This window comes from Diachasma alloeum, unplaced genomic scaffold, assembly GCF_001412515.2.
Source record: "Diachasma alloeum isolate Michigan unplaced genomic scaffold, Dall2.0 Dall_scaffold_01083, whole genome shotgun sequence".
Classification (NCBI taxonomy): Eukaryota; Metazoa; Arthropoda; class Insecta; order Hymenoptera; family Braconidae; genus Diachasma; species Diachasma alloeum.
The window spans coordinates 71,004-143,092 of record NW_021681194.1 but is presented as its reverse complement, the minus strand read 5'-3'; the positions used below and the strand labels follow the sequence as shown (position 1 = coordinate 143,092).

At 36.8% G+C, this 72,089-nt stretch overlaps 2 protein-coding genes across 2 annotated transcripts; both read left to right on the top strand.

The window, feature by feature from the left end:
• The first annotated feature begins 40,016 nt into the window (after positions 1-40,016).
• Positions 40,017-40,169, top strand: LOC114841608. Its single transcript, XM_029126655.1, has one exon. The coding sequence runs from the start codon at positions 40,017-40,019 to the stop codon at positions 40,167-40,169; it is 153 nt and encodes a 50-aa protein (XP_028982488.1).
• A 20,978-nt stretch (positions 40,170-61,147) lies between these two features.
• Positions 61,148-61,795, top strand: LOC107045788 (axoneme-associated protein mst101(1)-like). The gene has a single exon (XM_015268144.1). It carries the CDS (start codon positions 61,148-61,150, stop codon positions 61,793-61,795), a length of 648 nt encoding a protein of 215 aa, XP_015123630.1.
• Positions 61,796-72,089: the final 10,294 nt, after the last annotated feature.

The following is a 72,089-nucleotide window of genomic DNA, read 5'->3' as shown; positions in this document are numbered from 1 at the left end:
TTTCGTAGACCTCGGTCTCTTCCTGAAACAGTTCCTGGAATATGATGTCAACTCGCATCATTCCCAGGAATTCGAACTTCATCAGGAACCGTTCCTGGATCTCAATCCTCTACCTGGAGCTGACGCTGATCTTCATCTTCATGTTTGATCCATTTTCGATCATCGTCTGCTAGGTAATGGGGAGAAATTTTCGAAATAACAATTTTTTCTTTTAGAAAAGATTGAGATGAGAACCACTTGCCCAGTGGGCGGAGCCACGCTGTAATTGGTCAACTTCGAAGTTGAATCACTTGACAGGGTGGCGCCGTACAACAAAGTTGAAAAGGAACTTTCAACTCCAAATTGCACCCTCTAAATAAAGTCCGAGGTTATGGGACACGGTGTATACCGACGTACGGTGGTCCACTCGGTTAGGCGCTAGCCTAACGACGCGGGCGGCCTGGGTTCAATACCCGGCTCGGGTGAATTTCTCGGGGAATATTTTCAAGGATATTTACCGAGGAATTCACCTACGATATCTCTTATCTGCACCCAGCCGTCCAGGCCTTGTACGAGCGGGATGCTGATAGAAAGTCTCTGACTAAATGCAGCCGCCTGCACCGGCATAGGTTTCTGTGGTTCCTGTGTCACTCCTTTCGGGGAGGGCGTCTAAAGCGGTGCAGTGTATAAGTCGGCCACAGACGCATAGTCAATTAACCCAAGGGGTAGAAAGGGCGTAAATAATTTTAAAAAAAAGGACACGGTGTATGCAACCAATAATCGACCTTCTCAAGATGTTTTCATCCAAGTCCATAGAGTATATTATTTGTGCTCAATGTATGTATGTATTCAGCTAATGATTTTCAATAATTATCTTACTAGTATCATTACATATGGTCCATGCGTGGTTCGTACTTTTCGTTGTTAGTCTTATTCTTCGCCTCTCGTATAAGGAATAGATTGAAAGATACCGAGATGATGCAGCGAACTAAGAATCATTCTTTGAACGACGAGGGGAGTCTAGATGATAGAGCAAACAATATGCCTCTTGACGATAATATACCTCGGACGCCGAACGCGTAGACTTCTATATACATAGCTGCACCCTTCGGTAGGGTATAGATGCCAAACCGAATCCATCGAAAGAATGAGACGTAAAAAAATTGTAGATTTTTGCATTTCAGTTGGCATTTTTAGTATAATATTTGTTGTGATTACTCGCTCACGAGCAAAATTACCACAATTCTGAAGAACAGTTAGAAGGTGGATCAAATGTTCATTTATTATATCATGGGAAAACATATACAATCTTATGGAACGCGCATCAAGCGCGCTTTGGTATCTCTAGTCGTAAAAGAATTTATAAAATGAAACTATTGACTCAGAACGAAGCTAGTCATTTCGTACTTACACTTGTGATCATCAGTGAAGTATGAGTGCGCGAATGTGCACCGCCAACTCTCGCTGGTGTTTGTAAGTGTGAGGGAAACTTACAATTACATTCATCGGTGCAAGGTTAGTGCGCGAATGTGCACCGCCAACTCTCGCTGGTGTTTGCAAGTGTGAGGAAAACTTACAATTACGTTCATCGGTGCAACGTTAGTGCGCGACAGTGCACTGCTTCCATCGGTGTCCGCAATGTGTGAGGAAGGGTTCACCAAGTTCACTCTTAGTCTCCATAGCGAAATACTAATATGCGCGGTTATACTGCCGAGCGTGCTTCAAATTTTATCTCTACCGTTGACTTTCAGTGATCGTAGACTTATCAAAGGTTATGGCTAGAACCGAATATAAGTCTCAAAGAATAATTGAAATGAAATTTTTTCTTCAAAGTACATTCCGTACTTACACTTGTGATCATCAGAGAAGTATGAGTGCGCGAATGTGCACCGCCAACTCTCGCTGGTGTTTGTAAGTGTGAGGAAAACTTACAATTACGTTCATCGGTGCAAGGTTAGTGCGCGACAGTGCACTGCTTTCATCGGTGTCCACAATGTGTGAAAAAAGGAAGAAAGGCCACGTTTACACTTACTTTCAAATATTAAGCGTGACTTAAATTCTGTTTGTGCACTCAACTCCTAGGACTCGGAGACTTCAACAAATTATCGGACCCAGAGCGAGCATTTCATAAAATAAAGTAGTTTGAAGCAAAGAAAGGGATTGCATACTTGTACTTACGATCATCAGTGAAGTATGAGTGCACCGACTTCTACTGATATTCGTAAGTGTGAGGAAAACTTACAATTACGTTCATCTCTGAATGATTAGTGCGCGACGACGAGCTACTTTCATGGATGTTCGCAATACACGAAAAAATTGTTGGGAAGTACTCCAATTACTTTTATTAACGAAATACTCGTTCTCGCAGGTATATTTTTTTTCTCCTGAATGGCTATATCCCATATAGGGCAAGTGTCATAATCGCAAGTATATTGCAGAATATATGCTTCATTTGGACACTCCCAAATAAAGGGATAGTCTTTCTTTAAAAATCTTGAACGAATCTATTGAAGTAAGACTGGTTAGTACAGTTTTCAATCTCATCTAGACATCAAAGAATTCGGTATGTTATCTATATAGTAGAAAAGGATGAAGTTCAGTCTTAACTGAACTAAGAGAATTAGAATTTAGAGAGAAAAAATTTCCGCTTCACCCAGCCGGGAATCGAACCCGGGTCTCCCAGATACGCGCCGGGCACTCTTACCGACTAAGCTACCAGGAACCACAGAAATTCACTCTCAAATTCACCTCATACACCGCCTAACCTCCTTTAGGCATTAAAGAATTCTAAGAGAATTAGAATTTAGAGAGAAAAAATTTCCGCTTCACCCAGCCGGGAATCGAACCCGGGTCTCCCAGATACGCGCCGAGCACTCTTACCGACTAAGCTACCGGGAACCACAGAAATTCACTCTCAAATTCACCTCATACACCAACTTAAAGACACTCAACGGAAACTCATTAACTTCATTTTGGTGTTCTAGTGAGTTAAGATTATTCGTCATACTCTTTTCATACTAAATAAATTTCCAGCGTAACCGTGAATAAAGAGTGGATGTATATTATTTATTTTTTTTTATTATGGCCGTTAATGAATTATTGACCTTCTCCCCTGCCGGGTGGTTGAATCTGTGGCCAGTTTCTACGATGCGCTGCTTCAATGCCCTCTCTGAAGGGAGTGACATAAGAAACCACAGAAATACTATGCTGGTGCCGATTCGGCAAAAGACAAAACTCCGCATGTGAATCCTACAATAAAAAATATCACTGAAGAATTCACCCGAGAGAGGAATCGAACTCAGATCGTCCGCGTCCCTGGTAAATGGAATATGCAAGCTTTCTCATGGGCTACTTCTCGACGGCAAATCAGGTGTTTCATGATAATACGCCAAAACTATCAAAACCTAAGATGGTTTTAGATAAAGACGCCAAGTCTTCTTTTAGTCGATTTTCCTTCTAGACACGTCTCCATTTCCAATCCTGATCTTTCCACTTGCATCAACACTATTTATCAGTCGAAGTACGAACATCTAGAAACAGGGTCGTGCATAATATTCTTGTATAGATCGATATAGTGGCGACTTACAATAATCCTAGTATTCTCCAGTAACTCCAAATCAATTCCAGGCAACTTTGATAATTTTTTTTTAATGTGACATATGTGATGAACTAACCTTACCCCTATTTTTTCAACAGAATGCGGTGTATGTGACGAGAAAAAGACCCTTCAACGACTGAAACCCTGCTCCCCTCATGCTCTGCCTGAAAATTGAATGGGGCCTCTTATGGCCCTACGGCTTAAAAGCAGAAATTACAGGTTACGTGTTGTGACAACATATGTAAAAGTTCCAAAATACGACTGTAAATGAACTAGACAATGTCCCCAATGGAACCTGGTTCGGAGGAGTATCCCCAAAATCAGTGGTCAAGAACCCCTGAATTATGGTTTATTGTTATTTATGACAATGAGTGGAATCTCTTGTGAGTCAAAGAAGCTATTTAAGCTTATTAAGAGTACTCTTCGATTGTAAAAATGTACAAAATATGTTTCCTCAGAACTTTTAAATTCCCCGAGAAATAACTGACTGTTTAATTATCTGTCCAAGCCCCAAAATGGTCTCTCTACCTTCACTGAAGTTATTCAATTATGTATTCCCGGTCCGGAGAATGAAACCACAAAAGAAAATCAATAATAATAAGATACTTTCCTGAGAAACCTTCGTCTTCCGTATGCACGCAGTGCAATGCACACCCTTACCTATGTGTTGTCAGGTGCGCTCGTGCTATATTCAACTTAATTACTTCTGTTACGTCAAGAATGGGTTACTTGACACAACTTTATTAAATTAAAATTCAATATATTGAACCAAAGAAACAAGATTAAATTCAAAGATCGTCTCGAATTTAAGGAATCGAATTCAAACACAAAACCCATCTACAAAGGTCCCCTTTTACTTCAATTTTCTAAACCCCAAAAAGGTTTGGAATCAAAGGTTGGAAAGGTTCACTTGGAGTAAAATGAAAAGAATTTTGAATAACTTTAAAGTGACTCAATAGAGTCGATATTTTAACAAAACAAGTAGAAAAGTATAACTACAACATTCGACTTACATTCACTGCTCTGCTTTCAGTCGTAAAGTATTTTGTATGTGGTTAAAAGTAATGCCGCACTGAATTTAAGACGTTGGATTAAATTCTTTATTTAAATGAATAAAATAATTAAAAATGTCACAAGACTTGGGATTTCAGAAAATAATTTAGTCACGAAAGACTAAAATGGAAATTAAATAGTCATCCAAGACTATATGAAAATTAAAGGTCGCGAAAAACCCGAAATATCGCCTTAATAGGTCGATAATAAAATTGGAACTGTGTCCAAAAGAAACTGGAGTATACTAACTCTCAGATATGAGCTACTACTACTACTGTAGCGATGACTACAAAATGCAATCGGAACTGTAACTGTCGTGCTGCTATCGCGCACAAGTCTTTATAGTTTATCTAGGAGGGTGTGTCCTCAGAATGCATAGGGAAATTTCTCAAATGACTCTAGCCGAAATTTCCCACTCCAGCGGTTTGAAATCTCCTTGTTTCGAGATCGNGACCAATTACAAATGACTCTAGCCGAAATTTCCCACTCCAGTGGTTTGAAATCTCCTTGTTTCGAGATCAACTCCATCTCTCTACATGAAGATGTTTTTGGGGTGTAGGCGGTCTTTTCTATTCCCCAACAACCAATGAAAATTGTTTTAGGAATGCCCATATATTCCCTCCACAATTCTCTTTTATCTCTTATTTTCAACTTAGCGTTAACATCTTTGTTATTTAATTTTTTAGAAACAATTCAGATAAATTTCATGAAATGTTATGATAAATTATATAATAATATTATATAATAATATATAATAATATATAATTATATAATAAATTATATAATAATAATATAATAATATAATAATATTATAATATTATTATATATATATAATTCATTGAAGAAAAATAGTAATCTAATAGTAATTCAATAATAATTCAATGACATAAAAATATTGTTTAAACTTTAATTATTTTGTGGTTTTCCCACGTTGATAATATTTCTTAAACAATTATGATAGTTTAATTAATATCCGAAATGGAAAATTATTCATAAAAGAATCATTCTGTTGTATGATACATTTTACTATTTTTGTGTCACATGTTCGTCAATGTTTATGTCATTTCCTCCATGTGGGAAACGAAATCGTTACTCTATTTTTATATCAAATATTTGTCGTGGGAGTTACAAAATTTGGACCCACGCTTAGAATTTGTTATCAACAGTTTTCCGGTTTAAGAGTCCAGTGTTTATTGAAATTTACGATCACACGTGGAAAGTACATGATTAAGGAGACGAGATTAGACTCAAAAGTTTACAATGCATCTGATATTGCACAGCTGATATCTCCTTAATCTAGGAGAAACTCGACGTTGGGAACATTTTTATCGTTCACAGATGTGTGCAGCCGAAATATTCCCAACATCGAGGAGGTCACTTTCCCTCGTCACAGAAGATAATTTGGGTTTCAAAAGTCGCTTCTATCACTGAGATATACTGAACTGAATCACTGAATGACGACGTAAGAAAATGAATTAAAATGAATTTTCTGACGGATGTCACACTTCATTTTTGGAGAGAGGAGATAGTTTNCGTCACAGAAGATAATTTGGGTTTCAAAAGTCGCTTCTATCACTGAGATATACTGAACTGAATCACTGAATGACGACGTAAGAAAATGAATTAAAATGAATTTTCTGACGGATGTCACACTTCATTTTTGGAGAGAGGAGATAGTTTAGCAAAAATAAATAGAGGAAGCGATTCGAATAACCAAAGAATCCTATATTCTAAAACTGATATGAAATGAGTGAAGAAAATTAACATAAATCCAAAAGAAGCGGGTCGTCACCCAAACTGACAACTAAAATAAGGAAAATGAAAGGAAAATGAAATAATACTTTTGTTCAATACCCAAAACTCTGAGAGAACAGTGAATGCAAAATAAGAAAAAATCAAAATAACACTTTCCGGAGAACAATGGAGAGGCTCGGTTATTATTTATTCATTTACAGACGGCAAATGTACACAACGCAAATCCGGAGACACCACGTGAGCTTTCACAAGGCCTCTTACCCGCGACAATAGCCGAGATATATTTTTCTCTCACTCGCGCCCCTGGAGAACAATGATGAAATAACAGAAGAAAATCAGGCCCGGTCGCGCGCTTCGCGTGCTCCCTCTTTAGGGTATGACCGGTAGGGGTTGGTGGAATTGGATGTGACCCATTACGGGTCGCACCAATAACTTTCCGACCATTTGTTTTTTCTTTCATTAATTTTTTTATTATGTATTTATTCAATCTTTTTCTCACATTTCTCCGAGGAAGTACCCATAGAAGACAAGAAAATCCGTGCGCGTGCTCGCACTCACACACACTCCCATGCACACACATCGCCGTATTCCGCATCCAGAAAAGATGTAATTTATCAGAAAAGTAAAATTGTTTCTTGAATGTATATCGATTTCGAAAAAAACTAGTGAACTGCTGATTGAATGTCTTCCAGTATTTCATGATTTGTGCGTTATATCAAGATTCATCGTTTCTAACAAAAAAAACTTGAAATCGCATCGTTATGCACGGATTAACGCTGAGACGATCGCCTCCATAATCTAATCAGGTTCAAGTCACATGAAGTCAGCGATTAAAAAAAAAAGTCAAATCGCATCGTTTGTTCAGGAGGAATCGTGGCACAAAATTTTTGTCACAGATGTACGCACACACATACAAACATCCACACATACAGACAGGTACCTGAAAAGGGTCAGAAGTGGTTCCAAAGGTCATGAAACGTGGAGAAATGCTTAAATTTCCACATTCGATTTTCGGGGTCATTACAATAACTTCCTCCCTTCGGGTCGGAAAGTTAAAAATAAAGTAATACATCCAAATTACAAATGTCTCACAAAAATCTCCNAATGAGTGAAGAAAATTAACATAAATCCAAAAGAAGCGGGTCGTCACCCAAACTGACAACTAAAATAAGGAAAATGAAAGGAAAATGAAATAATACTTTTGTTCAATACCCAAAACTCTGAGAGAACAGTGAATGCAAAATAAGAAAAAATCAAAATAACACTTTCCGGAGAACAATGGAGAGGCTCGGTTATTATTTATTCATTTACAGACGGCAAATGTACACAACGCAAATCCGGAGACACCACGTGAGCTTTCACAAGGCCTCTTACCCGCGACAATAGCCGAGATATATTTTTCTCTCACTCGCGCCCCTGGAGAACAATGATGAAATAACAGAAGAAAATCAGGCCCGGTCGCGCGCTTCGCGTGCTCCCTCTTTAGGGTATGACCGGTAGGGGTTGGTGGAATTGGATGTGACCCATTACGGGTCGCACCAATAACTTTCCGACCATTTGTTTTTTCTTTCATTAATTTTTTTATTATGTATTTATTCAATCTTTTTCTCACATTTCTCCGAGGAAGTACCCATAGAAGACAAGAAAATCCGTGCGCGTGCTCGCACTCACACACACTCCCATGCACACACATCGCCGTATTCCGCATCCAGAAAAGATGTAATTTATCAGAAAAGTAAAATTGTTTCTTGAATGTATATCGATTTCGAAAAAAACTAGTGAACTGCTGATTGAATGTCTTCCAGTATTTCATGATTTGTGCGTTATATCAAGATTCATCGTTTCTAACAAAAAAAACTTGAAATCGCATCGTTATGCACGGATTAACGCTGAGACGATCGCCTCCATAATCTAATCAGGTTCAAGTCACATGAAGTCAGCGATTAAAAAAAAAAGTCAAATCGCATCGTTTGTTCAGGAGGAATCGTGGCACAAAATTTTTGTCACAGATGTACGCACACACATACAAACATCCACACATACAGACAGGTACCTGAAAAGGGTCAGAAGTGGTTCCAAAGGTCATGAAACGTGGAGAAATGCTTAAATTTCCACATTCGATTTTCGGGGTCATTACAATAACTTCCTCCCTTCGGGTCGGAAAGTTAAAAATAAAGTAATACATCCAAATTACAAATGTCTCACAAAAATCTCCAATGACTGCCGGTCGCTTTTTCCTAATATTATTTTCCGACGTATCGCTTGGTACACCCGAAATAATTTAATAAATCGCTCCGCAACTGCATCGACTCGACTTCGCCACGCGGTTACCAAGATGGAGTCAATACTCTCCGTTGGCAAGACTATTTCTCATGTCGGGGAAGCCGACAAGAGCCCCGAAAGAGCCTAACTTGCCCCCTTTTCTCACGAATAGTAACGTCGCACCAGAAATCACTTATTGACATGTAGACACTCACGCTAAATATTCCTACTGGCTCACGATGGCGTCGCCCGAAGTGGTTCGCCACGTGTTCGCCCGTTGAATACCGCCTGGATAATTCGCCTGGTATCTTCGCCGAGAAGTTTCTAATTCGCCAGTGTATCGCCGCAGAATTGACCCAGATAGCCTTTTCCTTCCAAATCCCCCGTAGAGTTCTACACGTTCAATTTCTGACGAATAATTAGACCCACACAAGTTTTAGAAATTACACGATGTACACATCTTACGGTAGGGATGGAAGTGATGTGAGAAGAGCGGAAGTGGGAATTGGCCTCTCTTTCTCATGCTGTCTCATTTCTCTAAGGCTCTGACATTGGCAATGAATTTGACGATTAGGAAATCCCGGTCTCATTTACATATTTCGCCAGCCACGTGCTGTGCGGTGGCGCTATCTATTTATCTCAGGTGTACAACTCGAGGGTCAGGTGGTCTCTAACATCTTTCCGGCGTAACAGACCGCCTCGTGGATGAGTTTCATAGATTCCACATACAGAGGATTGAGTTGTATGCGTGTATGCGTGGTTGATTACGTTAATTGGGTCTGTAACGTGCTGCGCCCTAGTGATGGAATTTCGGGCCACCGGGAGATACAAGTCGTCCAGCGGATTGTTTTGTGACAGGACTGAAGTGCTTGGACAGGAACGTTGGAATATGTGAGGTTGTGGCAGTGATTTCAGGGTGTTCAGGGCGTGCTAACACGTTCGCCAGGTCTGGTGGTAGTGCTGTGCCTGATGATCCTCTGGTGGTCAGGGTTGAGCCAAAACTACTCATTCATACGCTTTCTCACATTCATACTCCTGGCATTATTCATAACCTACATTTCGGAGATTCCGTATGCGTGATTATTCCCCAATTTAATTATATACTTTATCCCCACACGTCCAAATGAGAAAAATGCGAATGCCTTCGTCGCAACATTTGGAAATATTTCTCAACATTTCTCAACATTTTCCAACATTTGTCAACATTATCAAACATTTGCAAAACATTTATCAATAATATTCATGATTATTCATTTATTTATGAATAATTTCCAACATTCTGCAAACATTTATTGACATTTGCAGAGCATTTGTCAACATTTTGGAAACATTTGCCATTCTTGATTCGTGAATATTCCTAACTTAAATCCTATTTCTAAACAAAATTTCCTTATTACGAATATTTCCAATCGAAATCGAGGTGCAATTCAATATTTTAACGAAAAGGTAAGAGTCTGAACATAGCGTCTTACAGTAGATTCAAATTTTAATCATTTTAGCTATCTTTTTAATAAAACAATTGAAAAGATGACTATCTTTTCAATTGTTTTATTCAGCAGTCCTCCGACGCTCATAAATTCTCCAGACATCACAGATGAAACGGAATGTGTCGTTGAATCTTAAATTTACACAAGTCCCTGCTATTTAGGGAATGAGATATAATGTTCTTCATTAACTCGAAGAATTTGGATAGTACCTGCAAGTGATATTGCAAAACTACGAATGATAAAATGAGCATCGTAACCGGAGAGATTCTGGAATATATAGGAATAGTATGAGAATATTGATATGCAAGGTTACAACTCCTATGCCCAGCCCTGTGATATTTTCCTGTTAAATGACAACGATCACGAACTTTATCGAGTTCATTCAAAGGATTTTTACACATCTGACATATTACGGCTGATCCGAAATCCTCAATTTGCCGAGTTGATAAGTTTTCCTTTTTCAGATTGGTCTTCAAGTATTCATTTACTCTGTATGATAGCAGCTTCATCTGCGTTAAAAACCACTCAATGCAATGAGGACCACGATGGATTTTGACTTGTGATAATGAATCATCAAAAGCACATTTCACAGAGAATGACATACTATGAGAGATATGATGATCATTCTCTTTTGATTCTGTTAAACATTCTAAATCGGCGTAAACGGCAAATGGGACGGTTTCTGCGTGTTTGAAATTCATAAAGTTCAATATTTTATATTTCTCTTCAAGCAGGACCATTCGTACTTTATTCAAATTTTCCAATAATAGCTCTATGGGGATGAGTTAGCTTTTCTTCTTCTGTTAAGATAACTGCATATTTTTCATTAATTTATGTGAAAATTAGCTTCCTGATGGTTTCTTCAAATGTAACGTTTCAAATTCATTCAAGTAGGTATTGATAAAATTTTCCTATTACCATTTAATTGAATGGTCGAGGGAGAGAGAATCGTGAAAAGACAATCGGTTGTAGAGAAGAAAGGAATAATAAGAATAATGATGATTACATGCCATTAAGTTGAAAATCTGACCAAATGAGCTGAAAATGAATCTTATTTAATTTAATAAAATGATAAATAATGAATTATACGTGATAGAAGGAAATAATTTGCAAAATAAGAAATCGGAAGCGTATTGCTATTTTATTAACAAAAATAACTATCCTATATGCAATACAAGGGCAATTTGCCACCAAGGATATTAATTTTTTCCAAATAATCACAATATTGTTCTCGTGTACTTCGCATAGTCGACAGATATTATCATAAGGAATATTTTGACACCAAAAAACCTCTAGACGTCTTACAATCGATGTTTTTAAAAAAATTTTGACATGTTTTTTCATGTTTTGAAATGTTGCGAATGTTTAAAAATGTTCTTCAAATGTTTTTTAATGTTTAGAAATGTTTTGAAAACGTTTTTCAGCTGCATGCAAATGTTTTTTAATATTCATCAATGTTTTCAAATGTCTTTCGAATGTTTTGATTTTAAAATGTTTCTCAACGGTATGCAATTGGTTTTTAATGTTTTTAAATATTGGTTCCGAATGGGAACATTGTAATCATTCAAATTTAAGTTGTCGATTTTTCTTGTTATATTGAAACATTATGATTCAAAATGTCCAAAAGTGCAATTTTTAAACCATGTGCGTACGTATGTAAACAAATTTTATATATTTTACATATTATACATATTTGAATGAACTTGAAACATTAAATTTGGAGAAATCAGGTAGCTAACTTTCAGAAAAAATCATGGAAAATAATAATTAAAAACATAGAAAATTGGAAATGTTCAACAATCATCATTAAAAATCCAATGAACCAATAAAGCTATCATAATCATGTGTTAACGTCGACTTAATTGCATTAAAACAAGAATTTTAAGCTATAATTGAATTCATTTGAAGCATGATGTACAAAGGTATCCTCAAAATTCTGATTTTCATCAAATACAGATTTTTTGCAAACTAGCAAATATATAACGATTATTGATGTCGCCTTCATCTTCAAACTCGGTCAAAAACGTATCAAAATAAATTTTTTAAGCGATGATTCAATTAATTCACAACATTTTCTTTTAGTTACCATGAAAAAAAGATTTTTGAAAAGATTCAAATTTTCAAAAAATAATAAATGAATTGAATTTTAATTAATGGCGATTGATAGGGCTCAACAATACCTATATTGGAGGGGAAAAAAAGATTCAATGCCATCGATTCATTAGCGAAGATCCAAAACAAAATTTGTTTACATACGTACGCACATGGTTTAAAAATTGCACTTTTGGATATTTTGAATCATAATGTTTCAATATAACAAGAAAAATCGACAACTTAAATTTGAATGATTACAATGTTCTCATTCGTAACCAACATTTAAAAACATGAAAAACCAATTGCATACGTTTGAGAAACATTTTAAATCAAAACATTCGAAAGACATTTGAAAACATTGATGAATATTAAAAAACATTTGCATGCAGCTGAAAAACGTTTCCAAAACATTTTTAAACATTTAAAAACGTTTGAAAATGTCGTGTTAGAAAATTTATTATTAATTGTAAATTTTCATAAAATTTATAATTCAGATATTCTCAAAATAATTCCATAAAAGTAAGAATTTACAAAATATCGTCTTCAGACATCCGGTGTTATCTTTCTGCTCGAACGAAAATCGTCGTTCGTGGGAACGCTGAATCAGTAAAAAGAGAACCGAATTCGCGCTCGTGCCACGAAATTCAGCGGAAAAAGAACAACGAAATAAAAGAAATGATCAGCGCGTGATCAAACCACGTGACCAACCCCCACTAAATCACACTCAAATTTGTCCCCTTGGTAACAAAATTTTAGAGCCATAAAAACAGTCTCGTCTTAGCTGCCAATCGATGCACATCAAAAATTCGAACTCCTTGAATTTTTAGTCAGTTCGAAACTTCGGAATCAGTTCACACCTGCCCGACGTACTAGTAAATTCTAAATTCAAGTAAAATAAAATTCGTTGCAAATACGCAGATCTTCGCAGCGCGAATTTCACCGCGAATTCGGTCGGCAAACTGCGAATTATTTGTTACGTCGCGATAAAATAAAGTGCATGGACACAAAATATTCAAATCAAATAGATTAAAATAGTGAAACCGAACAATTAAATTGAAATATCAAAATTTGAGTTTAAACGAACTATTAGTAGTAGAGTTTAGAAGTGATAAAAACTTTCGAAGAATTGGAACTTGGTGATTTGACTTAGTTTAAAATATTATAAAGTGGGAAAATTTCAAATCTTTGTGCTGAACACAATTTTTTTCGGATTAGCAGAGAACCTGAAAAGTGAGTAAATGAGCAAACAAAATATTAAAGACCTCTGAATCTGGCGCTCCGCGTAGTTCATGTGATAAATCAAAATTTCTACTTATTAAAAATTTTGTTAAATTCCGAAAACGCGATAGAAGATTAAAATTTAAACATTCAAATAAAAAGAAAACATGTTGGTCATGCGCGATCTAGAAAAAGAATCAAAATTTTATAAAGCATTTATGTCATATTTATTTTGAAACGTTCTGTAAGAATTCGGAGTTTACAATAATAAATCATAATACTGGGATATCAGTAGTTAATAATTATTGGATTTTCCTACCAAGCAAGATTTTAACTTTCAGATGCGCCTAGCTCTTAAAAGATAAGGATCCAGAACAAAAATAAAATTATTATATCTTGATAACGAGAGAACAGCTTGTCACATATTTAATTTTGATTAAATCTGTTATCAGAAAATTTTCCTGTTATCATAGTAAAATTGGTGTCAGAAGTGGGATCCTTAACTAGAAAGTTGAGAGAAATTGAGAGGACAAATTTATGTAATTGTTAAATCCTAACCCCTTGTTCATTTTCCTTTTTTATATATATATATATTCAATATAAGATAAGAGTCACTCAAGTGCTCGTTATCATCAGAGAATATTGTTTTTTGTTTTCAACGATGGCTAATTTTAAAGAAGAATTAGAAAATTTGCAAAAGCTTTATAAAACTTTGAGTGCTGAAAAGTAGGAGTTAACGCGTCAAAATGCCAGACTCCAACAATTGATAAATGAGAGAAATGGTATCCCTGAGGGAACGCAAAATCCTGGGAATCCTTGGAATATTACTAATAACATTACTGTCAACCCTGAACACGTAGATTATCTTCGAGTGAAGGATGTGTTAAACACAATCCCAGAGTTCAGGGAAAATACGGGTAATGGATTGGAGTTTGCAGAATTCGAAAGAACTGTAAAAGCGTGTAAAACCGTGTCGGGAATGACAATCAAGATCACATTTATTCGTTTGTGGGAAAGGTTAAATATCCTGCGTTAGCTCATCTGGAGGGGATTGTTCCAACATCTGCCTCTCAATTATTGAAAATTTTGGACATTAAATACAGGGTCAGACGAAGCGAATCGTATTATGAGGGAATAATTTCTAAAATGATTCCTCGACCCAATGAGGAAGCCGACGATTTTCACCTTCACTTACAGCATGTCCTTAAAATTGCAAAAGCCTCACTCATGAGTTCATTCCCAGAGCATTATATATCTCTTCTCAAAGTTCTGGAAAGATTCTGTCTCAGTAAATTTGAGGATGTGATCTCAGACGGGTATCGTGCTGAGGTCACTCGTCCAAACTGCAAAACACTCAAAGAGCAATTTGACGTCATCAAACCCCTTGTTGAGCAGGACCGATTACTGTAAAAAAAATAGCGTTTTGCGATCCCAGATAATTCAGATTTTTCTCAGAACGGGTATAATCAGAGTCAAAATTCTCAGGCATTTCAGAGGCCCAAATTCAGTAACTATCAACTTTTTCCAAACAACAGAAAACAGTACCAATCCCAATATCATGAAAAACCCTATCCCAGAATAATATATCAATCCCAGAATAATTGGGGAAACAATCAGGTTCCCAGACCAATCCTGAGATCAGTCCCGAGGACAATTATCCAATAATGGTGAACTACCAGGATTATTATTCCATGGATCAAATGTATGAGAACAAATTCCCTATGCCACTCATTAATTAGGCTAACTATCCACCTTTGCCTATTAATCGTTGTTATTCTCCAATAATTCCAAACAGTCAATTCAGTTGCCCTAATGCACAATATTTCCCATCAAAGGGTAACGACCTGGCTTTGAGCCAGGGTCACGTCATAACAGCTGCCATGAAAATTTTCCTCGAAAAAGATGGGCAATCTGGCCACAATTGTAACTGCAGTTTTTGTGGGCACTCATCAAAACGCGCACAGAACCCCGCCCAACTGGCTGGTGAACAAATTACTGCATCAACAGGGACCAATCCAAGTACCCCTAGTTTCAATTATCAACAAAATCGAAACGATAACTCTGCTAATTACCAGTCAAGGAATTCGACTGGATACAACAGAGGATATCGAAGCAAATCGAGAGATCGAATTGGTGGAAACCGATCAAGCTACAGCAGAAGTAATTCTGCTGACCGAGGAAATTATCAACCTCAGAGCACCTCCTCATCTACTCCTCAAAACTCCAACCATTTAAACGGGTTGAGTGCTCACTTCCAATATCAGGAAGTGAGCAGCAATAAAAACTCACAAATGATCCAAATGGGAGAAATGCTCAACCACTAAAAATCGGACCAAAGCAACCACCAAAATCCTGTCCTGTCATCACGCTTTGTCACCCCACTTTTGTGAACAAACAGGTAGACATTATGATCGATACCGGGGAGGAAGTAAATTTGCTATGGATAAAAGCTTTAAATTCAGACTCTTACATTGACCAGTCGGACGAAATTTTCATTGTAGGAATGGGTGCAGGAGTTTTGGAAACATTGGGTGCACACGAGGTGGACGTTAGAAGGATAATTTTCAACTTCTATGTGACCATGATTCCTCCTCGCAATCTCATGGTAGCGTGATTGTAGAGGTTACGGAGAATGTTGATAATCTTGGTGGTGACTCCCAGTTGGTAGAGTTTCTGCCACAGGAGAGGATGACTTACCGAGTCAAAGGCGCGTTTCAGGTCGACAAAAAAGACCCAAAACTTTGCGGCCACCGAGTCTCAGCTGTAGTTGGACGTTCGCCAGCGCTACAAAGATGTTATCCAGCGTAGAGCGAATTTCTGTGGAAAAATTCTAAGAGAATTAGAATTTAGAGAGAAAAAATTTCCGCTTCACCCAGCCGGGAATCGAACCCGGGTCTCCTGGATACGCGCCGGGCACTCTTACCGACTAAGCTACCGGGAACCACAGAAATTCACTCAGCGTCCTTTGCAGAATCCAGCTTGAGCTTCCGGGAAGATGTTCGCCTCCTCCGCCTATTTGTCGAACCTGGAGCAGAGGATCTTCGTGAAGAGTTTTGCGACGACGTTGACCAGCGCGATCCCTCTGTAATTCTCTGGATTGGTCTTGTCATCCTTCTTGAAGATCATGGTCAGGATAATTTCATGCCAAGAGTGAATAACCACGCCCTCGGAAAGGATCTTGTTGAAACGGTTGAGTAGATATTGCATACGGGCAGGAGGGAGGGCTTTGTAAAATTTTGCAGGGATGCTGTCAGAGCCCGCAGCCTTTCCACACTTCGCAGCCACCAGGACCAACTCAATCTCACCTAGGGAAATTGAACCATCAAGATGCTGGCCAGCAGAGCCACTGTAATCACCCCAACAACCCTCGGATGGTGGACGACAGCGTAGAAGGATTGCCAGACCTCTACGTCGAGCTCTGAGGATGAAGATCGAACTATACAGGACCGGAATGCTCTCCAGAAGTCGGACTATCCTTTAGTATTGGCGATCCTCTCCCTGATGTCGTTGAAATACGCCTGCCTCTTATCGTCGATGAGGTCAAAGTATGTTTTCTTGATACTGCGGTAGGAGACAACAGCTGGAGGTGAAAACTGGGCATTCCGGCAGGTACGAAGTGAAGATTCTACTGATTTCTTCGCAGCTAGGCAGTCCCGATGGAACCACGGTTGTTTTGGATAGAAGGTGGAAGTGTTTCTCGGAGAAATGAACATACCTGATGCTTTTGCAGCTTCATAAATCGTCTTGTGGAAGGTTTCTATCAGGAGGTTAATATCGGCCTCGGGGTTGAGCAGTAGGGAGGGGGAGTTGGTCAGGTAGAAGAAGTAGTCGTCGATTCAGTTTCGGTTCCAAAGGAGGCGAGGTCTATTTAGGGGTTTCGCAGGGTTTGGGGGGGGGAGTGGAGGGGCCAAGAAGTTCTATAGAGGTAGGGAAATGGTCCGAGGGAAGGACTGAGTGCTCTACGGAGAAGTCGTGGATTAGGTGGATGTTGCAGAGGTCTGAGAATACGAAGTCTATGGTGCTTCTCCCCCTGGGGCCAATGTAGGTGATCTGAGCTGGAGTGTCTCCAGAAGTCCTGCCATTCAGGAGAACAAGGCCGTTATCCTGCAAGAAAAGACTGATGGCAGAACCACGGGCGTTTTCTGCTGCGGAAGTGAGAGACCTTTCGGATGATAACACGGAGCCCTCGAGCAGTTCGTCGGGATCTCATCCGTTGGGACCAATCCAAGCATTGAAGTCTCCACCGAGAATGAGCGGCTCACCCGTCCTGGTCTCTTCAACCTCCTCCAAGACCTGCTGTAGTGCTGCAAGGACCATTCCCACATCAGCCAGTCCATGGACTGGCTTGATATAAATTAGTTCAATATAGAGGTTCCTTGGGAGACCTGGAGAGAGAATGTTGGGGAATTTTGCGAAGATCCAATACTCGGAGGTGGACAGGACCTCAGGATTGAGACTGTTGTGGAAACCAATAGCGAGACCACCACTTGCACGACCGGGAGCACTTGGATCCTCTTTGGTGCCATCCACTGAGATGAAGTTGAATTCGCGAAAAAGACCTGGATAGGAGGTCAAGGGATTAAGCAGCCAAGTCTCCGTTAATCCGAGGACATCGGGAAAGGAGTGGGGGAGGTATTGGTAGAGGTTTTTGATGCCATGAACGTTCCAGAAGGTCAATCTCAGCGAAAATAGTTTTTTGAGGCAGGAGGGAGCGAAGGATTTGCGTTAGTGGTAGAGGGGGAGACTGGGATTTGCGAGGGCGAGGCTTGACGAGTTCAACAGTCCCCGAGGAAGCGTTCCAGCTATCGCTGGAACTATTGGTCTCCACCTAAAGCAGTCTGGTGGGAAATTTTTACTACTCGGCCATCATTTCTCTGCTCCTTCGCAAACTGCCTCAGCTTGTAGTCAGCCAGCTGCTCGGTGGAGGTCAGATCGTTCTGGAAATAGAGGTTGTTGGGCAGAGGTGAAGCATTCTTCAGCGCAAAGAGCTCCTTCTTCGATTCAATGGTATACAGCTTGACTGGAATCATCGCCTCCTTGAGATATTTCGCTTCCGAGATGTTGCCAGTGAAGGTTGGATATTTGGGGCGCAGGAAATCAGTTGAACTGATCAGGTTCTGCCTGGGGAGTGTCAGTCCCCTGATGATGACGTGGCACAATTTGACCTCCTTTTCATGGGCTTCCAGCTTGGAGAGAATGGTCTTGAGGGAGTCGAGGGCTTTAACAGAATCAAAAGAGAATGATCATCATATCTCTCATAGTATGTCATTCTCTGTGAAATGTGCTTTTGATGATTCATTATCATAAGTCAAAACCCATCGAGGTCCTCATTGCATTAAGTTGTTTTCAACGGAGATGAAGCTGCTATCATACAGGGTAGATAAATACTTGAAGACCAATCTGAAAAAGGAACACTTATCAACTCAGCAAATTGAGGATTTGGGATGAGCAGTGACATGTCAGATGAGTAAAAATCCTTTGAATGAGAGTGATAAGGTTCGTGATCGTTGTCATTTAACAGGAAAATATCACAGGGCTGGGCATAGGAGTTGTAACCTTGCATATGGGACATTCCATGTCAACTCAGCCACACCGGATTTTTTCTTGTCTGGGAAAAATCATTGAGTAGGTGCATTTCGAACTACTACATACAGCCGTGATACAGCAGTGATCATGCAAAATTTCATTGCCCTGCCACTTTTTGTTTCTGAGATAATCATTACGAAACTTGAAATTTTCAAAAAATCATTACTTCTGAATGGAACATCCGATTTTGATAAATAAACAAAGAAAATTTGAGTTTTTTCTCTTACTTCAAGATAAAAAATAGTTCAGAAGCATCAAGAAGCTCCTAGACCGGTTTTCGAGAATTTTTCGCGAGCGAAGTAATGCACCGGGAATTTTTTTTTTTCGAAATTTTTTGGTTTTTCAGTTTTTAGGGGAGATCCATCGGTTTTTTTCAAAGAAATAGTCCGTCAACTATTATTCTTTGTTCATATATGATGGCAAAAGAGTACGCCATCATCATGCAAAAGAGAAAGAATGCTCCGAAAACAATTTTTCTTCAAAATTTTTACGTTTGTCGTTTAGGAGAGTTGCATTATTGTTACTGAAAAAGGGGTTTGTCAGTAGACATTTTCTGTTCTGCTGGATAGAATAGACTATTGATACGACTATAAATCTTTTCTCAACAACACACTGTGCTTTCCACTAACGAGAAAGTGTGGGAAAAAAACAATTTTTATGCTTCAGTAACGAAAACATTTGATATTTTCACATTTTTACATTTTTGCAACACGGAGAAACTTCTGCACTCTCTTCGACGACAAGTTCCAACATGCACTGATGAATTATTTACATCACGATTACTGTCTTCTGCGGGTTTCTCGTTTTGTTGTTGTTTGTTTTTGCTTTGAGAAAACCTCTTCGTTAGCCAAAGCCGAATATCGTTTAATTAACAATTGCTCTCCCGGTATCGGAATAAAACAATACCATTTTTAATGGCTGGAATAACTTTGGCACTATCAAATCTCTCTCTCAACTCAGTTTTAATATTCTCGTGTTCTGCCTTGGTAAAAAAAAAACATTAATTCCTTCAAGATTCTCTTTTTACCTTCGAAACAAAGCATCTGGCGTGAGGATTCGTTCACCATGAACGATTTGCAAGCTCTTATGTCTCGCTTCTCTCTTAAAGACAGCTCCTTCTCCATCACAAGCTCCTTTACCTTGCGCGGTTGCATGAAAATGGGCTTCCGCATCTATGCCAAAATCAGTCTTGTGATGCAAGATATTCGTGATCTGAAAACGATTCTTGTAATGTTGTGCAGCTCCATCGGTGACATAGATGATTTTTTCCACGCTTTCACAGTTGTCTTCCACATGCTGTATTAAAATTTACTGTATCAAATAAACAGCGGCAGTATCGTGAGTCATACTGTCCGACAAAACAACTTAACTCCGATGTTGGATTTCATTTTTTTCGCGATAGTAGTAAACAACGGGCTGAACTGCACACTGGCCATTATTGTAGTGGAAGGATTGAGCAGCATCTTGAGCGACAAAAGCGTAATTTTCCAAAAAATCACAATGCACTGGTACTTCATTATCCAAATCCTCTTTTCGCTATTTTACAAAAGCCGATTGTTCTTTAGCGATGAAGTGATGCGGCTACAATACTATAAATTATTCCATTAGAAGATCAATGAATTGATCCATCGGGAGGGTCTGTGTATGCAAGGTACATCTGTCAGTACTTTGCCACACGCGAAATTCGACCATTTCCACGACAGAACCAGAGAGAAGTTTCTTCAGTTCACATGATAATGATTTCACTCCAGGACAATCGTTATATTCATCCAGATGACAGGCCGGGGTTGGATTTGTACACATCAATATTGCTAGACAATCTTTGTAATCCTCTAAGTGGACAGGGGGAATCTTGAGTCAGAGTCGCAATATTAATTGCTTTCAGCATCAATTTGCAATTTTAATGATACGTACAAACACATACCACGTGAGTGCCATTTGCTCCCGCCACTACACATTGATTAGGTATCAGCTCGGCAAACTTACTGAAACCGACCTTAGCATCTTCATTCGCATGTTTGTACTTCCGATGGACTTTTAGATTTTCGAGTATCATTCGCTTTTGCTCTACTTTCTTCTCTCCATTAATCTTGATGGATATTTTATCTTTCATTCCTGGCATGACGCGACTGTACTCTAGGTAAAAATGGTGTACCTTCTCGACGATTGTGCTGGGTAGTGAATGACCTGCTTTCGCAATTGGTGAAGCAAACACTCCTTAAATTTTTCTCAATCTTTGCGCTCTTGACGCCATGTATCTGGTAGTTCCAAATTCAGAAGCAATTTTCCGCACACTCCACGACTGTGGATGAACCGTCAAAATTTGCAGGCGCTCACGGTAGTTTTTCAGATTTTTGAATTTCTGCCTCAAACCATCCAACATTTCTTCTAATTCTATTTCTCTCGCAGATCGATACTGCTTAGATGAAGATAGATCAATGTCATTTTGGTCATCTTCCGAATCATAGATTCCATGGATTATGATCCATTTCCATGGATCATAATCCATGGAAATGGATCATAATCCATGGAAGAACTGTCGAATTCAGCTTCATCGTCTAGTTCGTCGTCGATTGATATGTCGGAATCATCAAGATGGAAAGATCGACCTGATCTCAGAGAGAACTGTTCATCACATCCAAACTTGGGTCACATGTTTCGGCTTGGAGCATTGATATATCGGGTGGAGTTTCCGAACGCTGAAGATGTGTAGCATTAAGTTTAACCGTGGGTACAGATGGAGGAATGACATAAGTTGAAGCTCTCGTTCGGCATTGACGACAGATTTTCGCAGACAATGATAAAAAAGGAAATTTCTCATGTAGTCTCAAGGAAATCGGGCGTAAATTATAACCGAGGTGTCCCTTCTCACCAGGAGCCCGCATTGGATTCGCACATCTATCACTCCGCGGCATTCTATGAAATCCGAAGATATCAATTCCGAGAATAAAGATCATTTCTATATAATCAACGAGAAAATTCCTTACCTCGTTGCCAGAATAGAATAAGACAGGAGCTCGGTAGTCCATCCACACAGAATCGTATGGTGATAAAAAATCAATCGAGAAATTGAGGTTTTTTTCTAGAATTAAAGCCTTGGAACCGACTGATGATGATAAATCAATTAATTGATTCCGTTTGTTTCTTCCTCTCATTTGTTTGATCATAATTTAACTTCCGATGATGATAATGTTCAATTCAACTATCTACCAATCCAGTAAAAATTTCGACGAAAAATTTTTTTTTCGGCGAACTCTTTCTTTTTAACATGATGGTGTAGTCTTATGTCATCATATATGAACGAAAAATAATGGTTGACAGACTCATTTCTTTAAAAAAAAACGATGAATCTCGCCTAAAAACTGAAAAACTCAAAAATTTCGAAAAAAAAAATTTTTTCCGGTGCATTGCTTCACTCTTCGCACGTGGGACGTGAATTGACGGAAATTGATGGGATGTGATTAGTAAGTTTGATGATATGCTACATGGAGGTGTAGTGGTGGTTCCCGTCACGTGGGACGTGAATTGACGGAAATTGATGGGATGTGATTAGTAAGTTTTTGTTTTTTTTTTTTTGGCGTATTTTTTCGTATCATATAAGGACATCCTCTATCATAAGAAAAATATTTCGATTCAATATCGAGCGGCCCTAGAGTGAAAAAAAAATGAAAACCCGAAAAATTTTCGAAAAACCGGTCTAGGAGCTTCTTAACGGCTCTAAAGTATTTTTCATCTTGATGTACGAAAAAAAAAGAAAATTTTCTTTTTTTATTTATCAAAATCGGATGCTCCATTCAGAAGTCATGATTTTTTGAATATTTCAAGTTTCATAATGATTATCTCAGAAACAAAAAGTGGCACGGCAATGAAATTTCGCACGATTACTGTCTATACGTAGTAGTTCAAAATGCACCTACTCAGTGATTTTTCCCACCCAAAAAAAAAACGTGTGGCTGAGTTGACGTGGATTGTCCCATATCAGCCATTTATTGAATAGTATTATAATGAACGAGAATGGTCTTGTATATTCCAAAATTCAAATTTATGAAACTAACTTGATGCATAGAAAAGCGATTGATGAATGAAGTAATGAGATGGGGATCATAAATTAAAATTTTGGACAATCTTGATCTCGTTCCAAACAAGCCATTGAAGAGAAGAAAACAAAAAAATTTAGTGCCATTGATTTCTTGTCGTCCGATAGGATAAAACAAGATTCCTGATAAACTGCGAGAGAGAAAATATACATATATATTAGATGAGAAAAACTCTCATATATAAAGTAGTATATTCAAACCACGTAAGTCGTTGAATATAATGAGGAAGAATGCATTCGAATTTTCAGAAGGAAATTATGATTCATCATTGATAAATTATCAGATGAATTCTAAAGTGTGTGAAAAATCAATTTATTATTATTAATTTTCTTTACAAGTATTTTTTCAAACAATAATCTCTCGTTTGAATAAGATCAAACAAAAAAAATCATTCGTGATTGTCAAATAACGAATTCTGAACTTCCATAAATTTAGCGAAATCGAGTGACTTGGACTTATAAATGACTGAAGATTTAGGTGCCCATCAATATTGACCAACAACAGTGATTTTTAAATAAAAAATCATGGTGTTGTATTTTTTATCAACAACAGACCATCGTACATGACACAGCTCCCGTATTATGTCTATTAACTTGGACTCATAAATGACTAGAGATTTATGTGCTCATCAATATTAGCCAATGAAAATGATTTGTATGGAAAAAATAGTTGTGTGGTATTTTTTATCAAAGACCGAGTCACATGACTTAGGTCCACAGACTAGACACAGCGCATGCATTATGTCTATTGACTTGGAATTGTAAATGACTGTACATTTATATTCTGATCAATATTAGCCAACAACCGTGATTTTTAAATAAAAAATCATGGTGTTGTATTTTTTATCAAAGACAGACCGAGTCACATGACATTGGCCCTCAGACTAGACACAGCGCATGAATTTTATCGCGCATGTATTTTTTATCAAGGACAGACCAAGTCACATGACACAGCTCCCATATTATATCCATTAACTTGGACTTATAAATGATAGAGATTTATGTGCTCATCAATATTAACCAACAAAAATGATTTTTATGGAAAAAAAAGTTGTGTTGCATTTTTTATCAACGACAGACCGAGTCACATGACTTAGGCCCACAGACTAGCCACAGCGCATCAATTATGTCTATTGACTTGGACTTATGAATGACTGTACATTTATATGCTGATCAATATGAGCCAACAACAGTGATTTTTAAATAAAAAATAGTTGTGTTCTATTTTTTATCAAAGACAGACCGAGTCACATGATTTAGGCCCACAGACTAGACACACCGCATGAATTATGTCTATTGACTTGGACTTATGAATGACTGTACATTTATATGCTGATCAATATGAGCCAACAACAGTGATTTTTAAATAAAAAATAATTGTGTTGTATTTTTTATCAAAGACAGACCGAGTCACATGACTTAGGCCCACAGACTAGACACAGCGCATAATGCGCATTATGTCTATTGACTTGGACTTATAAATGACTGTACATTTATATGCTGATCAATATTAGCAAACAACAGTATACCATACCAATATTTTTATAATAAAAAAGAATTTTGTTTGCTAATATTAATGAACACAAATTTGCAGTCGTTTATAGGTCCAAATCAATAGACAGAATGCGTGAGCTGTGTCATGTGAGTTGGTCTGTCGGTGATAGAAAAGACGACACCACTATTGTTGGCGTAAAAACCACTGTTGTTGACTAATATTGATGGGCACATAAATCTCGAGGCATTGATAAGTCCAAGTCAATAGACATAATTCATGCGCTGCGTCTAGTCTGTGGGCCTTAGTCATGTGACTCGGTCTGTCTTTGATAAAAAATACAATACAACTATTTTTCCCGTACAAATCATTTTGGTTGGTTAATCATTAATATTGATGAGCACATAAATCTCCAGTCATCTATAAGTCCCAGTCAATAGACATAATGCGNCTAAATCATGCGACTCGGTCTGTCTTTGATAAAAAATACAATACAACTATTTTTCCCGTACAAATCATTTTGGTTGGTTAATCATTAATATTGATGAGCACATAAATCTCCAGTCATCTATAAGTCCCAGTCAATAGACATAATGCGTGCGCTGTGTCTAGTCTGTGGGCCGAAGTCATGTGACTCGGTCTGTCTTTGATAAAAAATACAACACCGCTATTTTTTCCATACAAATCATTTTTGTTGGTTAATATTGATGAGAATATAAATCTGTAGTCCCGGTAGCTTAGTCGGTAAGAGTGCCCGGCGCGTAACGGGGAGAGCCGGATTCGAATCCCGGCTGGGCGAATCGAAATTTTTTCTCTCTAAATTTCAATTCTATTTGAATTTATTTAATGCCTAAAGGTGGTTAGGCGGCGTGCTGAGTTGAATTTGGAGTGAGAATTTCCGTGGTTCCCGGTAGCTTAGTCGGTAAGAGTGCCCGGCGCGTAACTGGGAGACCCGGGTTCGTATCCCGGCTGGGCGAATCGGAATTTTTTCTCTCTAAATTTCAATTCTATTTGAATTATAAGTCCAAGTCAATAGACATATTGCGTGAGCGGAGTCCAGTATATGGGCCTAAGTCATGTGACTCGGTCTGTCTTTGATAAAAAATACACCACATCTATTTTTTCCATAAAAATCATTTTTGTTGGTTAATATTGATGAGCACATAAATCTGTCGTCAATTATAAGTCCAAGTCAGTAGACATACTGCGTGAGCGCAGTCTAGTCTGTGAGCCTAAGTCATGTGACTCGGTCTGTCTTTGATAAAAAATACAACACAACTATTTTTTCCATAAAAATCATTTTTGTTGGTTAATATTGATGAGCACATAAATCTGTCGTCAATTATAAGTCCAAGTCAGTAGACATACTGCGTGAGCGCAGTCTAGTCTGTGAGCCTAAGTCATGTGACTCGGTCTGTCTTTGATAAAAAATACAACACAACTATTTTTTCCATAAAAATCATTTTTGTTGGTTAATATTGATGAGCACATAAATCTGTCGTCAATTATACGTCCAAGTCAATGGACATACTGCATGAGCGGAGTCTAGTCTGTGAGACTAACTCATGTGACTCGGTCTGTCTTTGATGAAAAATAAAACGCAACTATTTTTTCCATACAAATCATTTTCATTGGCTAATATTGATGAGCACATAAATCTCTGGTCATTTAATAAGTCCAAGTTAATAGACATAATACGGCAGCTGTGTCATGTGACGAATGACACATGACACAGACATGACTTGGTCTGTCCTTGATAAAAAATACAACACCATGATTTTTTATTTAAAAATCACTGTTGTTGGTTAATATTGATGAGCACATAAATCTCTGGTCATTTAATAAGTCCAAGTTAATAGACATAATACGGCAGCTGTGTCATGTGACGAATGACACATGACACAGACATGACTTGGTCTGTCCTTGATAAAAAATACAACACCATGATTTTTTATTTAAAAATCACTGTTGTTGGTTAATATTGATGGGCACATAAATCTCCAGTCATTTATAAGTCCAAGTGAATAGACATAATACGTGAGCTGAGTCTAGTGTGTCGGCCTAAGTCCTGTGACTAGGTCTGTCTTTGATAAAAAATACAACACAACTATTTTTTCCATAAAAATCATTTTTGTTGGCTAATATTAATGAGCACATAAATCTCCAGTCATTTATAAGTCGAAGTCAATAGACATACTGAGATACTACGTGAGCTGAGTCTAGTCTGTGAGCCTAAGTCATGTGACTCGGTCTGTCTTTGATAAAAAATACAACGCAACTATTTTTTCCATACAAATTATTTTCATTGGCTAATATTGATGAGCACATAAACCTCTGGTCATTAATAAGGCCAAGTTAATAGACATAATACGGGAGCTGTGTCATGTGACTTGGTCTGCCTTTGATAAAAAATACAACACCTCTATTTTTTCCATATAAATCATTTTCATTGGTTAATATTGATGAGCACATAATTCTTCCGTCATTTTTAAGTCCAAGTCAATAGACATACTGCGTGAGCTCTCTCATGTGGATGGTCTGTTGTTGATAAAAAATACAACATCATGATTTTTTATTTAAAAATCATTTTTGTTGGTTAATATTGATAGGCACATAAATCTTCAGTCATTTATAAGTCCAAGTCGATAGACATACTGCGTGATCTGAGTCTAGTCTGTGAGCCTAAGTCATGTGACTCGGTCTGTCTTTGATAAAAAATACAACGCAACTATTTTTTCCATACAAATCATTTTCATTGGCTAATATTGATGAGCACATAAATCTCTGTTCATTCATAAGTCCAAGTTAATCGACATAATACGGGAGCTGTCACGTGACTTGGTCTGTCCTTGATAAAATAACAACACTATGATTTTTTATTTAAAAATCACTGTTGTTGGTTAAAATTGATGGGCACCTAAATCTTCAATCATTTATAAGTCCAAGTCAATAGACATACTGCGTGAGCCGAGTCTAGTCTGTGGGCCTAAGTCATGTGACTCGGTCTGTCGATGATAAAAAATACAACACAACTATTTTTTCCATAAAAATCATTTTTGTTGGTTAATATTGATGGGCACATAAATCTCCAGTGATTCATAAGTCCAAGTCAATTGACATACTGGGTGAGCCGAGTCTAGTCTGTGAGTCACAGTTTTCAAAATCTTTCTGTTTTTTATATTTCTCTGCATCTCAAAAAATATATTTATACATAAGACTTAGTGTCTTATGCTTGGGGCTCTTATAGACTTTAGGATATGGCCATATAGAATAGAAGGAACATCTCATCCTTGCTGCCTATGTTCCTCAAAACGTTTGATTTTTGGAAAGCGTACAATTAGATTCATCTCATGGACAGAAACGCTACATTCAACGTAGGCAAGTGTCTTAACGTAATATTTACATGAAATGTTATATTGACTAATGACTATCTTTAATGCCTAAAGGAGGTTAGGCGGTGTTTGAGGTGAATTTGAGAGTGAATTTCTGTGGTTCCCGGTAGCTTAGTCGGTAAGAGTGCCCGGCGCGTATCTGGGAGACCCGGGTTCGATTCCCGGCTGGGTGAAGCGGAAATTTTTTCTCTCTAAATTCTTATTCTATACTTTGAATAAGAGCACATCCACGTCAAAACGCAACGCCAAAAAAGTTGATCTCACGGATTTCCTCGCCAATTTTTCTCCTAAAAGTTGGCCTCAATGCCAACATTTTGAAAAGAAATCCACCCAAAAATATTGCAAATTAAGGAAGTTATGACTTTTTGAAATTTTTTCGTTTTTTTCCATGCATATTAGGTGATGTTTTTTTAGATGATTTTTTTTCCCAAATTTTCAGCAATATCGAATTCGGGTTTGGAGGTATCAAGTCGCGGTTTTGCACATGAAATACTCATAAGAAAAACTTTAAAATGAGCCCTCATTCGATATATTCCATTGTTATTTAAGGGTTTTATACAACAAAACGTGTTTTTTATTCAAGCACAATTATCTCAAAAACATCATTTTTTTAAAATCCGAAATGTCCACCAAAAATCATCAGTAAGATGATGACAATTTTTGCAGCAATTAAAGTTATTACTTCGCAGTGGTTGACTGCATTTTGATGGGTGACATATGCACGTTGCTGGAAATCAGAGGAAAATGTTATCTAATTTCCCCTAAATCAAGATGTGGGTGGTGAGAATCTCTTTGTCGATTTTTTTCTTCAAAGTAAATCTTCAGACGAACATTTTGAAAAAAAATCATTGGAAAATATCGATAATTACGGGAGTTATGATTTTCTAAAAATTATTTTCTCTTTTGAAATCCGTAAACTTACGTGATTTGCTTCCAAGAGAAAGAAATAGTCTTCCTTTCCGGTCATTCATATTTTTCACCACTCAAAACCCTCTGATCATATAGATCCCTAGTGTATTCTCTCATTGAACTGAATGCGGGTGCACACGGCTCTTCCGAAGCAACTGCCTAAACGTTCAGTGTTTTTCGCCGAGACTGACAGTTTCCAAATAAATCATCGACTGCAAATATTTTTTCAGTTAGTGAAGTGATAATAAATTTGTGTACCAACGAAAATTGTAGAAAGATTGAATTCTTTGCTTCGATTACACATCAATGATGGCGGAAGGTTCGTTCAAAAATTCTGAAAAATATAATTTTAACCTCAAAATCAAGTTTGAACTGGTTTTGTTATGGTAATAAATTGACTTGATTTCGCTCACAAAATTATAGGCTCAAATGGAATTCCCCAATGCGGGTAATGCTATTAGAAATGTGAAGATTTTGAGTGCACAGCCGAACAGTTATTAATAATTAATTATCTCAATGTAGAGGAATCTCTCCAATTACAATTCACCATCCCTGTTGCTAAGTTTTTTTGTGAAAAACATCTGCGTAAAAACATTGAATTATTTTTGCATAACGAAAGATGTTGTTCTGACCCAACGCAGAAACACAAAACGATTATCAAGAAAAACTTGACAGTGGTGTCCCTGGAGCTTTATGAAAAATATACATCTCGGATTATTCTCACACCTGGGCGAAAATTATGCATAAAATATTTTTATACACACATGTCCCTTTATGGTATGAGGAGCATCCGTCACCAGTATTGACACAAATATCGAGCAGTTCATCTTCAGAGTTTTATTGTTCTCCTGGCTTCATAAGTTCCCAGGGTGAAATTCAAGAAGCTAGGAATACAATAGATACAATGGCAAAAACTTTTCAAATACCTCCCATTGGTATGAACGACTGGAATAAGGAAGTAAGTGTTACATAAAAAAATATAGCTGAGAACGTCTTATTTAATGATGTTTGCAAAAGTTAATTTTGTTCCATCTTTTCAAATTTTAACAATGTTTGAAGGACACGTATAACTTGATTATTGAAGCCATCCAGAAAAAATTTGAAACCGCGGGAAACTTGAAGAGAAATTCCAATGAAGAGATAAATGAAGTCGTGTTTCAATGAAATGATCGATCAATTGAAGAAAAAAATCAGTGAATTCTACAGCGACAGAAAAATATCTCCTTCTTTCTGTCGAAAATGCCATCTCCCATAAATTCCTCAATTTTCAACTCATGAGAAGCACTTGAAATTTATATTTTGATTATTAATAAGGAGGAATCCTCTAAATTCTAAGAGAATTAGAATTTAGAGAGAAAAAATTTCCGCTTCACACAGCCGGGAATCGAACCCGGGCCTCCCAGATACGCGCCGGGCCAAAATAATAAAAGGATTCACTTCAGAGATATGTCATCATTATTTTCAGCAAGAAACAAACTCAATTTCCTTATCTACTATCTCTCCCATCTTACGACTCTTGGTAAAATCATAAAATCGAATGGTAGTAGAATTATAACGAAAGCTTGGTATTCGCCAGTATTTTTCTGGAAATCCACTCATTCCTAAGATAATTCGACGATAAGTCGAAAATCATCTATACACTCATTGATTAAAAAAAAGAAAATAATTTTTTAAAAATCATAACTCTCTTAATTATTGATATTTTTCAATGATTTTTTTTCGAAAAGTTCGCCTGAAGATCTACTTTAAGAAAAAAAATCGACAAAGAGATCATCACCACCCACATCTTGATTTAAGGAAAATTAGGTCACATTTCCCTCAGATTTCCAGCAACATGCTTATTTCACCCATCAAAATGCAGTCAACCACTGCGAAGTAATAATAACTTTAATTGCCGCCAAAATTTTCATTATCTTACTAATGATCTTTGGTGGAAATTTCAGATTTTTAAAAAATGCCGTTTTTGAGATAATTGTGATTGAATAAAAAACATGTTTTGTTGCATAAAATCCTTAAATAACAATGGATACGTCGAATGATGGCTCATTTTTAAGGTTTTTCTATGTGAGGTATTCGATGCCAAGTGAACAAATCATTGACCCTCACCTCTTCAAAAACTGACGGCGATTTTTCTGGTGATGAAAGAGTATAAAAGAATATTTTCTGAATTTTTTCAGAATTTTCGGATGACTACCTATGATTATATGATTTTCTTCGTTTTTTTTTGTTTTTTATGCATAACTTCCGTTCTTTTCAATCGATTTCACAGGAATAAACAAAGAAAATTTGTTTTTTGGTCGACTTTCAGAATATATTTTTTTCATATCTTTATTCTCGCTTTCTGCTACCTCACACGTGAAAACTTCGAAAAAATAATAAAAAAATTGAGTTTTGCCCACTTATGACGGTCTTGATTGTTTGGAAAAAAATTACAAAGATTCCTACTCTCAAAAAATTTTTTTTAGCCGTGCCAAATCATGGGCAGAGCCTTGGATCCAATTTATTTTGTGTTTTTTCTATAAAATTTTTCTCATTTTTCATCGCAGTTGACATTGAATGTTCAAAAAAGTTCTTGAAACATCAAATGTTCCTAATTTTTGTTCAAAATGGAACTAAATTGAAATCAGAGATTCATCGATTTTGTTGTGGATCAGTTTCATCTCTTCTTCTGCGTTTTTTTGTCTGTTTTTTTGTCCTCAGGTGCTGGTGGATGACTCTTCTCCCCCATCTTACGTCGGTTCAGCTATTCTTTTGTTTTGAGGATATTCAGCGTGGTAGATTTATGCGAATTNTCGGTTCAGCTCTTCTTTCGTTTTGAGGATATTCAGCGTGGTAGATTTATGCGAATTCGAGAACCTCTTGACTGAAACGTCACCATTCTCCGCGGGTATGAAACAATGAATCTGCTGTGTTGATGGGAGAGGTTTCGCTTGGTCAAATCGATCTACAAGAAAATCCATGCTGCTCTATAAGCTGTATCTGACATGAATATTTTGAACATGTACGGGATCATTCGCCCATAACTACAATTCTTCGGCTGTTGTTATTTGACGGTCTGGTGGTTGTTATAAGCTCGCTCTAGCAGCCTGTCGCTTCACTGTCCCCCCTTCCCCTCACACGGGCCATTACCGTGTGCCGATGCGAAATAATGCCACTCTGCAGGTACTCGGAAATTATTGTGATGATTATACACATTGATCAAATTCTTGAAATTCTTGAACTGTTGAGGTGCTCCATCAGAAAAATAACGTTTTTAGGAGACTTATAAATGGATACAATAAAGTCATTTATAATCTTTGAGAACATGCACTAAACAATCAGACATTATAACGAGACTCTGGTGTAGAATGAAATTATTCTTTCGATAGTAAATGACAGCGGGATAGATTGTCACTGAATTTTTATTCTAGTGAAATCCGGGAGCAGCGTTTTGAATGACAAAGGCGTAATTCCCTGCAAAGTCACATATTACGAGGAATTCATCAATTTCAAGTGATTGCTTCGATGATTTCATGAAGGAACCCTGTTCTTTGGCAATGAAATCATGAGGCACTAGATTCTGCATCTTCTCACAGAAATCTTGAGCGAATTCAATGGAATCTTGAATTACTGTTGTAAGAGTCGTTCGTGACGTTGATATCCATTGCTTGTAAATGACAGTATCAATATCATGGTCTTGCAGGGCTCCGACAATATAATTATATAGCATCTCAGCATGTCATGGACATTGTTGACAACTACCAAGATAACATTCCTCCGTCCGATCCTTACAAACCATCCATTCCAAATAATCGGAATAATCATTCAGAGGATATTCCATATTTTTCGTTATACTCTTCAAATTACTTCCTGCGAAACCGAATGAAAGAATGAAATCACATACAAAAGATTTTCTGTTTGAATCTCAGCTGATTACGTGGTAAGATCTTGGGAATGCCATTGACATAGAACGGATGAAGAGAGAAACGGATAAAAATATAACGATTGAATAACATTACCTAAAATCCTTAATTTCACGTTCTCCTGAGTGGCACAAACACACAGAGTATGTGTTCCTGTCCCCCCTGTCAATACAGAATGCTTTGGCCTTAGTGAAGCGGACATAGAGAATCTAATTTCAACATCAGGGTGTTCAGTTCGGAAGAATTTGAAAGCTTCGTTGAGATTAGAGAGGACCAATCGTTTCTGAACGTGAATTTGCTTCTCGTCTTCATTCGGAACAGATACGAAGTCTTCCATCGCCGGCATTTCTGCACTGACTCTCTCGTCATTGCAAAATTCAACAACTTTTTTTGTCGTTGTGTCAGGCAAGGGCGTCCTGTAATCCGTATATTGTTTTTTTCAGATCGGATCAGTATGAATGAAATATAAAGGTACGACCGTTATAGAAAAATGGAGTTCATACCTTTCTTCTTGGCAGGTATTAATAAAACTCCTTCTTCATTGAATAATTGTTTTGCCTTCCTCACTAATACGAGGATGTTTCCATAATTTCACGAACTCCGTCAACACTCCAGTTTGGTGGTAATATAGTGAGAATCTGAATTTTCTCACCATTGCTCAATTGTTCATCATGAAATTTGGTCTTTAAACGAAGAATAACAGCCATCAGATCACGGGCATCTTGCGGAGTAACAGGATCTTCTATGGTACCACCAAGCTTTCGTTTCAAAGTCTGACACACTTTGAACGATTTCTTATCAATCCAAGCATCTGAAGACCGACTCACCTTTTTTAGTGGAATCGGTGACTCGTCTAACAATACTAATTACTTCATTGATTGTTGGAAGCCAATACTGAGTTCGGATACTGATCTCTTAATAATTTCACAGGACTCGGTGCTGGTTGAGGCAAATGATCCTCCAGAAATCGATGATGAACCTAATGATATTTCAATGAGTATTTCCCACGAACGGATTACGGCCGATCAGAAGGCAGTATCTGGCGTCACGTGACGAGCTGGAGGGAAAAATATATCGGATATTGCATACGAGCTTTTGGATATTGCACACTCTTCTGTTGTTCTCGAAATTGTAACTCCAAATACTGCATCCTGACTGCGTGAAATCCATTCTTGGGAAATACTTCGTCAAATACCCTTCGTGCTTCGAAATTATCTGGTATTTCCCTACGAACAAACGATCGTGTCAAGTTTTGCAGGAAAACCTCTCGCCCAAGAGCTCGGCATTTTTTAAGCTGCAAAAATTGCCACTTTTGTTTGTTTACAACGAAGTTATCGGGGAATACCCGATAATTTTGAAGCATTTGGGGTATAACTACTGAAAAAATTTCAGTAGAGGGAGCGATTCGTTGATTCGGAAGATATGGTATCAGTATTTCTGAAAATAATCTTACCTCTAATCACGTCATCATTTGTATGGGAATCGGTAATAGTACTGTNACTACTGAAAAAACTTCAGTAGAGTGAGCGATTCGTTTATTTGGAAGATATGGTATCAGTATTTCTGAAAATAATCTTACCTCTAATCACGTCATCATTTGTATGGGAATCGGTAATAGTACTGTGCTCCGAATTTATGGCATTGTTACCATCAATCGAGACTAGATCAGTTTCAGAGTTTGCAGAAGTACCAGCAAAGTCAGTGTCAGTTCCGGCGGTTGTGTCAGTATCGCCCGATTGGGATTGGGTTCGAGATTGTGTAGTCTCACTGCTCTCAATATTCACTGTATTATTCATACTTTCATATCCAATTAATGTTGCACTATCCCGATTTCGTCTGCAATGTGAACACAGATAATCACAAATCGTAAGATGCCATCTCTTCATCTGAGCGTCATCATTGGGTCGTCGTAAGCCTTTCAGTTTGTGGTGATTCCTTAGCCTCAAAGGATTGCATCAACGGTTGTATACTTTTGGCGCCACCATTGAGATCAATTGTTCGTTCACAAACGAATATTCAAATCACCGAGGACCACCTCCACATGAGCAAAACGACAGGACACCTTCAAAAATTTCACTATTTTTTTTGTTTCTTCTTGGTAAAAATTTATTTCAATTCAGTCGGACAATTAAATCATGTATTCATGTAAAAACATAATCATGAGACTCAGATGTGTTTGGTGATTCTAAGTGATGTATGAAATACTAAAATACCTCCACAATATGAAGAAACGATCTTGTGAATGACCGGTGAATTGTCATAACCTTAAAACGAACCGGTATCGTTCGAATGCGAATGAGATGAGGCACTGAGATCCTCTGGTGCGCGTCTCGCTGCGTTCCGTGCAGCGGCGCGAAAAATTGAAATGTCAGCGAAGTGTTTCAAGTTACGATGAATTCTAAAATGATTGATATGAAGGTGCTCATAAGGATAATAATTGAAAAAAGTGATGTAAATGATGCATAACAAAATCGATGAATCTTTGATTTTAATTTAGTTCCATTTTGAACAAAAATTAGGAACATTGGATGTTTTAAGAACTTTTTTGAACATTCAATGTCAACGGCGATAGAAAATGAGAAAAATTTTACAGAAAAAACACAAAATGAATTGGATCCAAGGTTTTGCCCATGATTTAGCACGGCTCAAAATAATTTTTTTGAGGGTAGGAATCTTTGTAATTTTTTTCAAAAAAATCGAGACCGTCATAAGTGGGCGAAATTCAATTTTTTTGTTATTTCTTCGAAGTTTTCACGTGTGAGGCATCAGAAGAAAGCGGGAATAAAAGTATGGAAAAAATATATTCTGCAAGTGGACCAAAAAACGAAAATTTTCTTTTTTTATTCATGGAAATCGATTAAAAAGAATAGAAGTTATGCATGAAAAACAAAAAAAAACCAAAAAAATCATATAGACCATAGGCTCCGGAAATTGTGAAAAAATTCAGGAAATATTTTTTTATACTCCGTCATCACCAGAAAAATCGCCGTCAGTTTTTGAAGAGGTGATGGTCAACGATTTGTTCATTTGACATGGAATACCTCATGTATATTTCATGTACAAAACCCCGATTTGATACCTCCAAACCCAAATTACATATTGCTGAAAACTTGAAAAGAAAAATCACCTGAAAAACATGCATCGAAAAAAAAGAAAAATTTTCAAAAAATCATAACTTTGTATGGGAGGGTATGCATATTTTGATTGATTTTGATAGAAGATACCATGACGAATATTTTGAAAAAAAAAGTCAATCGGACCAGTAGTTTCGGAGATATTGAGCATTACAGTTTTTCACAAAAAGTTAAATATCTCTTAAACTACTCATCCGATTCTTCTCATCCAAAATTCAGTTCTGTAATATCATAAAGACTATAATCGTACCAGATTTCAACTTTCTATCTTAATTTTTGGGGGCGCTATGATGCGTAAAACGATTTTTTCATAAAAATGAAAAATTCCAATTATTACCAAACTGTCGATAGTTAAATAGCAATATTACGATTTGACCCAACAGATTATCACAAAGAAGATTTTGGCGTCAAAAAAATTCAAATCGGTCATGTAGTTTTTGCAATATTGAGGAACAAAGATTTTTGAGAAATTGCTGTATCTCAGAAAATACTGGGCCTATTGGGCTGAAACTGGGCCCAGAAATGCTCCAAAATAATACCAATTTTTGTGAAAAAATTTCAGATTTGTAGCTTCAACTTTAGTCCTTTATTTGTCGTGATTTATAAAAATTTTCGAAATAATCAATCCACACATTCGGTCACACATAGATACATGGTCCTCAAATTTTGTATTTTCACGTTTCAGAGCATTCTACATTATTTCCAAGCAAAATTAGCGAATCGAAAAATCGACCGTTACAATGCTTCCATTCGGAAGCAAAAATTGACAAAATTTTCCGGCAAATATTTCTGAGACTTAAAAAGACTAGTGAGACCTCCCTTAAGGGTCAAACAGGAGGATGGTCGAAAAGACCACTTGTTCTCAAGGGTTAAATGGGAGAGGCAGGTTTGGTAGTTGAAACACGAAGAAAAAAAAATCGCTAATTTCCGGAACCAAAATTATTTCAGATCGGAAGTTTCCTGTATTTGAGGATGAAAAGAATCAAAATGGAATGAAATGTGGTGATCGTCATGATCTGGACGATTTAAACTTTCTTTTCGTGATTTCCACGGAAAAAATTAATCATGACATAACAACCATTTTTTTTTTGAAAAATTGAGAAATTTTCCCACCAAATCTTCATTTCCGGATTTGTTTGTGAATTTAAATTGTTAATGTTGATTTAATGATTGAACTAAAAATTAATTTTGAATGAGGAAAAAAAAGTTCAATTTTCCATATCTGTCAATTATTGAGGTTAAAGCTCTGGCAGCGCTCATTTGTTCTTTTTACTTGTATTTTACGATGAGAAAATGAAAATTAAGCAATAGCTGCAATAGAATTCTCAATGTTGTGAATTTGAATTCAATTTAAGATCAAATCGGTCATAGAATACGTTCATCTGATTCACCTTGAAAATTCTGAATAATTGGGTTATCCATGTTAGATTATCATTAATATTGCAATGACATCTAGAATGGTCAAACTCGTTGCGGAAATTGATCATCATATCCACTTAAATTTCCAGTGAATTAAAAATTCAGAAAATTGGTTGTTTGAATTTCCCAAATATTGAATAATTTTCATTCAGGTCATGTGGACCTGAAAATTTCAATGCCATTGCATGTTTCAAAATTCAACTTATTTTTCACTAACAAAATTATAGAAAAATTTCCCGTGAATGAGTGATTGGTAAAAATTTCAAAAAAATCTTACTTCAAAGTTCAGAAGTAATTTTCTAACCGTGCAACAAGATTAACTCATTCGACCTCAACACGACAGTTCTAAAATTGATAGATTTCTACCCAAAAAGGCAAAGTTTTCACAATAAACGGTTAAATGAGAGAGATAATGACAGATATTGGGATTTGGCTGGTCAAAAACCATAAAATTCAGTAAAGAAGTTTTCGCCAACTAAAATGTATGCAAAATCTTACCCTGCTCCAACTACCTCAAATTTGCCGGGAGATGTCATGAAACTTCGTTCATGAGTAAATTTGTAAGGTTTTATTATTCATTTTTTATCTTTGGGGTTTTTATGCTTCTTTTCGTTTCCGATATTACAGATCGATGAATACGTTCAGGTTGATTGCAAGGTTGAGAGTTTGGGGGTTTTTGGTGGATTTCTCCGAGTTTTTTGGTTTTTGTTTTTTCCGTCTTGTAGATTAATGAAAAGATTTTGAAAGGTATATTTGGAAGATTTTCACATTTAATATACTTCGAAAGTGGCTGAAAATTTGGAGGGTTTCCATTCCATTTTGTGGATTATTTTTTATGGATTCGGAAATTTTTGTGTTTGGGTTCGAGAAGTGAGCGGAGGGGTTGCACCCGTTAAGATTTTGAATTCTCTTATTTTATGATTTTTTGGAGTTTTGCAGCCTGATTGGAATATTTTGGAGATTTCTTTGATTTTTTTTCCGTTTTTATGATTGGTTTGATGGTAAGTCGAATTTTTTCAATTCTTTTTTTAGATTTGGGGGATCGATGAGGGTTTTAAAGTTTCTTTTTCGGGCTAGAAAGTTGATCGATTCTGGTCTACTACGTATTTTTAAGATTTGACATTTAATTGCAGTCGTTGGTGGTTTCGATTTTGTTAAATTTGCATAATTTGGGTCTAGAAAATTAGGAGCAGGGATTTGAGTGGTTGTTTCATTGTTTCTGACTATCCTGCTGAATGTCCTGCTACCCAGTGAGCCCAGTTTCCAGTGAAAAATCACCAACTAAACCCGCGAGAGGCACTTGCACAGGACTCAGTTGCACGAAGTGACGCCGCTGTGCTCTCTCTGACAATGAGAGAATTTGGAGAACAATTAGCGCACCATTCGTGTGCTTAATTAGTTCCCGATCGCTCTGAGAGGGTTTATGGAGTGTTTGAGGCCAGATTAAGGACATAAGATGGAAAGAACGCATGTAAATAAGTGCACGCACGCTCTCCATGCATCGTTGATGTAGGTGCAGTGGACATGGTGGGATAATTCTTTATCCGAGTGAATTCCAGCCTCAATAGAGTGCTTTTCTAGCTCGGCAAAGTTTCCCCAATGCGTTGATTGACTAATTTAAGGCTTCTCGTTGTCTCGAGATCCCTGAAAACCGAAAATAAGTAGCTCCTGAACTTCCTGAAATTCAGGTGAAGCCATGATGCTCATGATGGAGATCCAACTTGAAGCTGGCGGTACGATTGCACCTTTTCAGTAGTATATTAGTTCCCCAGAGTTTTCTATAATTTTTTAGTTTTTGTTTAACCGTCATACTTCCACGGGTTTTCGTCACGAATGAGTTTGACTTGTCGATAGGTCTTCCTGCACTCCAGCTGCTGGATAATGCTGAGTGATCGTTGGCGAAGACATCTCCAGATCCCCTATATTTTCCCTTTCGCGCATATTTCTCTCTTAAAAACTACTCGACTACTCTCACTCTCGATAAGTACATTTTGTTAAAAGAAAATTAGAGATTTTGAGATTGTATTTGAATTACGTGGGTAAATTAAACGCGAGGTATTTTTCTATTTAACTAAAGCTTCGTCATTTATCCATTTTTCCGATTTTCTAGATGATTAAGGGAATTTTAATTCAATTTTCTTTCTAATTGCATTTCTTGTTGCCACGTTTTATTTGCGACCCCATTCCTAAGACCAAGAGACCGATTCCACCCCGCTCTCGAAATTTTCTCTCGAGCTGGCTGGGCATAATTCTGCAACCTTTCCCTCTAATTTTCTCCATCCTAGTTATATTTTTAGTTTTCTCGTTTCGTTCACTTACGTCTACGGTTGCAATTTTAGTGATTCCGCGTTGGCAAAAATCGACTGGTGCCCAACGACAGTTTCTCGCAAGAGTAGCTGACATATTTTTTGGTCCCGGTTTCGAAGGATTTTGGGGAATTTGAGGCGGAAGAGGCCGATGGTGACAAACTCCCGCTATCTTCGATTGAGCATTTTCTCCGAATGAAGAATTTGGATTCCGTTCGGTTAATTTTGGAAATCGTTGTCACAATAGAAGATTTAAATCAGATATTGCTACCGATAGAACTGTCTCATCAGAAAGTCATAATCATATATTTTTCTAGTTTCTTCTTTCCCGCAGATGGCAGGTGCAGTCACGACATATCTTGTTATCCTCATCCAATTCCAAAAGGCTGATGACACCAAAGATGCAAGTAATATATTGAAGAATGCAACTCTTTTCCTGCAAAATGTTTCATCACTGCACAATTCAACGGGCCTGAAGACTCCATAGCACCTAATGTATATTCGAAAAGTCCCGGATATAAATCTCGATTGGGACTATCCATTCTTTTAGTAGATTTTAATTCCACAAGATGTGGAACGCTATGTAAAGTCCTGTCCTTAGTATCATAAGAAATTCTTAGTTTCAAAATATTTTATTATTCGAATTAAATATGAAGAATAACTCAGCTTGAGTAAATGAAAAATAAGAGATAAATAATAGCCACTATGTTTAATTTTCTTCTAATTTTTTGCCTTTATCTTCTCACTCGGCCATCTACTTTCTTACTCATGCTTAGGAAAGTAAATGACGGTAACTTTTTACGGTAACATGCATAAAGTTGCCAGTAAAATACCATCCTCTAACAGCTCCTGAGGTAGGATTTACATAACATTATATGTTTGTCACTGCTACGTGCAAGGCTACGTTCACTTCATGCCTAAAAGTATCTTTTCGTTTACCTATTAATGAAAGAAGGTACAGTTCGCCACTCTTTGAATATACACGACTGACAAAAAATATAGTGCGACACAGTTGCGACGAGGATTTTTCAGCTTATGTGATTGGCAGCCCTCAGTTTTGCCTCGGTCGGTTGACTTCATACTCGTGAAAAACCCGTCGAGCTTCTATCGAAGTATAGTTACTGTTAGATTGGGTCTGACGAGGATTACTATACTTTTGCACTTTCATCTTTAAAAACTATATGAGCGTGAAAATCACGCGCGACTGAAGTGAAACTTTCCTAATAAGTGTACACTAAGAGAAAAATCGACATGATATCACAAAAATCATTTCTTGAGCGAAAAACATCACATGCATATTTGATCAATTTATGGTAGGTTTCAGATACCAAATCGATGCTTTTCGGAATGAGAATGAAGTTACTGAATGAAAAGATAATGACTTTTTTGGAAATGAGATAATATTCCTTAAAAGATAAGATATTATTCCTTACAAGAATAATTTGACAGAAGGAAAAAAAGATGTTGCTGCCCTTTGAACTCAAAGCAATTGACCATAAGCGACAGTTATTTATTTTTTTTATTTGGAGGTTTTACTCTGCATAAAGTGGAGACTTTATGCAGAGTAAAACCTCCAAATATTAAAAAAAAATAACCGTCGCTTATGGTCAATTGTTTTGAGTTCAAAGGGCAGCAACATCTTTTTTTCCTTCTGTCAAATTATTCTTGTTTCATATCTAATGAATGGAGATTCATTACATATGAAAGTCTCTGATTCATGATTCACTGAATGGAAGCTTTTAATATTTCTAGTCATTTTCTTAGCTTCTGACACGAAAAAACCGATAGCTTGTGGCAAGTATTTCTCACTTTATCATGAAATGATCAGGTTCAAGTCATGAACACTTCACCGAAATCTGTCATTTTCTGACACATTATCCGGAATTCTTATCCCAAGCAATTTATCTTCAAGATATGACATGTTGACCGACGTCGGTGGCCGAGTGGATTAGACGCAAGTCTAGTGTGCGAAAAGTTGTGAGTTAGATTCTCCGTGGAACCCAATTTTTCCACGGAAGGCTCCGGCGAGCGGGCGGTTGCTAATAGAGGAACCGCCTGTACCAGCATGGGTTTTTTGTGGTTTCCCCATGCTACTTTTATCTTCTAGCGGAGTGCAAATGCGGTACAGTATAGAATTCACTCTCGCATGCATAGGGTTGGATAGAGTACCGAATGGGACCCGAAAAAGGGGACTCCGAGGCGTAAAAAAAAGATGATATATTCGGCGCAAGAAATTAGTTTTGTGATATTATGACGATATTTCTCTCAGTGTATTGGTCTTTATATTATGTAAGTATTTTTCGGCATTATAGCAAAAAACGACTAGAACGATGTCTTTGACCTCTGCGCCTAAGTTGGGTGGAGTTCAATGAAGTTTAAACCGGTTTTTGCTCATTATTGACCACCCAATATCATCAAAGAAATTAACAGTCCTATAGCTATGTTTCTTAATATCATACACTTCCAGAGTGTCTAATTGAACTTTCCCTTTAACTGAACCTAGAATACTTGACTTATCAAAATTAAATTCATGTCCTTGGCTTTTTACATGATCCGATAATCCCGAACGATAAAGATCCGGATTCTTCTCCCTTCTTATGTGCTCTTTCAATCTACTATTAAAATTTCTCGTTGTTTGACCAATGCAAACTTAATCGCAAGTACTACACGGTACCTTACCACCACGGTGGTATATAAGTATACCACATTAGACCTCTGATCCTTTGGTATTTTATCCTTCGTGGATTCAAATGTTGAACCCAATTTTCTGCTGCTAGATGAAATCAGCTTTACATCATAATTTGCACAACAACGTGTAGGATTGCCAGTTAAGTCTAACGCAAATGGACCTATTAATGTTTGTTTTCAAATTAATTATCTTACTACTTTTGTCTTTAATGTTGGAGCTAGAAATCAATTGAACTCTATTGTTAATTAAACCTGTGGAAAATTGTGCCGGATAATCATTGAAAATTAAAACCTTCTTAATGAGGGCCAAATTCTCATCCCAAAAGTCTTTATCGGAAAGCCTAAGCATCCTGTCTGTTAAATTGTTCACAATTGCTCGCTTTTAACTAGAGCAGATGAGGGACAAGCAACGGTTATGTTAGATGCAAAAGACTAACGTTTAAGACTAAAGTTTAGGGTCACTTTACTGCAGGACATGAATACATATCTAGAGACATATTTACAATATGCTCAGATGACACAAAGTGTACACTGGCCAACTCACTTATGATACCTTAATGGTAAAAACTTTTGTGATACCGAAATGATATATTTTACCTAAGGTGCACAAGCCTCAGTTGGCTTTCAGGCCGATTGTTTCTTCAATCAATAGTCCATTGTATGAACTAGCTAAATATATTTCTCGTATTTTATCACCATTGCAAGCAATTACATCGCATTTAAAGAACAGCTCTATGATTTAATTGATAAATTGAAGCATATAATTATTTCAGACAATTATGTGCTGGTTTCATTTGATATGGTAAGCCTTTATACAAATGTGCCACTTGAATTGGTCACTGATGCAATAGTTGAATGGAAAAGTGAATTAAAATGCAGTCTCCCATATGATGAAGTAATTAAAGCAATAGATACGTTTATGAATAAATACTCTCTTTTCTTTTGGTGGTAAGATTTATAAGCAAATATTCGGGTTGCCAATGGGTTCTCCATTGGCACCCATTTGCACTGATCTAGCAATGGGTCTGTTGGAAGAATCGGTTTTGAATAAGCTTCGTAGTGAATTTGACATTCCATTGTATCATCGTTATGTGGATAATATTGTTATGTGCATTCCACACTATAAAATTCAGTACTCTTTGCAGACATTCAATGATTATCAACTTAGGCTTAATTTCACTCATGAGATTGAAGTAAATAATAGTTTGGATGTCTTGCTTATCAAGGAAAATAACCGACTCTGCTTCAATCGGTATAGAAAACCAACGTGAAGTGGAAGAATGTTAAATTTCAATTCCATACATCCTACGACACAAAAGCGAGCAATTGTGGCCAACTTAACATACAGGATAGGGCTTTCCGATAAATTATGGGATGAGAATTTGGCCCTCATTAAGAAGGTTTTAATTTTCAATGATTATCCGGCACAAGTTTTCACAGGTTTAACTAACAATAGAGTACAATTGATTTCTAGCTCCAACATTAAAGACAAAAGTAGTGAGGTAATTAATTTCAAAAAAACATTAATAGTTCCGTTTGCGCCAGACTTGACTAGCAATCTTAAGCGTTGTTGTAATTATGATGTAAAGCTGATTTCATCTAGCAGCAGAAAATTGGATTTAACATTTGGATCCACGAAGGATAAAATACCAAAGGATTAGAGGTCTAATGTGGTATATAAGATACCGTGCAATACTTGCGATAAAGTTTACATTGGCCAAACAACGAAATATTTTGAGAGTAGATTAAAAGAGCACATAAGAAGTGAAAAGAATCCGCATCTTTATCGTTCGGGATTATCGAATCATGTAAAAAGCCAAGGACATGAATTTAATTTTGATAAGTCAAGTATTCTACGTTCAGTTAAAGGGAAAGTTGAATTAGACCTTCTGGTAATGTATCATATCAAGAAACATAGCGATAGGACTGTTAATTTCATTAATGACAATAAGAAACCGGGTATAATATATGATCTCTGATTATATAGATAAGTATTGATTAAGTTTGGTAATTGATAAATATTGACTGATTTGTGTTATTAAACCGCCCCTTAAAAGTGCTAGTCCATACTTCTGGTCTGTGGTGTTTTGTTTGTCATGTGGGATTTAATTGACGATAATTTTTAAAAATAAGATCGCTGAAAAATGACTTTTAGAATTTTTTAAATAAAGAAGAAATGGGGGGGAGGGTTATTACTATATTTTCAACACTGGTGAGTTGTAGTATGAGATTAGGAACATAAATAAGAGTAATACATTTGTATCACTTTGAATAGGTGCAATATTTGACTGGTTGAGAGTTGCAGGTTAGGATGGCGGTAGCATTCTGTTGTTATTCTACCATTTAAATAGGTTTTTTGGAAATTTCTTAGAATGATTTAATGTTTTGGTTTGAGGTAGGTAATGTTCAATCATCTTTGAGTTATTATTCAATTTATTTCTGTTGTTATTCTGTTTGATTTTTTTTTTTCAATTTATTTTATTTCATAATAAGATTGTGGACACGAAGTTCTTAGAAAATGAGAAATCGATTGAGTACAAAAAGAGAACACTAAAGATTAATAAAAGATACATAGAATTGCTTAACGGTTAGTAGTTACAATGTTATTGGGACTCAGCAGCCTCTTGGATAAATTTAAACACTTTTTTTTAAGATCAGACGTATTAGATAATATCTCGCACCAAAATTTCAGCGTAGTATAGACTGTGCCAAAAACTGACCATCTGATATGGTCAAGCGCCGGGCATACACACAGAAAGTGAATTATATTATCATTTATATCGCTGTTTGAGTGGCAATTTTGACAAAGTTCATGTGCGTTCAGATGCACTGTACCGCCAGCAACTCTTAATTCCAAACTATGTTTGCTGTAATACGTGACACGATTCGCTTGCAAGCCAAGGGAATATTTGAAAGTAAATATGGCTGAGGGCCTGGACCCATACGGATAAACTTGTGAAAGATCAAGCTTGAACTATTAGCGTATCTCGGAAAGATCACTCTCGAGTGAATTAATCGCGAAAGTTTCTAGGATTTTAGGTTTGACTTTATTCAGCGAGGATAATCTAAGATTAAGCAAAGTATCTCCAAAGCCACACTCTTCAAAAAGCTGCCTGAGTTGAAGGGCCCAGTTGTATGTGACATCCAAACTGGTCAAGGAACACAAGCGATTGAAACAAATTCTGGGAAAACGTGTGTCCTCCATCTCAAGCAACTTCGACAACCAATTCAGGGCATACTTCCAGACAGTAGCCGCAATGGGCGATCTATCTGTTTCCAGTCTAACCGCGTAGCCAGGAGTAGAACGGGCAAGATTGAGAATCCTTTTGAAAAAATTTACCTGTGATCTCTCAATCATAGCCAATTCAGCGATTTCACAACCGTATGCCACAACGCTAAGAACTAGACTGTTAAGAGCATATCGATCATTCCCCAAGAATCAGCTCTAACTCTGAACAGAATGTTCAGCGCGGCCGAGACCACCAAGGCTGAGGCACTAACTCTATCCGTGGCTGCCAGACTGAACAAGCCCGAGGCTTGAGAATTTAATGCCCAAAAAACGAAATTGGTTCACCATTTCAATCGGAGAACCATTAAATCTGAATGAGAGATCTGCTCTTCTACCAGCTTTTTGAAAGATTAAAATTTTAGATTTTGCTGCATTCAAAATTAAGGAGTTTTCCGAAAAGTAAAGTCTCATGAGGCGATTTAATTGAGCGGGACTGTCTGCGAAGAGAACAATGTCGTCCGCATACGCTAAGAGCATTATTTCGTTCAGGTGATCAACTGAGACCCCCCTGCAGCCTCTGTCACGCAGAAAATTCTCGAGGTCTGAAAGAAATGAAGCAAAAAATAAAGGGCTCTCAATACCTCCTTGGAGGACACCCTCGGAGATATCTACGTAATCCGTGAGTCCATCCGGCGCCCGAATCGGAGTCTTCGCTTTGTCGTATAGGTTCTTATAAACATTTATAACTTTCGAGGAGACCCCTAAGTTGTAAAGTTTTGACCACAGTTTATAATGATGAACGCTATCAAATGCGCGGGTGAAGTCAATGAAAAAACAGTACAATTTGCGGCCACTCCCAACATACATTTGAGAAAGAGATGCTAAGGTGAAGATATTGTCGACGCAACCGCGACCCTTCCTGAAGCCAGATTGGAATTCAGGGAGAGAAGCAGTTTCATGAGCCCATAGTTCCAAGCGCTTGACAAGTATTGTGCAAAAGATTTTTGTTAAACAATTGATAAGAGAGATGCCCCTATAGTTCGCCGGATCCAACGCATCGCCCCTTTTATAAATCATGAAAAGATTCACCTCCGCCCAGCTCGAGGGAATGACTTCTTCTTCAAGAATTTTGTTAAATAAACATTCAATGTATAATAACCAGTTGGGAAGCAAATTCTTGTAGAATTCATTGCCTATGCCATCACAGCCCGGAGCTTTATTATTTTTAATTACTGAAAGAGCCCGACTAATGTCAAATTGAGTTATTTGAGCATCAAGAATCGGGTGGGATTGCTTAGGCGGAGAAAAATCTTTCACAATTCTCGGAGGAAAACAATTGCTTAGAAAAAGTTCCCAACTCTCCTTCAATATATTATTAGAGCTGCAGAAAGAATCTCTATATAAATTAATCAACTTCCAAAAAGCTGCCGAGTCACGTACGTTCTGAAGCTGGATTCTGATTAGAAGCTCGAAATCACGTTTCTTAGTTTCATAGAGTTTTTTACTACCAGCTCTTAACAATTTGTATTCAGAGCTGAGAGTTAAATCGTTGGTTTTCTGCCACTGATGGAATACATTAAGCATATTGCTCTGTAATCGAGCATATTCAGCATCAAACCAAGAAGGTTTACGGATCGGAGGAGAGTTTGAATTACTAACGTTGAGCATTTTTAACTTGCGGGCACAGTCGTTGATTGCTGCGGACAGGTGACTACATAGCATGTCGACGGAAGCACCGGCTATCCACTTCACTCGTTCGCAATACTGCATGAAGAACTCGTAGTCCGATACCAACTCCTTCTTCCACCGGTAGGGTTTATACAGAGGTTTGGGAACATTGTGTCTGGTGAGATGACTGAAGGGAAGGACCACGTCGAGAACTATCGGGAAATGATCGGATTGAGTAGGAAAGGAGCTGATGTAGAAGTCGGTGGTTTGGCCGAGGGAGTTGGAGTGAACATGCACGTAATCGATGACCGAATCCGCGAAGTCCTTCTGGAACGGTATGTGGTTAAGGGCACCAGGGTAATCACTCGGCGAGCGACCATTCAGTATCACGAGGCCCTGTTCCTCCAAGAACGAAACCAAAATTTCACCTTTGTCACTCGAGTTGATGTCCTTCGACGATCTTACAGAATAATATGGAGTTCCGGAGGGAAAGGCTTCAGGATCTATTTCATTCAGTGAACCTGTGGCACAGTTGAAGTCACCTCCCATTAGTAAAAGGTCGCGTGGATAAATACTGTGGATTCTGCCCAGGAGATCGTTCAAATCCAATAGGGACGATGTGAACCAAAACAAATTTGAACTTGAAGGGAGATACACATTGCCGATGATCATATTTGTTTCACCAATTTTAATTCTCACGAAAATCCAACCCTCGTTGTTGTTGTTGGAACGGACCCGTCCGTTCGAACAATTTCACGAATCTGATAAAGTTTCGGGACTAATATGCAAAGACCACCAGAGGCTCTACCACGGGAGGAGTCTTTCGAGGCTTGAAAGTCATAACATTAAAATGCTGCAATAAGGGCTTGAGGTAGGGGGTGACTTGCACAGCCACGTTTCACGAAGACACAGTACATCCTTGTAAATAGGCGCGTTATCAGTTCATATACGTTGTGGAAACCAAAACAATTCCAGAAAATAACTCGGCACATCACTACATTAGCTGGGCTCGTAAACACCGATTTATTGTTGACAGAAGATGAAGCGGTGGAGAGCGTAGCGGCGCACGGCAGGGGCGGAGAGAGGTGAAGAGACTATGCGAGGTGTTGTTGAGAGCCACCTCCACACTTCTGAGAGGTGTTCAGGGCGTCCTGAATTTTCTTGGAGGATTCTACCCGCTCCCGGATGCGAGAGTCCGAGCGCGAGCTATTCGATGAAGTAGTGGAACGAGGCTTGTCGGTGGTGTTTTTTTTGGAAGCAGATCTTTCCACTGAGCTTTTTCCGGTCTTCCCACCTCTACCGTTTTTCCCACCTTTATTACTCTTCCCCTGCCTTCGAGGGATAGCTGCATGTTGGGGAGGAGGCATGGAAGGGCCTGGAGATCTTGAGGGATCGATGTGCCTTTTGCTGCGATGAGTGAGACTGCCTCATCATCTGAGAATTGTTTGTGATTGACCCAAATAGACGATCCCTTCAGAGCGCCCGGGAGTCCCAAGGCGTTGAGTTTTGCGACTAGTTCTAGTTTCGATTTTCTAACATCTCTCTCCTCTGAGGATAAATCATTGGTAACACTGTAACCGAGGGCTCTGATACCAGAAGCCTTTGTAAATATTTCTCTTTTCCATCTCTCCGAGGCCAACCGCATGAGGATCGGCCTAGAGCCCATGACCTTGCCAATTCTAAACACTGAGTCCAAACAGAAACTGGGGATCGATATTTCTCCCTTGTTGAACGTACTTAGAATGAAATCAGACAAATTTTTGTTGATGGCGTCTGTATCAGGGATCCGGGAGAAAATCAAATTACACTTCCTTTTTTCGCTTTGTAACTTACACATTTGTTCCTTCAGTAAGGAGTCACACTCTGCCTGCATCGCCGATTGAGAGGTGGCAATGGTGTCAATCTTTGTGGCCATTCCATCCTATCTTTTCCGAGACACTACTTATAGAGGCTTGAATCTTTTCGGTGTGACCCTTTAACAGTTCCTGGATCTCCTCACAGGTAGCCATTTCACAAAAAAAAGGCAGTGCACTGACTCAAAAATGAACAATGATGACAGGTAAAAGTCGTTAAACACACTTCCGTAGGCAGATAACACACTGGTGGTATTGAATTATTTCAGGTAAACAGGCCGTGCGGAGCACAACCTAAACACGTCTGCTCGCTGCGGTGACTCAATCGCTCTTCTCCTTGAGTTATTGAATACTATGTAATTTAGATTCTGTGAATGTAAAGAGTGAAATTGTCTCTATAGGGAGATATGGTAATAGGAAATTTTTTATGGTTTCTTTGTAGATAAATATGAATAAATTGCCCTGATGAGGAGTGGATATACCGCTCGAAACGTTGGCAAGTAGTGGAGATTTGAGTTTTTAATTCAATTGGCGGGTAAAATCGCTGAGAACCGCAAAATGGCCTGGAGGAGCAGGAGAAATGTTGAGCTTTAGCTTTAGTATGGATTTACGGGGACATAACATGTTCACCTAGAACCTAATGACCTGAGCCTTTCCAAATGGCTTATTATTTTTACGAATGTTACAATTCCATCGAATATGGCTTAGTTTTCATCTCTGGTACATAATTTCTCTGTAGGAGATTCTCTCCGTATCATTTCCTCTCAGTCTTTTATTGCAAAGTTCGAGAATGACATAGATTTCCTTCCAAATGTGAGTTAGATTTGGTCAGAAGTTGTGGTGGCGAATAGTTTTATCCATATAAATATGGATATAAAATTTTACGTACTTACAGTTACGCACAAGGTAGCCAGTTACTCTGATGTCCAAATAATAATCCTGGAAAAAAAGAAAGTAACGATAAATAAATAAATACATCAGATTTATCATTTCAGAATGACCAATGCAAATAATATAGACAATTTAAATGTCTCAATTCAATAAATATTTTTCATAAGCAAATAAAGCTATTATTCTCTCCTTGAGAAAAGGAAATATTAATCGGAATAACTATTCAAATGGAAAGTTCAATAAAATAAACAATAAAACTGAGAGACTATATGACAATACATTCAAAATAAACTCAGTCAAAACAGAACCATGGGGAACATAACCTCACCTGTCACTTTGACAAAAGCCAATATATTGAAATCTAAGCAATGAATGCAGGTAAAATCATGAAAATTTATGATTAAAATATGTGGAGAGGAACAGAACACTTCAAATACACAACACAATAATCAAAAATATAAAAAGTCAATAAATAAATATTTAAATTCTAAAATTAATTCTAAATTCTAATTCTCTTAGAATTCTTTAATGCCTAAAGGAGGTTAGGCGGTGTTTGAGGTGAATTTGAGAGTGAATTTCTGTGGTTCCCGGTAGCTTAGTCGGTAAGAGTGCCCGGCGCGTATCTGGGAGACCCGGGTTCGATTCCCGGCTGGGTGAAGCGGAAATTTTTTCTCTCTAAATTCTAATTCTCTTAGAATTTTTTTTTTTTTTTTTTTTTCAGGGTTACCTATTTTACTCCTCTCGTATACGTTGACAGCCTGTTGTCACTCGAAAACATGACCTCAGAAAATATGTGTCACTATGACATTGCGTTAGGTCATGCGCACAACTATCCCAGCGACAGTCGCTGCTTGCGGTAATGCTCGTTCGAAGCGCCGCTAGGTATCCAAACCTGTAACTAAAAATAATCGAATTAATTCAATTAAAATGAAATCAAATAAAAATATTTAGGGACCAATAAGGAGCCCACGATAAACAAATAATAAATGAAATAATATTTAGGGACCAATAAGGAGCCCACGATAAACAAATAATAAATGAAATAATAATTAGGGACCAATAAGGAGCCCACGATACATTCAATGTGAACGATAAATGCGAAATAAAGTAAATTTATGAGCGATCGAGCTCTGCAATAACTGAGAAAACTGCTATTTTGTCTCAACAAGGCTAACAAAAGAACAAAAGAGAAAAGATATATCGTAGGGAGGGCGTAACAGTATTTGCCACCTTGATATTTCTGGTTAACAAATCTAAATAATTAAACTCTATTAATTCGGGACCAGTAAGGAGCCCACAAATACAAATACAAAACAAATACAAAACTACTTAAAATTTTAGACGAGTTGGCCCGTCATGTTGAGGCAAGTGAGGAGCTGCGGCAACGAGGAAAGTGCTAGCAAAAATATGTCAGATCTCCTACAATTCTAGAGTTTCCAAGAAGAGACTAAATTTCAGGATCTCAGCAGTTGTATGACTCTTCCAAACATGAAACGAAAACAAAGGCATTTATCATGATCAAGAATATTAACAAAATAATTAAATTTACAATGAAAAATTGAAAAGAAACGTAAAAATACTAAAAATTGTCCGATCTATGTCATCGACATTTCAAAAGAGAGAGAAAATTATATGTAAAACAGAAATATTGTCACAATAATTTTAATATTGTAAACTACAAGTTGCTAGCAATTTACTTGCAAGCAGCCGAACGCATTATGGCCAATGCAACAGAAAGAGACAACTATGTACTATCTCTCTCTTACATACAGAAAATTACAAAAGAGGTGGAACTGTTCTTCTCCACCGAGGATACCAGCATCCTATAGCAAGCTTCACCGAATTTTGTTCAAGTCTCCTATGGAGTTTGGAACTTAAAGTTCATTTTATTCAAAATGGAACCCCCCTCTGGATCTCCATAAAATATTAAAACACAGAAATAACTTTGAAACTTAAATAAACCCAATTAAACCGAAATCGATTGGATTTCCGCGGTGCAGAAAGAACTGACTAGTAGCTCCGCGAACTGATCGTGTTATTTTAACAAAATTGTCAATTCATTTTATTTAAAGTGAAATAAACACAGTGAAATTAATTTAGTGAAGTTTATTCAGTGCACAAGGTGTTTTCCTTAAAATCACCGTCAGTTTTGAAAATCCTTCGAATTGTTCATCTGCGGCCTCTAGGCTGGGGTGAAACGATAATTTTGCCGAGACGACGAGTGTTCACCGACGGCTAATACTGCTGTCTCCACTCAGAACCCCACGAGAATTATCATAACGATTCAGAATGACTGACGATAGAGCTCTAGTCGATTGTTTCTGCATCCGACGCGTGAAATCCTTAAAATATTAAATAAATTCTATTCCATTCACGTGTTCCGTATTTCATCAGTGATCGAGAGTATATATTTTAAAGAACTGTATCCAGTGAATTTCTATATTTTATTTGAGAGTTTTATTTGAACATTTTGTACGAGAATCTTCGTTCCTGACCACCTGTGGATTCAAGGGCGCTCTCGTTGTTTCGGCCTAGAGAAGGACGATAATCCGAGTGCAGAGCAGAATATCTTCCTCCGAAGCATCCAGGAAAAGTGGTAAGCAAATTGAAAATAACCGATACACCCGGAGATCGATTGATCCTCCAAATTTAAGTCGTGAAGTTACCGTGAACGAAAAATCGAGGATGTCAACTCAACCTGGTAACGGCAAGTCATGTTGTAGTCGGCTGCCGCTCGACGGCTATAACTCCATTCGGCTTCCCAAAATCTCGAATCTCGTTCTTAACTTCATGGAACCGTGTTTCCTTGCATTTCTGAAAAATAAATAATTTTCGTTTATTTTCTTAGAATCCAACGGGAATACGTAACAATAAGCTTCGACAATTACTCTAGAAGTCCTAGGAAAGATAGTAAATAATTCAATGAATTTTATAGAATAATTAGCAATATCTATCTAGAGGAAGAGATGATGCGCAACTATCCATAACTTCCTTTTCCAGATGACACCCCAAATGATGTTGGTTGCCCTCCTTCTATCTTTGGTCACCACTCCCAACGGATCTAGCGGGCTCATAGGCTACGATTGCAGCGGGTCCTCATTGAATATCACCTCTTACTCTCTCCTTCAAATTGCTCAATGTAATCTCCCTCTCATCGAACCGAATTCCACTGAAGTCAACATCGAACTCATGCAGTTTAATAAATATGGACATATCCAAGTTGATGAATGTCGAGTCCAAATAGATCATACCATCCATTATTCTGGAATGTTTTCTCACGTCTCTCTTGTGCAGAATTATCGAAGAGAATATTATGTGGAATTGGATAAAACTGAATGCGAAAAGCTCCATAATTCTAATTCGCTTCAACCCTCATATAATGTTGCCATAGACGGATTGGTTAAGAATGTTCCCAACACCAGGCCAATTAGTTTAGCAGGCATAAGTTCAGTGAACGGTGCATGTAAAGGAACTCAATATAGTGATCCTTTTGGTACTTGGGATAATGTAGTAGTCAATGCAATTATTCGATTCTACTATACAACTTACACTACTACTGTTGAGTTTGAATCCAATAAAATAACCTTACACTCCGGTGCCAAATGCGATTTTCTGCAAGAATCTTGTGCTGACTCTACGGGTATTCAAGCCTTTTGGTCAACCAAACCTCAAGATGACTGTAAATTCAGAAAATATACTGCATTGTACCGCGGATCAGCCACGAAATATAAAAACAACGCATGTGTGATCCTTTAGGGCCTCTACTTGGACTCATCAATCAACCAAATACCAACATCATGGAGGAACTCATTCGCCAGCTATCCGCTCAAGAGAAGGAACATGTGATACACAGGCAGGAGGCTTACCAAGTCTATGTGACAAAAATTTCTGAGCGCACTAAACGTCCTAATAATACACAGACTTCAAAGGATCTGGAAGAAATTCTGGAGACATTTCATCTTCAAGTTATCCTGAAAACTATCAAAAATGATATTCACGTTCTCACAATTCAAAATTCAACATTCGAAAATACCGAAATTGCGTTTGGTAGTGCACCAGCTTGGTTACTCCAAATTGAACCCCATGTAAAACGATTCATGGGTTACGAGTGCTGTTATCCTCCCATTGAACTTCCTCTAGTTCATTTCAAAGTTCCAATCACTTCAAACATCTTTTTCCCTCTACTAGTGGAAAGAGAATTAGTCTCTAATGAGAATTATAATTTAGAGAGAAAACAATTTCCGCTTCACCCAGCCGGGAATCGAACCCGGGTCTCTCAGATCAAAATCTCACCAAAAGCAAACACTTCTTCAGGAAAATAATGGACCCACCACAGACTGGCAGCCTACAAAAAATTGCAACTATGCAACAAACTGTGAGCGGAATTCAATCTGCAATGGATACTTTGAGAACCGCCTTGAATAAGGAGCATTTTTACTTCCGTCGAATCACCAAGAAACACTACTCGGACAAGATGATCCGAACACTTCGTCACCCCATGTTAATACTGAAACTGCAGTTCGAGAAATTACAACAGCTAATCGAGGAGGAATTTAAACATCCTGGGGAATACCGAGGGGAAGAAGTTCGAAGCCGTAACGACTAACAGTACACGAAGATGAGTAAGAGATTGATCTGAAAAGGGAAGACCTTCACCAACATGAAGATCATGGATGTCTCTCCTATCATATTTTCTCGATTTTGAATATCATCATATGTATTAAAATATCGAATCTTCATAATATTCAATCCACAATATGGTTAGGATTATATTTACCTTGCTTTCGCTATGATACAAAATAGCACTCATCTGAAACCTTGCATGGTTTGGGAAACCAAACCAATTGGGAATTTTTTTTTATTCTTTTCTATCAATAATTTTTTTTTCTCATCATTATTCTTAATGATCATTATTACTTCCACGATTGATTCTTGTTTTTAATGGACTGCTCTGCAGAGCTAATAATAACTCTAAGCTGACGGAATATGAGCCACGCTTCATGATTTAATTATAATTTTTTTTTTGTACTTTATCATTTTTGGGAATGAAACCAGATGTAAGATTATGCAAATTATATGGGTTAATCATCATAATCATAGCACGTTCATTTTCGATCGATCCATTTACCCTTACGCCCATTGTATAGCTAAAATCCTGTTCCTAATCATCCCTACCTCATTAAGTTCCACAATCAGATCTGCTTAAGACTCATCGGTTGTAAAGAGGATGGAAATTTGAGGAGAATGGGCATGAGGAAATTACAGTTCTTCCCTAAGGACATATAAATCCCTGCACCACTATGCTTAAACCGTTATTTTTCGCTGATTTCCTAGGATGCGGCACGGGATGTGCTATTAGCAAATTTACCGAATTAAGCAATAATTAAGTTTGGTAGAATAGCATATAGGGATGGAGGGAAAACTGCAATGCGCTTAGGAATGCAAATAGATATAGAGAATTCCATGTCATAGAGCACGATTCATTGTTGGAAATGACAGGATCAAAATTAGATTCACTCATATGAAATATCGTATTATATTACAGAAAATGGAACCGGGCCAGACGAATAATCTCTCGTCTCTCGTATAAGAATATGGAGGAACCCGCATAAAGGAATAGTAGAAGCGAGAATGAGGAAGCAACGGGTTCTTATTATCGCGAGACAATTACATAGGAAGGTCATCAAGATGAGGGGTCTCATTAAAACTTTCGAAAAATATTGCGAGAACAAAATAAAAGAAATCGACAGCGCAGAGAGCCACGAGGAACTGGAAGAAGTATCAGAGAACAATGATTCCGACATGGGTACTGATAACTAGGCTTTGTTTGACTAGATGTTTTTGGAGTTAGATGGAAGAAACTTGCATTCTGAAGAAGCAGCCTTATGTAAATAAAAATTTGTACATAATTGCCTAATAAATTGCACATTCGATCATGCGAATGGAGTTACTCTAAAGGCTGGTCATTTATCAATTTATAATTCCTAATCATTATTGTCTTTGACAGACGTAAGAAACAAAAATGTTGTCCTACTTGCGAATAGCCTAATATAGTAAAATTGACTAGGAGAAATTTATCTCATAGCAATGTTACGACTAGTAGAGTCTATTTCATAAGAGTATTATGTAAAACTATTATGATAAGTCAATAATCGTAAATTAGAATGAGACCGACATGAGAATGAGGAGCAATTAATTCATTTCAATGAATATAGAGCGCACACTCCTAGACTACATTGAACCCTCCGAGGTGTTGTCGGGTGGGTGGTCGAGGTTCGTGTCCTGATGATCTACAGCTCAACCAACGAAATTACAACTGGCACAATAACAATCTTCGCTTCTTCTCATATGTTTTCTCTTCAACCAGCAATCGCACTTGGCTTCCTTCTTAAATTGGGGAATTTTCCAAAAAAGAGTATTTACCACCATGTGTGTTTTTATTCCTACATAGAAATATGCAAACCCAAACATCTGGAAATTCTCATTAGATCAACAACAAAGCAGATCACCCAGCTAACATGGAGTCAAGGAGTAGGCTGTATTATTGTGAGAAACACAAGAAATTTCACCGCAGACGTGATAAGCCACAAACTTCTCATACTAAAAAAGGTATGCTGTATCCTGAATCGAGCTCAAAGGCTACCCAAACGTCAACTGGAAACGTCAACTCCCGGGCTTCTTCGTTTTTCAACAACTGGTTCGGATCCAATAACTATCGAAGCAATCTCTAGACGAGATTGCAGAAACACAAAAATCCATAAAGCAGCAGATGGAAGACATTTGTACAGCCCCTCTAGACGAATAACAACTTCTCAATTGGCAAAACCAAGCTCGTGGAGAGCGGACATTGGGTTCGATCCTACCGCGACACCTCCGGGAGTCAACAGGAAACCTACAACATGAAAACAAAATTATTCAAGTGATTAAATTTCAAAAAAAAAAAAAACATGATAATCATCTACATATAGTAGTTCATTTTACTCACTATTTTCATATGACAACATCAAGAAATGGTGTTGGCCATATAATTAATTTTTTTTTATTTTTCCTTTATTAACAATAATACATACATGTATACATATGAAATACAGGCTATACGCAAATATGGCAATTACGGAGTGATGGCATACTTTCCAGTCACGCCAATAAAATAAGTAATAATAATAACGATCAATAATTATAATAAACAAAATGAAGTCGAACCAAACCAAAGGTTGAAGAAAAATATCTATCGATATAGGAAATTTAAGGTGAGTCATCACTAGAAATAATGTCGAATTAATGAACTAATGTAATTAATAACTGTAGCGAGTAGTCGCAGCTTGAGAAACATTGTAACAACTATTCACATTTACTGACTTCTGCATCATTGCAACTACTGAAGATAACAATCTCTGAATACTCACACCAGCCCTTACTTCGCCACAAAGAAGACCTCTGACGCTGTAAGACATAAGCAAATGGAGCCGAAATTCGGATATGCAGCGCTACAAACATCAATGAAGGAGGAACATTCGGCAGTTCTGAGACAACAGATACATTATGAATTCACAATATTCGCAAATTGGCTATCCGCGTACAGGATCATGGAAAGAAATCAGAAGTGCTGACTTACATGACATTTAACCTTGAAAAATTTTGACACCGTTGAATATTAAAGTCAGTCAAGGGGTGATGTTCGGTAACATAAACTACATCGGATTGAACACCAAACCTCAAGTCAACAAACTCTACATCGAAAATGAACCAGTTTTGATATCCGTTTTACAATAAAAACATCAGCCAAAAATCTCAAGCGATGGATCCAGAAGTTCGATACGCAGGTTTGCAAATGTCACTCAGAAATAATCACTCAGACAGTGTGAGGCGACACATTGTCACGAACTCACCACTGTTGTGTTTGAGAATTAAAAAAATTAAAAAAAGGAATTTATTTTTCCTTTTTATTTCGAATCGAGTGAATAAATCGCATTGATTTCCCAATTCTCCACACGGCATCATCCACGGAATGCCTTGTCACCAGATATTATTTCGAAATGCCAGTGAATCAGCTCGGCCAATGCACCCGGACATTGACCGAATTGCAGCCTATACCGATTCCGGAATTATTAATCAGTCTCGTCCTAGCTTCATGAAGGAACGTACAAAGGGGCGAACTCCTCGAGATTGATTGATACTTGAATCCGGAATCAGTTAAATTCCCTCTGCCCGGCGGTTATCGTCAACTCGAGTATTTTGGGATTATCATTGATCACAACTACGCACACCTTCGTAGTGATCAATCCCACGTTATTATTAACAATCTAACTCTTCCCGGAGCCATCAAACGAGGTGCGAAATAACTTGGTCCCGTTCTTCCCAAGTGGAGTTTCGTCCAAGGACACATTCAACCTTTTCATCAATTATTTTTGTTAAGACTACGACGCGGAGATCACTGTCGTGATAAGGATAAGACTACGCAATTGTAAAACGAGTGGATGTATGAGTGTGAGTGTAGAGCGGAGGAGGTGTAAGTAGTAGACCTCCTCCGCTCTACACTCTTCTACGTTTCGTAGTTATTGTATTTTGGCCATTGTTATCATTTTCGAGTCTAGTATCATTAAATTGGTTTTCTTTCATTTTCTTCTATTATTCCCCTGATCCCGAGGACTGAACAGCAAGTGCGGATGTGCCCAGCACTTTAAAGTATAAGTATCCACTAAACAAAAATATTATTTTGTGACTACTAGGTCGAAAAGTGTTTATTTATAGTAACAAATAAACTCGAATTCGCCCGAACCGCAACACCATGTATGCCAACTACATTTCAGCCTGGCGAAAAGCGGAAGAAAGACCAGAAAAAGTAAATCGCATGACATCAGACCTTGAAAAGATCCTCAAGCCTTGAACATTCCCCTATAGAAAAGTCCGTGACCGTGACGCTGGTTCTTTTGCGGGTTTTCACGCTAATTCCGTTCTCCCTGTTTGATGGATCCTATATATTTTATATCTATTCGACAGCTTATTAAATAAGCTTCAAATTCACATGTGAATCATTTGATTCTGATTATTTTTCATTAAGTTATAACACTTTTAGGCAGAAATTGTATTTTCGTGTTTTACTTGAAAATTCAACTTCGGCGGGATTTTTCTGTCTTTTAAAGTCAAATGAAAAAAAACAGATGTAACATTTTGAAGCGCATCATGCATTCTCCAAATTGCGATGTGTTAAATACGATTTGGTTATATTTTCATGAAGTTATTAGGCATTGTCAATCTTTTGAACGACATATGACACCATCAATTTCGTTCTTTTTATCGATTATTGGACCTTTGGACTTGACTAACGTGGCTTTATGATATAGTTATAGAAAAAATGATATAGTTATAGTAAAATGTTATAGTTATAAAACTGAAAAATCAATTATTTGAAATAATAAGAATTCTTTTTAGTAAAACATAATAATAGTTTTTAATAATATTTGCCGTTAGAAGGACGGTGCCGATATACAGTAGTGTATATATACACCTGTAATAATAAGAATAATAATGATAATAATAATAATAAAATGTTATAGTAATAAAACTGAAAAATCAATTATTTGAAATAAAAAGAATTCTTTTCAGTAAAACATAATGATAGTCACCATTTTGTAGACCTCAACGAGATCTTCAAAATGACACCTCATTTTTCTCATTCCATTCACTTGGTGAATAGTTAGGGGTGATTATCTGTCGAAATTGGCATGTCACAAATTTAAAATTTGTAATTTTTGCAATGCTTTGTCCTGATTTACGGTTCTCTGACTCAATTACTAGCTGAAATATTATATCGGGTGTGACGGTGATTCAATAACGTTGAAATTAAAAAGTGGATCGTTCAATTTCAACCATTTTTCACTGAGTTATGAGAGTTTTTGGCAAAAATGTTTTTTTTATGGTTTATATCGAAAAATCAACTTTGACTGAATTTTCTCATTCTTTCGAGTCAAAGCAATAAAAATGTTAATAAATCATCTGACAGAACATTCTTCATTCTTCAAATTGTGATGTATTGAATGCGATTTAGCAGAATTTTTATAAAGTTATTTGACATTGTTTCTCTTTTGAACTTCATATCACACCTTAAAATTCGCTGTTTTCATTGATTATCTGACCTTCGGGTGCAACGAATGAAGTTTTATCATCCACCATTTCGAAGATATCAACGAGTTCTTTAAAATTACGCTTCGTTCTTCTCATTCCATTCATTCAATCAATTGGTATGGGCGATTATTTGTCGAATTTCGCCGGTCACAAAAAAAAATTTCATATTTTTTTAGCATTTTGCCCTCATTTTAAGACCTTTGGATTCATTACTAGCGGTAATCTCATATCTGTTGTAAAGCTTATTCCGTAAGTTTGCAATTGAGAGGTAAAACAACCAATTACGATCGTTTCTCATAGAAAACTATGGGAGGTCTACGAGAAAATTCCATTTGTATATATTTCTGTAAAAATTGAACTTTTATTGCATTTCCCTATATTTCATGGCAAATAAATGGAAATATCAAAGCTATTGATAATTCATTTCGTCCATTAATTTCGATAATTAGAATTACGATTTTATTATTATATTGGTGAAGTTGTCAACAGAGTGAAGTGGCTTTCATTGAATTTAACTGAAGTTGGTGCCTTGCAGAAGTACTCAAGGTTAATTGTGAAATCAAAGATAATAACTTATTCATTGAATTATGTTCTGAATCAGACGGGTAATTGGTTGATAACAGCAGATTGATATTGGAAAGATTGACGAGATATTGGTCCATAATATATGCCTGGAAACGGTTTGTTATATCATATTCATCATATTCGACACAGGCTGTGGTAAGTACAATTTCATCTTACAGTACTTTTTTAAATTTTGAATGACCATGAATCCTGGATTCACTCTCAAATATGGATTGTGACTGGCTGAGGGAAATTCATGTTGGATAATTCGCCCATTCCCAAACCATCATTTCATTACAGAAACCATTGAGAATCAAACGATTTATTGAGAGTAGATTAGATTATGAGTAGATTATGAGTAGATTATGAGAATAGAACGAGAATAATCATATGCGAGAATAAAAAAAAATCATGTCAGATGAGAGTGAGGATAACTTATCTCTAAAGATGACGGGAAACTCAAACCACGACGATCATCAAAGTGAAACAGGAAAAAATACTGAAAAAAAGAGCGGAGAGAGTGATGCTCAACGACAACGACGATGTAGAGAGAAGAAACAGGTATTAGAAATACATAAACAGAATTTAAAACAAGAAAGAGCAGCTGTCTGGCAGAGGAAATGTCGTGCGCGTAAGTACGAGGAAGAAACAGTGAATACGAATTCGAGTGTGGATGAACGACAGAGTAATATTGAAACCGGAAGTCAACAGAAAAATTCAAAAGAGACGAATTCTCAACGACAATGGCGTTGCAGATACCAGAGACGGGTTTTTGAAACGGAAATAAAGAATTTGAAACGAGAAAATGCTGCTGAACGGCAGAGACAATGTCGAATGCGGAAACGAAATCAGGTATTTCATAATGAAACGCAGTCATCGATAACGAGTGAGGATAATTCCGATAAAGACATAGAGGGTCCTACTAAAGTTGAAATGAAGAGGAAACCTTCAAAAGCGGAAAATGCTTTGCACCAACGTTGTAGAGAGAAAAAACGCATATTAGAAATTGAGAAACATGAGTTGAAACGTGAAAAAGCTGCGGAAAGACAGAGAAAGTACTGGAAACGAAAATGTGATGAAGAAATCGCTCAATAAAATGCGAAGAAGAGACAAAATGAAAATCATGCCCAGCGAGAGAGAGCTTATCGTGAGAGGAATCGAGATAATGGAAGCTTGGTAAAAAGAAAAAAAAATTATCGTATGCGGAAAAATTATTGTTTCAATGACAATAATACTAAAATTAATGACGGAGTTGATGAAAATTATCTTGGGCCAATGGATGTGTTCTGTCAAAACTGTAAAGCGAAACATTTCGCAGGAGAACGTGTATCCACTAAAGGAAAAGATTCATTCAATGATTGTTGCAGTCATGGTGAAGTCGTCGCAATTAACTTCGAAGATTATCCATCGGAATTACGAGAGTTATTCGATATTGAAAATATTAATTCCATCAATTTCTTTAAAAATATTCGAAGCTATAATAATGCTTCATCTTTCGCTTCATTCAATACCAATTTAACCAATTTTGAAGGAAGGAGACCAGGACCTTATTGTTTCATGGTTCAAGGACAAATTTATTACCAAATGAATACATCAGTATATCCAGAGAGGGACGACGGAGTGCCTAGCTACGGGCAGTTATTCATGATTGATGCGGATGAAGCAAATCGTTGTCGAATGTCTGCATTCGATAACTTGGATATTTCCATTCTGAATATAATTGACAGTGTTTTACGGAGAGGTAATAAATTTGTAGAAAGCTATTATATGATGAGAGAAGTGATTGAGATCGCAGAAGAGAAATCCATACAATCCGGTGGTACGTATTCCCGATTGGTTTGAGATAAAAATAGATAAAATAGTAGAATTTATTTTATTGATTAACATTTGAGCAAACAAGAGAAGTTGGGAAGCCGAATTTTTAAGCAATAATCGTCGAGCGGTAGCCGATTACTCTCTGACTTGCCGTAACTAGGTTGAAAAAGTTATCCCTTGTTAATGTTCTTTAATGATTCAGGAATAAATATCTCTTTTTTTGGAGTATCAAACGATACCCGGGATAAGAGAAATTAATTGTTGTCTTCATTTTACTCACTTCTGCTCGTCAATGACTCTGGATCGTTGTATCAAAGGGGCTCGATCTGTGAAGGCCTGATTTGAAGGTACCAAGATTCCTTCGTTGAGTGGTAGAAGTCCAACGGGCGGCAGCGGCTCGCTTCCGACTGCAGGCAACGATCGAACAAACGCTCACTGGATTGCTGGTTTCAGTTTATTTAGATAAATTTCCACTTTTCAGTTTGTAATCATTTTTGTTACCACTGGGAATAGCTCTAGATATTTTGAAAACTAGAAAGATCAAACAATATTATCTTTATTTTAGGTTTTGTGGTTTAGTTCCCGAGCGTCGGATGCGGTTAGGATCACTGGAATATTTGAAATTTGTATTCTAAATTTTGCGGGAATATGAATTGTATTGCGAAAATTCTCGTGGGGGTCACTGAAACACCGAACTAATGTTCAAAGCCTTTCAGATCGTCTCGGTAAAATTCTCGTAATATCTTTATGAACGTAACAAATTTTGAGAATTCTCGTGGGGGTCACTGAAACACCGAACTAATGTTCAAAGCCTTTCAGATCGTCTCGGTAAAATACTCGTAATATTTTTCTGAACGTAACAAATTTTGAGAATTCTCGTGGGGGTCACTGAAACACCGAACTAACGTTCAAAGCCTTTCAGATCGTCTCGGCAAAATTCTCAGAATTGATTTATCTGAAATGTTGAAAAAAAGCAAACGAATTTTGAGAATTCTCGTGGGGGTCACTGAAACACCGAACGTTAGTTCAAACGTTCAAAGCCTTTCAGATCGTCTCGGTAAAATTCTCAGAATTTATTCACTGGGGTATTGGTACTTCTCAATTAACTTCATAATCACAAATATATTTGATTTGATGTATTTTTTTTTATTCGATTTTTGATTCGTTTTTTAAAAGTAGAGTTTCCTAGTCAGTTCAGGCACCGCCGGGTATTCAACGGATTATCGGATTAAATTTGTTTATTAAAATATTGTGGACTTGATGAAACTCTTGAATTAACTTTATAACTTAATTGATGAATTTGTAGATCCGAAGATAAAGGTCGAAATGAGAGAAAAAAATTCTAAGTTTGGATCAGGAAAAATTCTAAGTCCAGAGGGGACAAATCGAAAATATTCTAAATCCAGAGTGGACATCCCTAAAAATTCTCTAAGTCCCAAGGGGATATGTCGAGAATTTGACTCATTCCAAGAGTAACACTTCAAAAATTCTTCCAAGTCCAAAAAGGAACACTTCGCAAATTTCACTAAGTCCACAAACTCGCGAATTTTCCAAGTCCGAAAAACACTTTACCGAATTTATTTCGCTTCACGGAGCTCCTTTTGAGCTATGACCGGTTACTCCGAGCGCTGGAGCTGAACTGACTGTAGGCCGTCGCGTCTCGAGGTACCTCGACTCGCTCTCTACGGCGCGTCGACGTTGCGTCGAGCCGCCGAAGTGGCACAGTGGTGAGAGTAGTGGGGATGCCGCGTGAAGCGGTGAGACTTGCTACCTGAAGGTGGGGGTCGAGCGTCAAGCGTACCCCTATGTAATGTGTGTAGAGTACTCCCAACACTGTGGCACCCTACTAGGCCTTTATACATTGAATATTTTTACATTTTTAATTCATTTGAATTATTTCTGATATTTTTACTTATGGATAATTCATTTTTGGCTGAATTTTGAATTTGATTTTTACTATGGCTCCTACGGTTCTACGGTTCCTTGAGGTGCAGTACCCTTATGGTACTGCATATGACAATTTTTGTCTATTGATATTGTATATTGACAAATTTTACAAAATTCGTTTTTGAGTCTATTTTTCAGCCGGAAACATAATTCCGATGAAAAACATTTTTTTCATTTTTTTATAACATTCGATTGTTAATAACATTGTTATTCAACAATATATCGGAAAGGTTTTTTAGTTTATCTGGAAGACCTTGATTTATAGTATTTGTGCCCAAAATTTCATTATTTAATCTTTATAATCTTCGGAGATATTCACAGTCAAAAATTTGACCTTGAGAAACTGTCTAATAGCTTCCCAAAGGGTGGTTTTTGAATTTAAAAATCTGTTCAATGTTCTATTCTGTGGGGAATCTAATGGAGGATTTTTAGAATATTTTTAGTTTCCGAAATGTTAATCGGTTCCAAAGTCATTAAGGTTCCAAGTTAAGGGTAGCCAATGACCTGGAAATTGACACTTTCTAATTTGACTTTTTCCGTGATTTTTCATTATTTTCATGTTCCTCACTTAAACTTCAATTGATTGCATTGATTTCTGAATTTTTATGGTAGATTTTGAATGACATGTCAATAGACAGTCAGATCTGTCTATTGACTTTTTGACTTTTTTGATAATGCATTCTTAGAGAGACCAATTTATTCATCATTTTTCATATCTAACCTATATTCCTCATAGAAAAACGTCTAGAAATTTCCAAAGTTTCGTTAGAGCGCATGTATACGCATCTACAAGTGCATGTGTGTGTGCAACTTTAAAAAAAAATCATATCTCCGTTGCATATGAAGATTAAGGAATGATTCAAATTTTGTCTTATTCGGGGCTTTGAGATCTTCGATTTTAGTCCTTTTCCAGATTTTTCCGATAAAATTTACTGTTTTGTTTATAACAATTAAATTTGGTGATGGGTTGTTCAATATTTGATCAAGGGATATAATAATTCACAATTTATAGAATACTTTTTCTTCGACAAACTTCTCTCCATCTCTTACACAGAGGGCGCTATTAATTTCCAAAGTTCTAATAGATACACGGATACACGTGTTTGAGTGCGCGAGTATGGTATCTTTGAAATTTCATATGTCCGTTGTTTGCAGAGATGAAGAAACGATTTTCGCAGGGTATCTTCACCGATATAGACCCTTTATTTTTAGCCTGTTTTCAAGTTTTTTCTATGAACATTATCCCAATTGTTTATAAACAATTTTACATTTTTATGATTTTTCCAGTCAAATGATCTGTGGAATTTTTAAGGTTCAATTATTTCTTGATTTTTCATGTGTTTATTATTATTTTTCTCTATATAACATCATCATGTGCAATCGAAATATAATTTGATAACTGTTGAGTAGATTTATTTTCTGTCTGAGACAGTTTGTTCCATTTACATTATAATGGTTTTTAAGAATAATTTTATATTATTTTTTTTGTTCGTTTTTAAAGGAATTATATCGTTTCAAAACTCATGTATTCTTGTTTCTTCAGTTAATTTTCCTTAAATATTTAAGAAGACTTCATTTAAGAAAACGTCACTCGTTATCGTGGTTGCTAGCCTGCCTTAGCATCGCAGGTTAGTTCATCTATAATTATAATTAGTATTTGTGGGCTCCTTTTTGGTCCCGTCCTGTTTTTATTAGTAAATTAATTATTAATTATTCAGATTGCTTAATCGGCAATGCCAAGGTGACAAATACTGTTCCGTCTTCCATTAACAGTTTTGTTTTCTTCTTCTTTTTTTTTTTGTTATTTGTATTTTTCATTTATTTGTCTTTTCTAACTTGAATACAGAGTTTTTAGCTTTGTTTCTTCTTTGATTTATTGTTTGTAATGTATATATTGTTCTTTTCTCGAAATATTCAATATTTCAATTTATTTTCTTGTTTTTGCGGTCATTTTCCTATATTTGAACTTTTTCACTTCAAATGCTCATAACTCCTAAAATATTGATTTTACAGAAAAAAAAACCGCAACACTTTTATGTTTCTTTTTAGTCGATCTTTCAATTGAGATCATAAAATTTGTAAATTATTCAAATTTTGAAAGATTTATGTTCGAAATAATTTTATATTTCATTATATTTTTGTTTGTTCATGATGGCATTCATAATTTGAGAAACGTAAGTCAATACGTAACAATACGTTTCTCCCAAAAAGAAACACTATCGCCAAAACAAAAATAATTTTTCAAATAATATAATTTCATACAATTTTACATGAATAATTATCAAAGCACAAGTCTCTCTGGTCAATATTTTGGAAATCTCACCCACGCGATCAATATAGCAAGTAAATAAAAAAAAAAGCCAATTCTAGACTATCCTGTCCTTAATGAAGTCAGTATTCTGCTATAAGCCTTAGACAATTCTAACGAACAATCTCCGACAATACATTTAAATAATTTGAAATAACAATGAAATAATAAAAACAAAAAATACTTAATTGATTTATTGCAAAATAAACACATCAGGAATTAACATTTGAATCAGAAAGCGAAATAAAGGACCAAAAGAATAAAACTAGAATAGAGAACGGGACAGTATTTCTCACTCTGATATTGTTTATTGAAATATTGATAGTCATTGCACATACATAAAATACATTTAATTTTTCAATTGGGACCAATAAGGAGCCCGCTGATCAATGACGAAGATAAACTCAGTAATAGCGTTGGAGCAGGTGAGGAGCCGCGAGGACGAGTGACGGACGTAATCTTTTGAATAGGGAAATTATTGAAATCTGGAAATGTTCTGCAAAAAGACAAAAATGTACAAGTTCTGAAATAACGTAGATTTATATAGATCCTTGAAAGAATATTACAATACTAAAAGAAACAACTTCTCCACGTAAAACAATAATTTTACTGAAAATTTAATGTCTCACAAAATATGACGTCATAAGTCAAAACGCGTACAAAATAATTATCACAATAGTCTCAAAGATTATCTTTCACTCTACTAAATGATGAAAAACCTTGAAAATTTATTTCAAAAATGATTTAAATAATTTTGAAAAGAAACATGAAAGGCATGAAACTCGAAGAATAATCTAAAAATTAAAATTCCGAAGTTATTTGATGGAAAAAGTCAAATAAAATAATAATTGTTTATAAACAATCAGAAATTGTTGATGAAGAATTCTCAAAACAATTTGCAAACTAAGAGTCCATAATAACAAAAATATCTACCAAAAATCATTTCTTGATCCTTGTAAACAAAAACACTATGAATTTTTGAAGATCGGGACACTCGCAGTCAAATTCATATATACGTGTGTATCCGAAAGTTTGAAAATTTATAGCGCCATCTGGGCTGAAGATCGAGAAAAATTATCGTTAAAAATCTGCACTATCATTTTCGTTAGTAAAAAATCTAAAAAATAATTTAACAAACAATCGTTATAAACAAAATACATGAAAAATTGTCATAAAAATCTGATAAAATTATGAAAAGAAAGCCTTGTTATCCTTAAAACAACAAGCTATGAACGGCTTCTTAATCTTTATAAACAAAAAAAATATGAATTATCAAACAAATGCACTGACTCACTCAAACATATTTGTCCGTGTGTCTGTCAAAAATTAATAAATTTATAGCGCCATCTGTATGACAGATAGAACAAAATACTTGAAACAAAAGATAATCCGTAAAATCCGGACTACAAGATCCACTAACAAAAATTCCAAACATTTATAAACAAAATCAATTGTTATTAACAAATTACATGAAAATTACCTTGAAAAATATGGAAAAATCACGAAATGGATACCTTTGCACTCTCAATCAGGACCACCATGAATTGTTCCTTAAACTCTGTAAGCAGTGAAGATATGAATTTTTGAACATCTACACTCGCCAACAAAAACGCATCTATATCCGTGTGCCTGGGAACTTTGAAAATTTGTAGCGCCACCTGTAATAGAGATGGAGAAAAATTCATGAGACAAAAGCTGCTCTATAAAATGCAGACTACAAGATCCGCTATTAAAAACAATCGAAAATCAATAAACAAATTCAATTGTTGTAAACAAAACATTAAAAAATACCGGAAACATAGGTAAAAATGATAAAATAAACCTTTCAATATCCATAATCTGGAATCATTCGAAATTTTCCTTAATATTCATAAACGAAAAAGTTATGGATTTTTAAAAAATGCACACACACATACGAAAGCGTGAATTTGTGTAATAGGTTAAATTTTAGAATTTTTACAGACTTTCGTATGGGAAACATCGAAAAAAGTTTAAAATGAAAAATTTACTATAAATCAAGAGCTACAAAGTTATGAAAGAAAATATTAAAAAAAAAGTCAAAAGACAACTTGGTTATCTATTGACATGTCAATAAAATTATGATGGCAAATTCAGGAAAAATATGAAATAAATTGAGTTCAGTATAGAGAATAGGAATGTGAAGAAAACTATCGGAAAAGTTGAAATAAAAAAATGTCAACTATCAGGTCATCAGACACTTTTAACATTTAATCGCTAATAACTTGTAAACAAACATACATATTCAAAAACAAAAATCACCGAAAAATATTTCACCAAATTCTCAATACAACCAGCAGTAATTTGGATTTTTAAAATTATAAAACATGGCGTAAAAAGCTAGTAGACACATTTTCAAGGTCAAATTTTTAATTGCGAATATCTGCGAAGATTGCAGAGATAAAAATCTGAAATTTTGTGTGCAAGTATGATAACTCAAGGTCTTTCAGAAACACTGGGAGGCATTCGCCTAAATTAACAAATAACATTGTTATTAACAATTGAAATATTATAAAAAATTGAAAAAAAAATTTTATTATCGGAATTGTATTTCCGGCACAAAGATAGGGTCAAAAATGAATTTTGTCAAAAATGTCAAGAAACAATGTCAATAGACAAAAATTGTCAATTACAGTACCATAAGGGTGCACAAAAGGATACGTTTAGGATATAGTGAAAATCAAACTCAAATTCAAAATTCACTAAAAATGGAAAATCTACTGTCGAGAAGTGTCAAAAATAATTAATCTAAGTCAAAAATGTAAAAAAAATGTATTTTAAAGAAACATGTAAGGTGCCGCAGTGTTGGGGATGAGATATACGCAATGCATAGGGGTGGCCCCGTTGACGCCCTCCCCCACTAACTCATCCAACAAGGGGCTCCACTGAACGCGGCAACCCCACTCATCCCACGACTGTGCCGCTCGATGCATGTGCACAGCTCGCCGCTCGGCAGTCGAGGTACCTCCAGTCGCTACGAGATACAGTCAGTTCAACGCCAACTCTTGAAATCGCCGGTCCATAAGCTCCGAAGAGCTCTCGCAAATTAAATCAAAAGTAACCAGTTCGGACTTAGAAAAAATTCGAGAATTGTGAACTTAGAATTTTTTCTCGCGCTCTGTCCTCTTGGACATAGAAATTTTTCGTGTTGGGTCCACTTCGACTTAGAATTTTTTTTTCTCGCATTCTGTCCTCTTGGACTTGGAAATTTTCCGGAACTTTCAATTTTTTTTNTAAAAATCTGAAATTTTGTGTGCAAGTATGATAACTCAAGGTCTTTCAGAAACACTGGGAGGCATTCGCCTAAATTAACAAATAACATTGTTATTAACAATTGAAATATTATAAAAAATTGAAAAAAAAATTTTATTATCGGAATTGTATTTCCGGCACAAAGATAGGGTCAAAAATGAATTTTGTCAAAAATGTCAAGAAACAATGTCAATAGACAAAAATTGTCAATTACAGTACCATAAGGGTGCACAAAAGGATACGTTTAGGATATAGTGAAAATCAAACTCAAATTCAAAATTCACTAAAAATGGAAAATCTACTGTCGAGAAGTGTCAAAAATAATTAATCTAAGTCAAAAATGTAAAAAAAATGTATTTTAAAGAAACATGTAAGGTGCCGCAGTGTTGGGGATGAGATATACGCAATGCATAGGGGTGGCCCCGTTGACGCCCTCCCCCACTAACTCATCCAACAAGGGGCTCCACTGAACGCGGCAACCCCACTCATCCCACGACTGTGCCGCTCGATGCATGTGCACAGCTCGCCGCTCGGCAGTCGAGGTACCTCCAGTCGCTACGAGATACAGTCAGTTCAACGCCAACTCTTGAAATCGCCGGTCCATAAGCTCCGAAGAGCTCTCGCAAATTAAATCAAAAGTAACCAGTTCGGACTTAGAAAAAATTCGAGAATTGTGAACTTAGAATTTTTTCTCGCGCTCTGTCCTCTTGGACATAGAAATTTTTCGTGTTGGGTCCACTTCGACTTAGAATTTTTTTTTCTCGCATTCTGTCCTCTTGGACTTGGAAATTTTCCGGAACTTTCAATTTTTTTTGTAATTGAAATTTTTTTTATTGCAATTTACTTTGAAATTTAACTTCGTTTGTAAATTTTATAGTGAAATTCAGTCCGCAGAATTAAAAATATTTTTCATCTAAACCGATAATTCCGTGCCGATTTCGACGGTGCATTGTACTGACTGCAGGCTCGGTCGCGAATTTTAAATAAAAAACGAATTAAATTTTTCTCGTTCGTTCCGCATAGGTGCCAACCCTTCTCACACTCCTGAAACCAAATCCCATCCTATCCCATCCTATCAACCCAGCTGGGTTGTGGATAAATTCCGCAAACCTGCGGTTGATACTAGTTGACTAGAGAGCTGTGGCTGACTGGCTGGGCTTAGCGTCAGGATTACCTGTTGTTATCCTGGCGAGGCAACCCCATGTTTCCCCAGGTTAACAATCAACCTCGCTCTCCGGAGGATGATTAACTGGCCCTTTAGGGAAAGTCTGTCAATCTCAGGACTATGCGGTTGATTCCCGTCAACCCCGCTTTCACGTGGGTCAATTAATCGTCCCTTACGGATGGTTTTTTGGACCTCAGATTTTGCGGTTGACAGACTCTCAATTTTTTTAAAATTATTTTCTACCCATTCCTCATCCCAATAGAATTTTATTTTGTTTTCCGGTAGAATATCGCTTGGGTCTTTTACGATGCACTCGACGTCGAAATCCTAAAACGAAAATAAAATAACTAAATAAATAAATAAATTTACGTGAATAACTTATTTATATGGGAATGTTTTATTCAGCAATTTGAAAGTGAATATAATAAAAGTAGAGGAACTGAACGCGTGTGTAGCAGAAGGACGTCACCCAGCCTGTCAGAGGAAAGCTGGAGGTTTCCGACGGCCCAGATCGCCTCTATCATCTGAGAGGTTATAACTGATCCAGTGTACCTTCCTTGTTTGTTGGCAGACCAGTCAGGAAAAATTAAGGGTGAGTCTAACAACCAGGGTAGTGATAACAAGCATTATTTTCTCTACCCCGGAGGTCAGTTGATACTCCAAAAAAATTAGTCTTTTGAAAATAAATTGTTCGGTTCACCCGGAAAATTCGGAAGGTGTGATATTGCGGGTGTGAATTTTGTGAACCGAGTTTCGGCAAGCTTAGTGATTTTCGACTACCGCTCGACGAATTACGCTTATCTTAGACTTCCCTAAAATGAAAAATTCGTACCGCGACAGTGCACTTTTTTAATGAATCAAAAAATTCATCGGTCGGAAAATTA

What these genes read in the sequence shown, in the direction of transcription:
- LOC114841608 (XM_029126655.1), top strand. Translation starts at nt 40,017, where the DNA reads ATGGCAGGTGCAGTCACGACATATCTTGTTATCCTCATCCAATTCCAA.
- LOC107045788 (XM_015268144.1), top strand. Translation starts at nt 61,148, where the DNA reads ATGACGGGAAACTCAAACCACGACGATCATCAAAGTGAAACAGGAAAA.